Genomic DNA, 70872 nt, shown 5'->3' on the forward strand with positions numbered 1-70872 from the left:
ATTACTAAATGACAAAATAAAAAAAATGTAAAACTTTTTACCTTAAGTTGATCTTCAACCCCCAAGCTATTATCTAACAAACTCTATTTGAATTTAGAGACAAAATAATGATGTGGCTTTAAGACCCAAGGTCATAGAGAAAGTCTAATTTACACTTTCTCCATTACCCCCACTTAGCCATGTCATCTATCTCTATAACCTTGATCCTTGTGTTGGAGATGGAAATTTGGTACAAAAAGTCTTAAATCCTAGGTGTCATGCAATTTTAAGTCTTTTACCCCCGACATTAGAGATGTTCTAACGAATGATTAACTAACCATTACACAAATTTAATTAGAAAGGATACTTTTGGTATTAACATAAATATTTGGATAAGGTGTGTATTCACTTTACCAAAAGCGGTTTGCAGAACTTATTTAAAAAGCGATTTGTCGAACCATTTTGTCCCCAAAAAAAGAAGGCTATTATTGGGGCGTCACATTCCATTAGAGGAGCGTCACTTAATAAGACAAAAACGGGTCACCCATAAGTAATATCAAAAACCTCTTATCTCAAATAATTTTTTAATGACCAAACAACCCTTGTTTAGTTAATTTTAATTTAGTTTAATTATTATCTAATCTAGTTAGATTAAGAAGATGAATTTTGTTATATACTTGTGAATTCTGGGACAAAGTTTTTGTGGGAAGAAAAACTAGAAAAAAGAAAACTTTTGGAGATTTTTTTTCAAAACCTAGATTTTTTGATTCACTCAACCAAAATGGATGAAACAAGTTGCCAATTCGAGGTGGGTGAATCTTTGTATGACAGAGAGAACAAGTTTTACATTCCTCATGTTGGAGACCAAGAGATTGATGATTTGTTAGATGATAGAGAGGGTTTAACACAAAGTGATGATGAATCTCCACCAATTGAAGAAATAAATCAACAAAGTGAAGAACCAATGGTTGAAAATCAACAGGTACACTTCTAAACTATCTCCCATGGGTTTAATTTCGCTCAAAACTAGCTTAAGTACGATAAAAAGTTTGATATTTTTAGACTTTCATGGAAAATTACGGTTGGGTTGGGCTTCGTTCCAACCGTAATTCAGTTTAACGTCTGGGTTTGGAAGAGGGTTGTGCTTCGTTTCCAATCGTAAGTTTTGTTTACGCCTAGATTTAGAAGAATTCCAAACGTAACTGGTTTCCAACAGGACAAACCTTGAGAATTACGTCTAGGTTAGATTCATTCAAAACCCAGACGTAAATAGTTTTTGCATGGGTATTTATTACTTTTTTTACGTCTAAGTTAGGGTTTTGGATTTCCAAACGTAAGTTGAAACGTCTAGGTTGGATTTTCTTCGTTCCCAACCATAACTCAAAACGTCTAGGTTAGAAGTTGAATTTTTCAACCGTAACCTTTCCTATGCCTGAAACGTCTGGGTCTGTGTACCTTACAACTTGGACGTAATGTTGGTTTTCCTTGTCTTTTATGACTAATGTTGTGATATTTTGGTTCATAGATCGTGCTTCCACCTAGCTCAATGCCTTCTCAACCTAATGCAAACGAAATTCTAACTGAAGATTCATCCCATCACTACTTGAATGACTTGGTAAGTGTTTTTTTTCTTTTTTGAAACAAATGGAAAGATATGTTGCTCATTCACTATGTTTTTGTTTTTTTACTAACTTTGAGGTTTTGGAACATGTAGACATGGAAAGATAAAAAAGATGCAAAGAAATGGGCTATAGAACGTGACAAGTTAATTATGTGTGATCGCCACTTTCAAATGGTTTGCGAGTGTAGTGGAACTAGCAAAAGTCATGTGAAAAAGGGTACTGAATCTAAAAGAAAGACGAAGAGGAAGAATACTACTTTCACCAAGAATACTAATTGCCCGTTCAAGCTTCAATTCAAGCACAACAAGAAAAATGAAAATAATTTTTGGTATTTGGAGAAAGTTGCATGCGGTCGTCATAATCACCTAATACCGAAGACCTTGCTAAGCCATCCTTATGCGGCGCGACTTAACGATGAAGAAAAAATGATTGTAAGTTCCATGACCGAAAACCGTATGAAACCCATTGATATACTTAGTCATATAAAGCTCCTAAACCCATCGAATGTTTCTACTTTGGCAACCATATATAATGCTAAAACAAAATTGAAAGATGAGCAATCGGAAAATAGGAATCAAATGCAACAATTAAGGCATTTGGGAGAGAAGTATAATTACTCGGTTTTTCATAATGAAGATGATGATCGCCAAATAAAGAATCTCATATTGTCTCATCCCGAGTTTATACGGTTGGCGCGGTGCTCCAATCAAGTATTTTTAATGGATTGCACGTACAAGACCAACAAGTATGAGATGCCGGTATTGAACATTGTTGGACAAACTTCCACCAACTCTCCGTTTAGTGTCGCGTTTTGCTTCTTGGAAAATGAGCTTGAAGAGAGTTATGTGTGGGCACTAGAACAAGTGAAGTTATTCTACGTGGAAGGATATACTCCAAAAGTCATTGTCACCGACAAGGAACAAGCATTATTGAATGCAATAGCGAGGGTTTTCCCGGATGCTCATCACCTTCTTTGCACATTCCACCTATGGAATAGCATTGAAACTAAATGTAATACCATAATTCGTCCAACAAATAAAAGTGAAATGGCGAGAATAAAGACACTACTGGTAGATCAACAGGAACAAGCCAAAGAAAAATTCAAGAAGGATGACAAGTTGGCGGAACTAAGATGGGCTAGTTTCCAAGATGATTGGGATGCCATGGCACACTCTCTCACCGTGGAAGATTATGAAGAAAGATCCCGTATGTTATTGGATAGTTTGAGAAGTTATCCAAGTATGGTGAACTGTTTGGTGGACAATTGGTTGGATCCGCACAAAGAGAATTTTATATCCGCATTCACGAACCAATATAGACACTTCGACAACCAAGCTACAAGTACGGTGGAATCGTCTCACAACTGGTTGAAGAAGAAACTTCATAGTGGTGATCTTAAACTTTTTTCTTGTTTCATTACTAGCCCATATTACAATCCATTAAACCCATTAAACCACATAGATGCATGAAATTACAACCCATTAAAAGACTTATGTCTTGGTTTTAGAGAGCACGAACCTGGGCGTAATCAAAGGAAAGCACTAAAATTGGGTATTATAAGGATTATGCCTAGGTTAGATATACACGAAACCTGGACGTAAACCTGGGAATCGGTTTTCGTCAGATTTACAGTTGGAACCCAACCTGGACGTAAACCTGCAAAAATTACATCAGTCCCTTGTGATCAGTCTTACGTCCGGGTTTTCCCTAACCCAAACCCAGGCGTAATTCTTCCTGTGTACTAATTTTTTTTTTCATTTCACTTCAAAACTAGCAACACAAGTCCAATTTTTAGACTAATTCATACATTCTAGCTAATACTAAGCCAAATGCATTCACTCAAACATATATATACGTAAATAGAATTCATTCTAGCTAACACAAACCAAAGGACTTGTTCATGTCAACCAAAGGAAACTTGTTCATAACAACCAAAAGAAACTAAATAGTCTTCTACACCAAAGGATACTTGCTCATAACAACCAAAAGAAACTAAATAGTCTTCTACAATGTCTACACATTACGAGTACGACCACGACCTCTTTTGTTACCACCTCGAGTACGAGGACCGTCACGACCACCTCGAGTAAGAGGACCGTCACGACCACCTCGACCACGACCACGAGCATGCATTTCCAATTTTGTAGATTCAGAACTACTAGGTGATGGCTGACGTTGACTAGTACCCACATCTCTCGACGAATGCCTACTCCTCTTCTTTCCCCTCTCAGATGAATCATCCTTGTTTGGATCAAACATATCTCTGATTTGTTGTTTTAAAATATTTACTTGTGCACTTGGGAGGGCCTCATCTTTTTTGACGCACAATGAATTTCATGGCGAGGTGTAGGAGTATCTTTTGGTGTTAAGTTATTTCCCCTATTCATTTTAGGCTTTGCCCTATCACGATTCCTGCAAATTACAAAAAATTCCACTTATACAATCAGTATTGATGGATTAGTAACACAAGTCAATCTATAAAAAAAAATATGTTCAGGATGAATTACGTCTAGGTTCGACATATAGAAAACCTGGACGTTCCAAATTACGTCTAGGTTGGACATATACAAAACCTGGACGTTTCAGATTACGTCTAGGTTCGACATATAAAAAACCTGGACGTTCCACATTACATCTGGAAAATATGGTGCAAGACTTAGACGTAAACCCAAAGTTAAAATTTCTTCAAAACATCCAGGAAGAATTACGCCTAGGTTTCAAACAAAACGTAAAATTGAAATTACGTCTAGGTTGACGAAATGAAAATTCAGTAACTAAACCTAGACGAAAACTTGGAATTATGTTTGGAAATCAACTAAACCTAGACGTAATACGACATGCAATTCAAAGTTTACGGTTTGAATCCTCTAAACCTAGGCGTAAGTTCTTTAAACACTAGACTTACGCTTGGCGAACCTAGGCGTAACACCTTCAAAAACAAAACAGAAACCCTAATTTTGCTTCAATTTGATTCAATCTAACATGTTTTAAGCACAAAACGAGTAAGAATAGATCGGTTTGCCGATTAATACCTTACATACACCATGGGTTGTTGTTGAGGAGTTCGAAAATCCGAAAAATCAGTTGCTTCAATCGGTGGCTGTTGAGGATGAAGTTGTTGGTCAGGGGTTTGATTGATATTTTGATTACCATCACTGCAATCAGTTTGTTTCTTCCTCATCTTTCATACAGATTTCAAAGCTATGAGGTTCAATTTTCGGATCGCCGATTAATCGAAAACGATGAAATGAATTGATATGAAAATTTACTGTGAAGAATAAGAAGAGAAAGAGGAGAAGAAGAAGAGCAGGAGTCAAAAGTTTGAAAGTGTGAAGATTAGATTAGGTTTTTATTCTGTTTTTGTTTTAATTTTAATTGAAGGGTAATTTGGACAAATTGCTATTGAATCAAAAGTATCCCTTAACCAGATTCTTAGTCACCAGGTATCCAAGTGAAGCCCTTCTAAAGGAGTGTGATTCCCCAATAATAGCCTTCCAAAAAAAATCATGAGAAATTTGTTATTTAGTCCATAAAACCCGACCCGGGTTAATGTGTAGTCCAGCGAGATAAAACATTTGCTGGCTGGTCCAACAAAGTTTCAAAAAGCGTAAAATTATCAAGGTAACCCTAACAACACGCGTGTCACAAGCAGAGAAGAAAACACGCGTACAAAAAAATAGTTTTCACTTTTCTTCTTGTTTTCATCGATATTTTATTCTTCTTCTTCATCAGAGAAAATAAAATCAAAACCCTAGATTCAAAAAAAAAAAAGACAATCAATAATCAAACAAGTTACAGAAAATTCGAAAAATCGTGTGAATCTCAGATACTCTTGAAGAAACTAATGTTAACGAAGAAGATTTTATTGATGCTGATGATGATATGGGTTTACATATAATTAAGGTATGTATTAAGTTTTTCAATTTCAATTTTATATCAAAACTGGGGTTTTTTCAGTTTCAAGTTTTTCTTGAAGAAATTGATGTTAATCGAAAAATTAATGTTTTCAATCTCCTATTAACATCAATTCGTTGGTGCAATACATATCAATATATACTGTAATTAGCATAACAGATTTTGAAGCTATTTAACAGGTATTTGTTGTAATTTTTTTGATCTTCTTCAATTTTTATTTCTTAGGTTCGTATTTTTTTGAGAATTTTTGTTACAAAATTACTAATTTCATAGTTACTGCTATGAATTTGGGGTTTTTGTATGTGTAGTGGAATATTGGAAGTTTCACAATTTTTTTCAAGTTCTGGATATATAAAAGTTTTCAGACTTTTGCTAAACCCTTAGTTCATGCTTGAATACATTTAAATATGTAGTAAGGGAAAGAGTGATTAGTTGATGATATATATTGTATAAAATCCTAGCATTGTCTATGCTTGGATATGTCGATATGTACTTAGGGAAAAGTGATTCGTTGACGTAATACATGTCAATATGTATCCTTGAATACCAAAGAAAAATATGCAGTATGTGTTAATACTATACATAGCAATACGTATTGTATTGTTGAATACAAGTAGAATTCATCAGCACTACATATCAATATGTATTATATAATGATGGATATGTAGTGTTGTCGAACAGATACTTTTGAAGTACACATACATCAGTACATATCACCATGTACTTGTTAATGTATTCTTGTTACTTTGTTTTCAACCAACTCTCATTACCTTAAAATGTCAATATGTACTGTTTGGATATATATGGATAGTTAAATTAGTGTTTTGTGTATAATCTAATAGTACATGTTGGCATGTACAACCCTCTTTTATGCTTGGATATGCATTAGTACATATCAATATGTAGATTAATGTTGTTTGTATGATTTAACATTACATGTCGACGTGTATTATGTAGAACATATTGACATGTATTGTGTAAGAAACCTCTTTATGCTTGAATAGGTATCAATACCTATTGACATTTACTGTGTAAAAAACCTCTTTTATGCATGAATAAACATTAATACATATCGATATGTACTTAAGGAAAAGTGATTCTTTGATGTAATACATGTCAATATGTATCCTTGAATATCAAAAAAATAATATGCAGTATGTGTTAATACGATACATAGCAATATGTTTTGTATTGTTGAATATAAGTAGAATTCATCAGCGCTACATATCAATTTGTATTATTGAATACTTGGATTGCATATGCATCAGGTACATATCAATATGTATTGTCGAATACTGATGGATATTTGGTTGTACCGTGAATAACTGGATAGTTTTTGATTGTGTCAACTGCCAGTACGTATTTGCATGTAGTTTTTGATAGTGTCAACTGCCAGTACGTATTTGTATGTATTGCAAAAAATGAAGTACATATCACCATGTACTTGTTGATGTATTGTTGTTACTTTGTTTTCTTATGAATACCCTTGTTGATTATGCATGTGATATGAAAGAAAAATCCATATGTACTGGTAAAAATTGCAGTACATATTTGGTTGTACCATGAAAAACTGGATGGTTTTTGATAGTGTCACTTACAGTACGCATTTGCCTACTATATCTTCCGACTCCTAGAAGCACCTGTAGATGAGCCATATACTTTCAATACGATCATAAGTCCAACTATCCAATCAGAATCTTAAATACTTACCATTGTTATAAACACTACGAATGGGATAAAGCAATTATGAAATGAGAAGTTTGTAGTGTATTACATGAAGAAAATTTGCAAATGAATATAATCACCATCACAAGTATGAGACATATCTCAGTTGGATTGTCCTATGATGATGATCGTCATATACTACTATAATGAAGTCAGATAAGTGGAACATGATGCTCTTTTTATTTTTCGTTCTTTGTACTTGACTTTTATGCTTTGTTCTTAACGACATGCACATTAATTTGATGATTTTTTAAAAAATGTTTTCTTGTACTTTTTAAGTCTTTAGGATTAGCACCTGCGTCGTACAACATGATAGTTTTCATTTGGTTTCATGCATCAATTAAGTATACCACAATTACATCGATGTCTTTTGAAAAAGGTCGATTTTACTAATCTTTAAAATGGCAGGTAATGTATTCATGTTTGTCGTTTAGTCCAAGGTCCGTGAATGTGCACTTGTTTCTTATTTGTTGAGAGATATGTCGTAGATTTATAGGCTCATTAATCCTATTTTATCATTTTAATGGGTGTCTTAACATGTGGTCATAACAATGTTGTCATCTTGAAAGTTGGTAGTAAAAAGAGTTCAGGAAATTAGAGGAAGTAAGTGGGTTAAGAAATTGGTTAGATTTTCACTTAGTACATATCAATATCTACTAGGTTTTCACTCAATACATAACAATATCCACTAGTTAGGTTTTCAATTCTTGTTATCTTTAGTACATGTATATATGTACTTGGATATTCATTTTGAATTATTGGTATATTCATTTTGAATTAGTGGTAGAATGATTATTCTCAAAAATAATAAGGTTGGAGGTTATTGAACTGAAACCACTTGTTAAAGAGATTTAACTGATCGACCATGTTTTTTAGTAGCCTTCCTGAGTTTTCAACGTTGTAAACTTATTATGCTATATCATACGAGATTCACTCGCTTAAAGAAGTTTGCAAATTGTTGCTTATAATGTGGTAGAAATTTGGGTATAATGCAGTTTGTAATTGCAGAAAACAAAAGAGAACTAATAGAAGAAAAAGAAGCTAAAGGGTGGTGTTGTAGACTCTAAAAGATATATATCAATATGTATCAGGTTTTACCCGGTACATATCGATATGTACCGGTGTCAATGCTAAGCTTTGACTCTTTGTGTCCTGTAAATTGTGTTGTCTGATATGTTATAAGTATCCATTTTTGCTAAAATAATGCATGCTCTCTCAATAGAATGATGTGATACCATGTACATTCGTCCATGTGCTACCGTGAATATTTGACCATTAACCTTTCAAACTCTAAGGGTATTCTAGCATAAACCCTTGCACACTACTTGACAGTTTTGATTCCAGAACTAAATATAGTTTCATTTTACCCTTTAGTTTGGTCACACTTTGGAAACTCTCTTTGTTTCTATGCATCATGCTTGTCTTGAATTAGAGTTTTCATGTAGTTTATATGTATCTATAAGTAACACTAAACGGATTATGTTTTTACTAAACATGCAGTTGTTATCTACTAAGTTTTACTCAGTATATTTCAATATCTTCAGTACATGTGTATACGTGCTGCAATTTTCTGTTTTGATTTTAATTTTTTTTGGGGATTTTGTTTAAAAATTGATTACAAATATATGAATTTCTGCCTATTATATGGGTTATATCTTACAATAGCTATGAACCTCTATGAGAGTGACTATTAGAAAGACATCTATTTTTTAAAGTTACCTGGTTAATTTATTAGATATTGTTTTGTTTTTGCAGCCGAATTTTTTGAATATATCCAAGTAGGGGGTGGCAGGAATGTTGGTGGTAGTAAGAACAAGGAATCTGCGACCCGTGGTCATAACAGATGAAAGCATTGTGGATGTCGTTCCGTCGTTAGATGCCCGTAGAACTCATGTTATGTATCAGATAAATGCACAGTCTATTTATAAGAATGAAAGACTCGCAAAATCTGTGGACATAAATATCGACTGCAGAATTTGTTCTATCTAGTAGTCTCCAGACTGCATCAACATTCTCCCTCACTTCTTTGCAAGAGCGACTCATTTTGATAGTGCACTTTACAATATGGGGGAATTTATTACACTCTCATCATTCCTGCAGAAGTTGCACAATGACGTCCTTGGAAAATGGAGATCCATAGTTTTTAGTGTCAGTCTTTTAGTAGTTCTGATACTCGGTACATATTGATATGCACTAGGGTTTTACTCAATACATATCGATATGTACTGCCGAATTATGTAAAATATTAGAATTGCAAAGAAGAAGAAAACCAGAAACATCAACAGAAATAGTTGGATGGAGTTGATTTTCGCATATCAAAAGGGATGATATCTCTGTATCTTGCTTGTTCATTCATGAGAGAGTACAATATCTGTAAACAATCCCAATTAATAGCTAAATTATATAAGATTTTCATTGTGTTGATTTTCTAGCATTCTTGAGAGTTCTATTTACGTTTATATTTCTGTTTATTTCCCTGGTAGATAGTGATAAAGTGCATGTTATACAATAAAACAGACCTGATATTTCTTGACAAATACTTGACATCATAACTGCAAACTTCATTGTAGACATAATGGACAAAATAGTGCGTACATTTTATCCAAAAAGATATTGTCATCTTCCTGCAAACAAAACTAAGAACCCAATCAAAAAAATAAATAAATCTAAAAGTACTAAAATCTTAATGTTCTCAAAACTTTCTTTCAGTCCTCCTAGTAGCTAGAAAAAATAAACATAGTTCTTCAACAATAAGTCCAATCATCAGTTCTTCCAAACCTAAGTGCCCAAACTTTCAAACCTTTTGCGGAAATATCTGCTACAGTGACAAGTGAGTAGAGATCTTCCTTTTGCACTAAATCTTTTCCCAGATGTGTTTGTTCGACAGACATCTACTCTCACATCTTTCGTTCCCATGGCATTTTGCATAAACTTCCTAAATCTCCTTTGGTTCCATCTTCTTGCAGGTGTTGTAGTTCAAAAAGGTGGTCAGAGTCTAACATCATGATCATATATAAATAATAAAATTATAGTTCAACAAGCACAGAACTCTAATGCAACAATTTTTTTCCTGAGAAAAATAACAAAGCGTTTTATTTATTTATTTTTCTTTAGCAAGGTAATACATATGTAATCTGAGTATCCAGTAGTATATATCAATATGTACTGATGGATCTTTCTTCTTTGCTGGATTGGCACGAGTCACTGGCTTGTAAAGTTCTCGCATACTGATACGTGCCTATTAGCTGCGTAAGATAAAGTACCAACAATACAGATCATTATATATATTGATTCTTATGCAAGTAGATGTTTTTTTGCAAAATACATGTCAATAGATAGTGTTTCATAACAGTACATGTCAATGTGTACAGGTTTATATCTTTTCTTTAATTCAAGCATGATACGTACTTCCAATTTTTCCAATAAGAACACATCATAACGTGAGAACAATTACTCAAACATAGGATATGTGACTAATATTTACAAGATAATACAAATCTAAGTAAACCTAAAATATCAATATGTATTGATGTTTATTCATGCATAAAAGAGGTTTTACACAGTAAATGTCAAGGTATTGATACCTATTCAATCATAAAGAGGTTTCTTACACAATACATGTCAATATGTTCTACATAATACACGTCGACATGTAATGTTAAATCATACAAACAACATTAATCTACATATTGATATGTACTAATGCATATCCAAGCATAAAAGAGGGTTGTACATGCCAACATGTACTATTAGATTATACACAAAACACTAATTTAACTATCCATATATATCCAAACAGTACATATTGACATTTTAAGGTAATGGGTTGGTTGAAAACAAAGTAACAAGAATACATTAACAAGTACATGGTGATATGTACTGATGTATGTGTACTTCAAAAGTATTGTTCGACAACACTACATATCCATCATTATATAATACATATTGATATGTAGTGCTGATGAATTCTACTTGTATTCAACAATACAATACGTATTGCTATGTATAGTATTAACACATACTGCATATTTTTCTTTGGTATTCAAGGATACATATTGACATGTATTACGTCAACGAATCACTTTTCCCTAAGTACATATCGATATATCCAAGCATAGACAATGCTAGGATTTTATACAATATATATCATCAACTAATCACTCTTTCCCTTACTACATATTTATATGTATTCAAGCATGAACTAAAGGTTTAGAAAAAATGTGAAAACTCCTAAATTTATATATCCAAAACTTGAAAAAATTTGTGAAACTTCCAATATTCCACTACACAGACAAAAACCCCAAATTCATAGCGGTAACAATGAAATTAGTAATTTTGTAACAAAATTTTCAAAAAAATACGAACCCTAAGAAATAAAAATTGAAGAATATCAAAAATTACAACAAATACATGTTAAATAGCTTCAAAATCTGTTATGCTAATTACAATATAGGACAATCCAACTGAGATGTCCCGTACTTGTGATGGTGATCAATAATGTTACTTAGTAAATTGTATACTTTCCTGCAATATATGGAACCTTGACCTCATACCAACAAATAATGCATACCACCAACAAAAAGTTTCATTTTTTGTTTGGTAATTCTAGGAATACAATTTCCAATTCATCATGGTATGTATTAAGAAACTCTTCAAGGTGTCTTATAATGTCAAGGAAGATTAGGTCATAATGTTAATCTAATCATTTTCAGAAAATTTCAGAGGGGTATGTAGACTAAATCATGCTAAGCATCACTATAAATTCACATTTAGGATCAGTGTATACTATTAAGAGATGGGCCGAATATAAGCAAAGACCCGATCTTACAATTTTGTGGAAAAAAATAAAAAATTGTAAATTAAAACGATGATAACGTTGGATTGATTATGAATCTCCACTCTAATTTCAAATTAGCTCTATGAATTGAAAAAGAAATAAAATTTTTTGATTAACCCTAAAATAAAATTCCCAGAACAATTTATTTTGAAAGAAAAATATACCTAGAATCAAAATCAGAGAGATTAGAAGAAGTCTTAGCTTTCTTACTGATGTTGATGACGAGATTCCCTGATTTCACCGGTGATAAATTCTTCTGGTTTCATACTTAGTCTTCAAATTGTGAGAGAAAATGAAATAGGTTGGTTCGTAGCTTTTGCTAGTTGCAATTCTACGAAAGGGTAATTTCGCCTTTTAGAAAATACAGTTTATATCACTCGCACGTGAACATGACTAGAAGATAAATTTTTTAGTCCAAAAACATATTTTCGGACCAGCGAGTAAAACAATCCAGTGGGTGGACCACCCATTAAACGGGGTTCTGTATATGTATATAGGACCAATCAGTAATTCCTAGAAAAATCATTCTTAAAACGCGGCTGAAGCCGCTGAACTCTACTTAAGGCCCATTGTGACTACCCGCACAGAGCTTCAAAACCATTGTGTACTCGTCTCTAGATTTGCGTTCAATTCTAGGGCTTCGTTCGAACTTTGCGATCTTCAGGTAAGTTTATCGCTTTCTCTGCTTTAATAATCTTGTGGTTGGTTATCGGTTCAGCAGTTTTGTCTCTTGTTTGATTCTTTGTATGATTAGTTTTGTGTTGTTTATAATTTGAATGAATGTCACAATTTGATGCGGTGATTTTGAGCTATCCATTAGGGATTTTTGTTTATTTGATTCGGGATTTATCCTCTGTCTATTACTGGTTTCCAGAATTAGGATTCATTTTTGCGAATTAGAGATTTATCTGTTGTTATATACTTATATTCAAACCCTAGATCTGTTGCACAAAGTCTTAAACCTTACCTGAAGACTTGAATTAGGTTCTTAAGTTTTTAACATGAACTAAGAGGTCTACTTAAAACGTTTTGATTAGTTTCTAATGAAGTCATCAAAATTAGGTTTTCTAATGAAGCCTGGACTTTGCCTCATCTTTTGCAGTTTTGCCTTACTAGTTTAAGTTTATTGGTTCAGAGAAGGTCGACTACCTTGCAGTTGGTGTGGATTCTTTGAAAAGGATTTACCGTTTACCAATTGGAAACAGCTTAGAAAATAGCTTTTGTTTCTCTGTGACGGACACGGTTTTATTGTTTCTTGAAGTTTGGGTTCTGTGAATTCCGTGTTTAACTTAAGGCAATGAGTCTGAACTAGTATTGTAGAAATAATTGTCGTCTTTTCTTTTAATTGCAGCTTTCTTTATTTGTGGTGGTGAAAACTAGTTCCTTCAGAATTTGGATATCTAGGTAGTAAGGTTAGACAATGTCGAGTAAAAAGGATGAGAAAGCTCAGGTTGCAGCAGATAGAATCAAAGCTGCAACTTTAACTGCTGCTAAGGGTCTTAGTCGTGCTCAAGCTGAAAGGGCAGCTACAGCTGCAGCAAGAAATGTAAATGCATATGGACAGAAGGAAGAAGGACCGAGCAGATGGCAAGAACGGAAAGAAGCCAAGCGTCAAATGTACTTAATGAGTACTGAGAAGCAAGTAAGGTTGGGTGAAAGGAAAGACAAGACATCTATGCCTTCACTCGAGGCTTCATCTGCACAGTGTCAGAAGTGCTTCGAACCAGGGCACTGGACATATGAATGCAAGAATGAGCGAGTATACATCTCACGACCTTCTCGAACTCACCAACTCAAAAATCCTAAGTTGCAGATAAAGACACCAGTTTCATATGAGAAGGATTTCCCTGATCTTGTGAAAAAACCTATTAAGAAGAGCAAGAGGAAGCATCGTTCGCGTTCACATTCAAGGAGCGATGATAGCGAGGCTTCTGTTTTTGATTCCGATAGTAGTGCTTCATCAGTTACAGGGTCGGATGATTCTACTAGCTCGAGTGACAGTTCTTCATCTGATTCAGAAGAAGAGAGGAGGAGGAGAAGAAAGAATAGTCAAAAGAAGAGGAGGCATAGAAAGTACAGTTCAACATCAGAATCCTCAGATTCAGACTCAGCTTCGGATTCTGAGGATGAGACCAGCAGAAGGAAAGGGAAACGACACAGCAAAAGGCGCTAGATGGAAGATCGCCGTCGTATATGGACCCCCGGTAATGAATGTTCTTGGCTCCATGGTGCCCGCTCCTGCATAAATTTTAAGCTGCAACTTGCTGGGGTTAGATGTACTGTAGAATTGATATTACCCCATGGAGACCTGTAGAATAAGTTTGATGCAAACGTTGTGTTGCCTATCTTTTAATCCTGCCGATGAACTTGTTGTGATGCAACATTTTAGGGCCCAGTTTACTACTTTATTCTCTTATCTTTTAATCCTGCCGATGAACTTGTTGTGATGCAACATTTTAGGGCCCAGTTTACTACTTTATTCTCTTCCAGTTAAATTATTCTCTTGACCATTTTGAAAGGTGTTTCACTTGCGCGCTCTCTTGGTAATTTTCACATTTCAAGTTGGCTATCCTTAACCTAGGGGATTTCTCTTCCAGTCAGATTATTCTCTTGACCATTTTGAAAGGTGTTTCACTTGCGCTATCTCTTGGTAATTTTCACATTTCAAGTTGGCTATCCTTAACGTGCTATCTCTTGGTAATTTTCACATTTCAAGTTGGCTATCCTTAACGTAGGGGATTTCTTTGGGAATAGTTATGTTAAGTATTAGGGAATAGTTATGTTAAGTTTTCCTCAACCTTTGTTCTTTTAGTTGGTAATGCGGTCTTTGTTGCTTTAGTTGCTAACAATGAACCGATTCCGAAGAAAATTCACCTTTAGTTGGTAACGTGGTCTTTGTTGTTCAGTTTTCACCATGTACACCCCCTCTGTTGTGTTTGTTGAGGCATTAAAGTTATTATCCTAGATATACTTGTGATACCTCCTGGCTATAACCTCCTGCCGTATGATTGCAAGTATAGACCCTTGAAGCATCATGAACATCGATTCCTTTTAAATGATTTCCTCCAGCAAACAAGAACAAACTGATTTTGATCAGACTAAATTTTGCTAACCAAGATAATTGGGCAAGATATTGGGTGCCTGATTACTGATCATGAAAGCACCAAATACGGCAAAGGAGTAAACCGAAGGCGCTGATCGTTATAAAGGTCGCCTAGTAACCAAACCAACTTGCAAAACCACCGCTCCTTCATGATCAAGAAACCAGTGCAGAAAAGCACAATTAACATCCATCTAGCGAGAATGGACGGAACCAAAACTGAACACAACCACAGAAAATTACATTAACATCCATTCCTGGAGAATCCATGGAACCAAGACTAAAACAGAATCGTCTTTGAACAAGTACACCTATATCCATTTAAGAAAAGCAAGAAAACAAGGAATTTGCATCAAAAGAATGAAGGCATTTCCTCTCCTGACACTAGCTAATCTAGAAAATCCCAGTGAGCATATTGGCTGCTGCAGATATAGCTGCTCCAGTGATGGCACATTGCACAATCTGCTCATGAGAGGCGTCATCTGAGGTGAGAGCCAATGCCGCCCCTGTAATTGCCCCAGCGACAGCGCTGTTTTTCTGCACAAATCCATTTTAAAAAGTAAGCTTTCTATGTACCAGTAGAATCTCCAAAAAGAGATTGTCAGGTATGAATAAGTTCTCTTCCAAAGTAGTAAAAGAAGGAAACTTATCAGGCATAGACCAATACCCAGTCATGAGAGCCTCGAGCTTCCCTCAAGCCATAAGTGAGTCCTGAGTACATGCCAGCAGCCAGTCCTGCAACAGTAAGAACCCAATTATTAGTAGCTGGTATTCTTTCCCATCGTATACCGATCTAATCAATAACTTGACCAAATCAAAGCCATAACTCTCTAAGCTATGGCATTACAGCGCTTTCAAGTAGATAAACCCACTTGAAAAGCTCTGTCCTGCAATATCAGTAATCCCAACCAGCAAAATATCCCTTTGCTCAGGCTCATTCACCTGCTGGGATCGAAAATTAGTCACACTTCCAGCCGATAAGCCAAACTTGTTTCGTCAGTCAACAACATTCACACAAGATAAGGATATCCATTAAGGTGGGAATAAAGGTGTTTCAGCACCCCCTCAGAATGCAAGACATCACCACCATTTCACCTCTCTATTTCTCTGTAGTCTCTATTCTCTACTAGTTTGGTATGTGCAAAATAAAATGGAAGTCTAGCTATGCACATCTACCATGAGATATTACGAAATACAAAGGAACATAAACAAGAAAAATTGATGATGAAATAGGTTTGGAAAAGTACCCCATCGAAGAGATTCTTTCCCAGTGTTTTTTACCTACATAAAAAAATAAACGCCAAATCAGGTTTAAGAGTCACTAGACAAATAAACCTAAATCCCCTAGTAAACAATAACCAGAAACAAAAAAAGTCTTCCTCTATATCTCACCATTGCCTCAAGTGATTTCCTATTGGTTTCTCCTGCAAAGACATCAAAGGAAGATTCACATCATTTTTTAAAAAACTGGTCAGTGCCTTAAAAATATGAAAGATCTGACAGGATTGGATTATAGATTGTTTACCTCTAAGGTCAGGCAATCGCTGTTTCTTGGTGCCTGTTACATCTGAGACCACTCCACTACTTGAATCAAATCCAGCACCTTCAATTTGTCAACCAACCCATCAAAACCAAGAAACCAAAAAGAGTATAACATGTTCAAAACAAGACCAAAAAGAGGTTCATTTTGATAAAAAGATCATACTGTCAAGTGTGATGAAATACGCTTCTCTTGATACAGCTTGAGCTGCTCCAATCTGTGAACAGAAACAAAAACAACCAAAAATCAAAAACCACATGCATGCACGATAAAGAGAGACGGAGAGCATAATAAGGTGAGTGATGGTTGATTACCCCAGCAGCCTTGACAAAGCTTTCAGCAACACGGTTAAGGAGAGGGTGACCAAGATCAAACAAACCACCATGTTTGTTGTAACTTCTGATTTCATCAAACAATGATCTTGTTTCCAAATTATTACCTGCAGTACTACCCATCTTTTCTTTTCTAACTTCTGATTATCAAAGAAATATTATCACTAAAAAAATGTTGCAAACAAAACAGTAATGCAAGAGCAAGAGAAGAAGGGAGAAGAAGTATTTGTTTTGAGTTGAGTTTTTACAGGAGGGTCTTTGGGATATAATGAAACCGACAAGTGTAGTCACAGATTTGCATGTAGAACGATGTTCGTGGCGAATGAAGAGAGCTTTGGAGTTAGAACGTGTCACTCGCTTAGAGAGAAGATTGAGGTGCAAAATTAGAAAAGTACTGTACAAAACACTGTACGTAGTACAAAATATGATCTACAGTACATTTTCCTCCTTGGGCACTGGAACACAGCAGCAATCACCACGTAATATAACAAACAAAAATGTTCATGACGTGGTATATATGATCTGTCCTTCTACTTATTATTAAACTATTAGAGCATTTCCAACTGCCGCTGCTGACCATGGATATTTTGTACCAAGCTTTCAAACGAGAAGAAAATATACATATTATTTAACACCAGTAATTTGGCACCAGCTGTGCGCGTGTGTTCTTTCTCTTCATTTTTTGATGCACTAACTAACATTATAAAATGAGGAAACTAACGGTTTAGCTCAGGAACATGTTTAAAAATTCAAGTGTACCAAGAATATACCACTTTGAGCTTCGTCCAATTAGCTAAGCACCTTCCACTCACTAGTCTTTCTCTTTGCTCGTAACGACTCACGAGAGCATCACATGCCCTACTGAACAGTCTATGAGCTAGTCTTTCGCTTTTTGCTTTGTTTTTTTATTTCATGTTCTCGACTTTCTTTAGATTTCTACGTACAAAACTCGTTTTACTTTCAACTGAACAAATTAATTAACTAATCTTCCATCAACACGCTTCAAAGTGGTGATATCATCCAAACAAACAAAAAAAAAAACATATATATATGCCCCGTTTGATGTTTGTGCAGAGAAATATAAATTAGCAAACACAGCGGTAACCTCTCTAAATAACTCTTTCATCTGATCCTCCAACTTCAACTTACCAACTTCATTTAAGTGATTTGTAGCAACTCCTATAGTTAAAATCATCATGGGTGTCAATCAGAGAATGATCGTTAAAGATTCTGGAAGAGCAGGTTCCAAAGGCAGAAGCACAATCTCTGCTACTCGTAACGACGAGCAAAGTAATAGAAGTGTAAGAAGGTGGTCAGTTGTAGAGGATGATAGAAACACGGTTACCAGCAGCAGGAGTGATGATATAGATCAACTGGCTGAAAATTTCATTAATAAGTTTTATAAACAGCTCAAGTTCGAAAGGGAAGAGTCTTTCAAAAGACAGAGGGAAGTGTACCTTAGGTAAGCCGCATCTTGCAAGTTAAAATTTTGGATCGATACATTGATTAGATTAGATTACAGAATTCATATTATGGGTACTTGTGTTTTTGTTTTTTTTTACTTGATTCAAGGCTGCATGATCAAGTTGGTTTTTTTGTACACTTGGAAAAATAACCTATAAGGCTGATTTGGAACCGAAACCATATAAAACAAATTTAGATCGCTAGGAAAATCTGGGGATCACTGAGCAGTTTTTGGGCCTTCGTGATTTCTGAACTATGAAGTTAACTGCCTCATAAAATGACATGATTATCAGCGCGAGCACTTAATAGCCTAAGAAAACTCGTACCTCGTTATTAAAGAGATTCGACTTGGTCATTACCTCTGAGGGTTCCAAAAAAAGGAGACTCGGGTTAAAAGGAAGTGAACAAATAAGAAATACAAGGGCTGTCAAGGCACTCGAAAACTTGTAATTCAAGATCCACTGTACAGTTGACCAAATTCAAGTGTATGTAAAAACTAAAGCTCTTATACAAGGAACATTCCGGTTACATTAAATAATTTAACTTAAAAAGGGGTTCTGATTTCCCCATCTACAACCAAATCGCACCCCTAATATGTACCATCACTTTCCTCTGGCAACAAGACCAACTAACTATACCTAAAACCTACATCTCCATAAAATTTTGATACGCAACTAGGGTTTAAGGATGAGAGAAAGAAAAGGTTTCCTACACCTTTCTCTCATTGTCATATCAGATTAGAAGAGATCACAAAGAACAATATAAGCAATTGAGAGAAACTTACAATTTAAAAAGTTCATGGCTTACAATAGTTTTCACATAAGCAAAAAGATTGTTTCTCCTTCATTTTTTTTTAACTGTCTCTCTCCTTCGGCAGTGTCGAACAAACCGAATCCAGATGTTCGTACTGGAGCCACGGTCGCAGAGCCGTATAATTGCGACCTTTGATCTCCAGGTCACTAATGGGACAAGCTTTTATCCCTCTTTTGAGCCGAGGAATGTGCAGCTGCTGATGTCCATGGCTGGAGGTAGGAATCAAATAAGTTAACAATGATAACCTCAAAATCACCTTACCGAATATGGTTCAGAACCAGGGACATTGGATCCATTTACTGCCACATCTGATGAGCTACTAACGTTAGGTATCATCAATTGACAATTTTCTACACCCGGTTGCTTACTATCTGTTGTGTTGGATAAGCAATTTGGAGGGCTCTTCGGAACTGTAGACTCTTTTTCACTACAGATTCCTGCATCTGAGTTGCAGTTCTCTTCACAAGTTTGAGGTAGACCGCTCAAAGAGTTTATGGTTGCTTTACCATCACCAGGTGGTGAAGGGTCAAGACTACACGTTGAACAGGCAGTGCTGATCAAAGTTTCTTCCGTTCTTTGTTTCTTTGTCAGCTCATGCTCCTCATCAGAAGATGAACTACGTCTAGATTTTGGAGATGAGTTCTCAATTCTTTCATCTCCACTAGAAGATTCAGGTAAACTCCTAGGTGGTGGATTGTAGTCTTCATCATCCTCGTCATCCTCATAGTCAACCAAACCAGCAGACCCAGGTCTATAAAAAACAATCGAGACAGTAAAGTTAAAACAATTGATTTTACTCTCACCAGATAAAAAGAAAACATGACGAGGATCCAAGAGACCTCAACAAAATACAATACCTTAATGGTACGCAAGTTAAACTGTCCCCATTAGCTAAAACAGGTTTAAATTTTGGATCACTGTTACGCAAGGGCTGGGCAGACGCAGTATCTTCCTCGTCACTGTTCAAAGTAGCAACAAATTAAACCAATTCTAAGCCAAATCAAGTCTGATGATATTGCAACGACAAAGTACAAACCTGTCCTCATTGAAATATTCTTCCTCTTCTTTCTCAGGAGCACGCTCATCATTTCGTTTCCTAAGATCCTCTTGAGGAATATTATTACCTGTTGGCTGGGGTGGGGGAGCCATATACTAACAAATGAAACAATTATCACCGGTTAGGAAGACATAGCACGGCAATAAATCAAGAAAAGATTTACCTCTTTTACACGATGAATTAGTGAGTTAGATAGACATAAAAAAAAAAAAAGAGAGAGACGGGGAGAGAGATCCACCTGGTCATATTTTTTTTTTAGCTCCTCAAAGGTCTTTAAGCTTTCAAACTTTACCAATTCATTCCACGAAGACTCTACTAAATATAAAACTAATGATTTGTAATTTTCCTGCATAAAGAATTACAAATAAGCAAAACTAAAGTGTAGGCCAAGTGGGAAGTATTGTAAAAGCACTACAAAAAAAAACAATCACCTTGCGGATGAACTCAACAAGTTCTAGGACAGCAGAGTAAAGCAGATTATAACGACTACCATTACCAACAAAAGCCGTCACAACAGGCTTCAGAAGATTATTTTTAACAACATGTTGTAGCAGTTGATCATCCTGAAATCAGCAAACCTAATATCAAGACTCGGTTTAAAAGGTTTGGAAAATCTTAAAGCCTGTTGATAGATAACAAAAATCACTCACATTGCGGGATATCACAGTGCGCAAAAAACGAATAGCAGCCACCACTATGTACCTTTCCCTTCTGCGAGTTAAATATAAAACCTTCTCTACGATATTGTTGAGGAGAATTTTGCACCTGCAAGTAAGTGGATATCGTTAGAAACAAATGTTGTACGGTAAGCAGCAGGATCACAAAACAAACCCGAGCTTTATAAATAATCAAGTTGCAAGCACAGACTAGAGGATTACTTCATTCTGTAAGGATGATGAAGAACACAAAAGCAAAGCAATTCACATATGTTCGACAAAATTTCAGGCTTTGTGAAACCCGGAATTTCTTTTCCTTCGCAACAGCCATTTGACTTTACACTAGATCGAGGAGTGCCATTTGGAGGGCAAGATGATCTTATAACATCTATTAGCTGATCCAAGTGCTTCTCGTAGAAAATCTCGATAATTGCTGTGTCTCTCTGTCATAAAAGTATTTATTATCAAATGCAATCCAATTTATCACAAAAGGGAACATAAATTTAAAAAATGTATATATGCCCATAAAAAACATTACATATCACAAGGCAACTCGTATAAACTTTTTTTTGATCAGCTACTCACATAAACTTTAAAGCCAGTAAAGCCACTAAAGACAGTTATTCACGAGGAACTAAATGAAGCACACCTGTGATCCAGAAAATGTGTACGAATCCAATAGACTGCGAAGAATTTCAAGAAATTGGCAATGCATGTCCTCACCAAAATCTGTGGTCATACCTGTGACCTGTATAAAATCACAAAAATCAGATCATACATTTGGTAAATAGAGAATTATTTTTTAAGATCGTCAATCTACAAAGAAAGAGAAGGTTTCCCCTAGTGGACAGTTAAGTCACTATAAATTGGCAAGCAGTTTAAAAAAAAAAATCCATACCAGAAGTCCAAGTAAGGCGTTTCCTTCAGGTCGAGTAATGTACGTTCTCAGGAGGTTAGGATCTTGATTCAGGAAAAGAATAAGGATATCCGTCCTGCATTCCAGTAGAATGACCAGATTACTACGAGCAGTAACTTCGAAGTGCAGATTTACAAGCTCAAAAACATAAGGCAATTGGAATCACATAAAATTTAAAAGTACAAAAATACTAAGGTACGTACCCAGTCAATACAAGCTTATTATCTTGAGTACGTAATGCATCAGTAATGATGTCAAATATGCCTTCGTTCATCAGATCCCTACACAAAATGATAACAATATAGAGAATCATTCCCACCATTGCAATCAAGATCCATGCAATTCAAAAAAAAAAAAAAACTCTTCAAAAAAAAAACAAACAATAAAGCCCACTTGCAGAATAGAGCAAAAGAAGAAGTCTTTCAGATCAAGCATATAACTGACGTGATCCACTCATGAAATACCTAAATAGTCGCAATTGGTTAACCATCTGCAAACTCTTACTTAGAACACAAAATTCCCGCAAGAAAAAAACCTGCATCACAGAAATGGTACAGAGTCAATATTGAAAGGAATGGAATACTTAACATAAAAATATAATCAAATCAATTACATTGAATGGAAAACCCTGAATTAAGTACTATCTGTTGGCTTTTTATGGTTAACGCAACAAATCAAGATCAGTTTAAGCTAACCCTTTATCAGCTTAATCTAAGCCGGATTAGTAATAAGCTGGATTGAGGTCTGATTATGGTTTAATCCTGCCCTCTTGATTTAGCTTAAGGTTAATGCCAGTAAGGTAATACGGTGGCATATATGTATGGAAAGGCTAGAGAGACAAAAGAAGAAAAATCTGATTTTATTCATCTTTTAAGCATGACAAAATACAAGTAGCGGTCCAAGACATTAAACCTAGAAGAGATAAAATTATCTTTCATTTCCTTCCTCCAATCTATAGAGTGTCGTAGTTAATTGCTGTATCATGTATGGAGCTGCTTCTGATGGTGTTAAAGCTGTTAAATTGTGTTGATCTGTATGGTGCTGATTATATGTAGAATTATTTGTTTTCAACATGAGGTAGAGCTATTATCACGTGTAAGCATACGCGATGATGGTCAAGAAGCTGAAATTCTAACACTATGGATTCTCGATGACAAGTCCCTTCTATTGACATTTGACACAAATGTCAAAATTCCAAAAACCCGATGAAACAATATTACCATAAAACAAGCTTATGTGTGTCTTTTTGCTTCAGTTATACAGTAAGTAGGAGGGTGGACAAAAATATATCTTTCTAGTTTATCTTCAAATCATTTACTCAGAACTGTTAATACTACAAGGACGTGCCAGGAGATACAAAGGATATCTTACCAAATTCTTTTTCGTCTCTGTGGAAGTGGTGGGTGACCTCATCTTTGCAAACAATTCCTGAATAAAAGTGTCGTGGTCTTTTAGAAAAGAAATAACCTACATGAGAATCAGGCCATTACTTGTTAGGGTACCAGACAAGATTACATAAATTAGAAAACTTAATCTTGAAGAAACCAAGTTAAGAATCTCACTGTAGCATTATTTGTATGAACGATGGAATTTAGATTTGCAGTTGTACCCTCGTCCAAAATTCTGGGTAAAATAACATCCTACGGGTGTTGAAAGTAACATTAGAATGGTATCAATCATACATGAAAACTTGTTATGAACATCTTGTTAAGGGTTGAAACTAACCTTAATATAACCAACTCTGTATGTCTGATGAATCTTCGACAAGACTGTCGGATCCTTGATGGGAATCGCCTATAGAGAAAAATGAATATTGCTTACTAACACCTTTCAAAAACACAGCAAATAAGTATGTACTAGTTGTGATATATATTACCTCCTTGTAGACCACTTGCTCTTTAAGAAAAGCCCGGTGATGCTGAATGTGAGGAAGCTCAGGATCATCTGCAGAACCCCACAACAATAAAAACTATATCTTATGTTGAAAAATTGACCTAGTATCCATTCAACATCCTCTTATGCTATCAATAAGGTGTGGCCAACAGGTTTGCTATTTAACCAATCCCAAATAGTTACAATGTAAATATAATCTACGTTCAATGCAACCACAGTTCAAATGTGTAGAATACTCTGCATTTACATTGATTTCAGCACTGATAAGAAAAGAAGACAAATCTAACAGGAAGGGAAGTATTCCGAACACATCTCTAGAGCATAGAAACCCTCATATTACTAAAAGGCTTGACCATGCCATAATAACATGGAATTAAGAAAATAATACTCCACTATCTGGTAGAAACTAACATAAACTAGACCTAGAGAGACCAAAACAGCAAACAATGTGGTCAGACTTGTAACAGTTCATGAACTTACATTCCAAGCATCCAATGATATCCATGATGAACTCATCTCCAAATATCTTGTCAAAAATGTGAGGACTGTTAAGTAGAACTGCAAATAATCATACACACAAAGCCATTTAGCACAGATAAAAGATTGACACTCATGAAATACATAATTAAATAAATATATAAATTCTCAAAAACTTACTGATCCCCTTTACGAGTTTGAATATCATGTGAAGACCATCTAAATTCTCCAAGTCTTCACATATTTTAAAGAGGTCAATCAGCTTCGGAAAAAAGCTTTGCTGTGTAAAAGAAGAAATGTACAAGTATATCAGTAACAACTCTAGTAGTCTACAACGTAGACAAGAACGTGAGTTCAAAAAGAGCAGACAAAAGCAGTAAGGAATACCCTGAGCGATCATTAACAGATATTTTAACATTGAATATTCTTCCTAACATGGTGAAGCAATCACCTTCAGCTCAGATATGGCATCTCTATTAAATTGCTTACATCTGTTCATATTTCTTATATTTAGACCCAAACAGTGATTGTTGAGGCACTTATTATAGATCTTCATGGAAACAAATAATCGAACTTTTCGGAAGCAGTGGCTTTCCTTGCCTTCGAGTGTACAGATTACTAGCCTCACTTTTTGCACAGAAATAGACATAGACTTACTTTAAAGATCAAAACCGCGATCACCATCATCAAGAATTATTACTAAGCTATTAGACATAGACTGGAGTACTTCACCAAATGATACAAGCAAGTTATAATTTTTACATAAAAAAAGGTTGATAAAAAGCATACATCGTGCAGTAGAAGTTCAGTAACCCGCATCTGATCAGTGATACTATTGTCCAGCACAGTCTACAAAAATTTTTTAACTCTGTTAAGCAAATAATCATGTATCCAAAAAGACTAAGTATGAAAATAAAACGAGGAAATTTTAAACAATACAGCTACGCTGCTTACTGGATGACATGGTATAAGCACATTAGCAGGTTATTCAAACTACAATGTAAACAACTAAGAAACTTTTTGGATCCAACATACAGATCAAGTCATGAAGGCAAACCATAAGCTTGAGCCAGGAAAGACATGAAACAAAAAGATCCAATAGGATATCTACAGGGACAGGTTACACAAGTGACGCAACTTCTAATATGCCAAAAAAATCAATTAGAATGAAAAAAAAAGGGTTCAGATACGAATGCTCTGTGAAGACCCTACGGCACATATAGTTGTACACCTTTACTTAATTAAGTTTTATATCCCTTTAAGCAGAAAGGAAGCGATACAATAATACAGAAAGGAACCTAAACAATTCCCAATAGCAGGTTTCCCAAACAAAAAGCTAACCTATACAGTATTAGGTACAGAAAACTTATCAGAGTGAACATTCTTGAATTTCCATACTAACAGATAAAAAAAAAATGAGATACATTTGACACAAGCTACATCAGAAACAGTCGCATTTTAGTTAACTTGCAAGTTTTAATGATCATTCGATGATTACATATCAAATCATAAGTTTAACGAACAGGCACCCTAAGCTAAATAACACTCCACTCAGATTATCTAGCAAATGAGAAAAACAAAACACAAGGAAAAATTTCGGGATGACATACCTTTAGTATCAAGGGAAGAGTTGAGAGCTCGACAGCTGGAAAATCCCTTAACTCACTGTTAGTACTATGAAATGTATCATCTGGAAAAAACAATTAAAAAGATAATAATATCAAACATGAAGTTCAATCCCAAGAAAACTTAGTCAACCAGAATAGATAAGAATAGTTTAATAGAGAAAATCAATTATGTAAAATATTGAACAAACACTATTAGGAGTTAAACACCATAACTATCATCTCTATAAAAGTCCATTCATGTGGTTTTGTTACAAATGAAATACATTATATGACTTGCTTCTCTAGCAAAAAGAGATTAATCCGCCATGGAGGCAGGACTACATCAAGAAACATTACCATTTGAATGCAATCCGCCAGATGTGTCCAGATTATCTGTCGCTGGTCGAGGACCGATGTCAAGATCTACAGTAACAGGATAATGAGAGATATAAACAAAATCAGAAAGGTGATTGTTGCCATTACTCTAAATTGCTAAAATATGAATACTTACCACCAATAGAACCATACTGCATGTTTCTTCGCACATTACAGATTTGCTCCCTAAATGAAGGAGGTACATGAAGAAAGTTAGTATGAAACACAATAAACTCACCTTAGACAAAAAAAGAAAAGAAGAACCTACAACAAAAGGCTTATCTCACCATATATAAGAGCACCCTGTTGGCTCTTGAAAGCTGAGGGCTAATTCTGTATTATATTCTGGATCACGCCAGGAGATGATAGTATCTGAGGAAACCAAAACTTATATCATTAATTGGCCAGGGTCCGCAGTAGTAACAAGAGCAAAAAAGATCCAGCTCAAGAAGATTACCTTCTTGTCTCCGATAGATTTCATCTGCTCTGATAGGATGCGCAAGTAAAGGTTCATTATCTTCTTCATCCGAAACAAAAATTCCAAGATCTTCTGATCTCTGTGTCAACGAGCTTAAATTCAGATTAGCATATCAATTATATTCCTAACAATCAAATATAAGTTGAAGTTAAAGCGTTTAACCGACCTCCAGATAATCAACACTAACATGCCCTGTTCCGCGGTCATCCCATTTGCCATCCTCATTTAAATGATAAACCTTCACACGCTGAAAATTTGGTAAAGCTTGTGTTAGGTGAATAAATTTTATCAGCACTTATAAAATAAAATCAAAACGACAGCACGGACATGCTCTAAAAGTGAAACTTGTGTCCCTAACGGTACATAGCACAAGCACCTCAGCTCGAGTAACAAGCACTAGCCTACAGACACAGATAAAAAATATATAAATAAGTAAAGCAGAGAAAGCTATCAAGAGATAATACTCCAAAAACATAAGATTTACATATCTGTTTACTTGTAGTGCTGGCTACACACAATTAGAAGCAAGAAGAAAGGGGAAGGTGTGATTATGAGATTTTTCGTTAAAAGGTACAACAAGTGAAATTGTTTCCAACTACATCTATGTATCTGTTAAACTATGTACCAATTTCATCCATCTAGATCAATTCCCAAAGCAAAAGGTCAGTGACGTAATGTATCAAAAAAAGCGTAAATACAATTAGCAAGCAGCAACACCATAACAGCGGAAATAATAGTTCCCATGGAAATCGGTACATAAATCTACAATAACACTAACTATTCAACGCATCTTTCAAAATTTTACTGTTATAACAAAACCATATAATACCAAGGAGGTCATAGCTAGACCCAAGCAAGACAAAAGCACTGTGACAACTGCCACAGTTAATGGAGCTTCTCATGTTCAGCAGTTTACAACTGACTCAAGTACAACAAATAATAAAACAGTACATTATAGTGTTGCTCTATAGAAACTACCAACTACTGAGCACACAAATCTAAGCACCTCAAACTTACATGGTCAGTACATAAACTCATGAGGTCAACTAATTCTCACTGAACTTACCACCATAATTGAACACCAATAACCAATAATTGCTGCCCTAATAATACAAAGTAAACACCTTTCCAACAATACAATACATAAAAAGTTGATCTATACTCAAAACCAATCCGTAAGTTCAAACTTGGTAAAAATAAACAATTAGTTTTCAGTAATTCCAACTACTGAGCTCGATTCAATTCTAGGGCATCGACAAGAAAATTCAAAGCAAATAAATAGAATTTGGGATTTCTTTATTTGCACTAACCTGCATAGAGCTCTCAGAAGAAGAAGACGATGAAGAAGAAGAATCAGTTTTTCCTGGTGTTCCCATCGCCAATTATTGGGGGAAAATCAAAAATTGAGAGGTGGAGAAGTACTGTAAAAGAGAATAATTTAGTTGCGTTTGGGGTTGGAAATAGTAAACAAAGGGATGAAATTTGGGGGAATTTGGATGTATTGGGGATGATGAATTGAAAACCCTAAACCGCCATTAACGAACGATACGATAGTTGATGAGAGAGAAATTCCCACACTTATTTCATTCTTCGTCTTCTGTTGTTGTCCTTCCGAGTTTTGCCCCCTCTCAGTCTCTCTCTCTCCTTCTACAAATTCGGGGAATTATACAATGATTCCCGTAATACCCAAAATAACCCTTGGATTTATGTGTTATTTCTAAATAAATGTGTATGAGCATGACTGTGACTTTGACTAAATGGATGTTAAATGGATTTTTTGTAAAAATAATCATTATAGCATGTTGGCAACGAGGAGGAGGATTGCGTCACAAAAAGATCTTGAAATCATTATGAAATTTGGTTCCTAACCAAAGTACTGACTTTTCAACATAAATGATAGGACTGATTCTCGTAGGCTAACTCTTTAAGGTTCTTCGTATTTAACTTTCAAGTTGAATGACATGTCAAACTGAATGGAAGCGAAGTTTGTTGTGCCAAATTACTTGCCCTATTTTGCGCCAAATAGTTTGGCTCAAAGATTGGAGCCGATAGATTAGACGGATATGTTAATTTGATGGCTCAGAAGCACTAAGTAAAATTTCTCTACTCCAAATGGTTGAGAGCAAAGAACTTTAATTCAACTTCCCGTTCAAGCATTTGTTTGATCTTAACATAAATATACATATTAGACCATGATTTTCACCTTAAATTTTGGATCTTGGATCTTGAATGATCGTAAGGGTTAGTCTTAGGAAATAAAATTTACAGCCAAAAGGAATATTGGAGAACTTATACTCGTACTTGATGTTTATTTTAATCTTCGGGCTCCTAATAGTTTTCAACCTCGCATGTGTAGTTTTAAGTGTTATGTATGGGGAGTATACGATGGCTTTTGTAAGTTCTTATTATGGATTTATTGATGCTTCTTTGTAGCTGAAATAAAAAGAAATTTGACAGATTTTCGTGTCGTAATTTATACCATAGTTAATAGTATGCTATCAAAGATTAAGAATGTGAAATATTAACTTGTTTCATAACATAAAATTTCAACATGTAAATATCATATACTTCATTTTCTTTTTATTTTCTGTTTTTCACTTTGTTATATAAGAAAACCTTAAGTCGACTTATTACAAGCTCCAGCTCCCCCGAGATTTCATGAGGAGCATGAACAGAGGGGAGCTCACCGGAGTTCTTGACAAACTATTAAGTAAAGAACTTGGGATTTTTTCCCTTCCACGGCTGAGAATCACCAGAAATAATAAAAATTCAAACGAAGTTAATTGCTACATAATTTTCGGTTACGAGGATCAATCTAAATTTACCCAGTTTCAGCTACATCTTTCACGATTCCACCTTGAATGTTCTTATGGCATCTTCACGTGAATCTTTCATACAATGTCTATAACCTTCTCAAAATGTCATTATCGTCAAACTCAAAATCAATTTTTGTATTTCATTTAACTTTGCAACTCATTTGAGAGTTTCATGAGGCACATCCTCTGCCAATCCTTTTGGATTTGTCGCCCTTCCTGATAAATATTTTGTTCTTGAACAAGTACATGCAAAATTAGTTGCTAGTGTTTTGTTGCTTGTTTTAGCTCTATGGGTTCTTAAAAAGTTCATACACTAATTGTTGCAACCACGAAAATAAGGTAGAAGGTCTTTATCCCATATATCAACCTACAAGTTATAAACTTTCCTACTATCATATAAAGATCAAAAAGAAAAGAAGAAGAAAAATGTTATTGTTAACGCTGCTCTACGCTATAACAGCTTGTAAGGAAATTGAAAATCTTATTAGCAATTTGAGCAACACATAAGCAGTATGTTAAAGGTCACATCACATATGCCTTTTAGAATAACCAGCACATAAAAGCATATGACTCGAAAAAGCTTATGTTTTTTCTTAATTAAACTTGATAACCTGACCATATGTTCAACCAGTCATGGAAATTTTTGTTGGTCTCGAAGACACTACTTGGAGATAAACTAAAATTTTCTCATACCTTGTTAGAAAATACACATTCCATGAACCGGTGATACAGAGTTTCTTGTCTATTCATGCAGGTGTTGTAGTTCAGCTAAATATAGTGTGAAATACTGACAGTTTTAACATTAGTAACAAGAAATACATTAGCACATTTCCAAATGAAAAGTTAAATACTAGGAGTGATGATGTCTAAGTTCCGGATTTTTCTGCACCCAATTATGAATTGAGGATTTATGTTTTCTTCCTCCTCAAGAAGAGAGACTCCACAGAGGGAATTACCATGCTTATTTTTTCTCATAAGTTAGGAAAATCTTGATGGAATCACTAGATTTTTCCTCAAACCACTTTTTCTACAACTCCAACTCTCAGAAGTTGTAAACAACTGATGAACAAAAACAATATCCATCATACAAACTGGTGCTTTGAAATGAGAAAAGTTGGCCTTAGGTATCCAGGGGTCTTCCCATATATTACAGTTTCGAATATTTCTTAAGTTGTGGTTTCAAAAAAAAAAAGAATTTACTACCTAAAATTATTTTTCGCAACCAAGAATCTCCTTCTTTTAGGTTATTGTTGAACTTTGGTATGTCGTCATTTTATATATATTTAGCTCTCATCAAAGAGGTTCATAAAGATTTTCTTTATTTAAAAGTTTCCGGGCAATTTTAGTTACCATCAGATTGTTAAAAACCTTCATACTCATGAAGCCTAGCCTCTTCCCTGAGTGTTTACAATTGGATTTAAAGTCACATGGTATCACAAAAATACCTCTAGGACTTTCAATATGTTTACAACAGAAGAATTTCTTTGAATTATCTATTTAGATCTCACACGTTATTTCGGGAAATTTAAAGCAATTAACTTGCAAAATACTAACATAAGAATGAACAAAGTCAATAAGAAGAATGATACTGTTAGGCACATCAAATGTGGTTAATCTCAGCCAATATAGCCGAGATTTTGCTGGAAATTTTGGTTTTGGAAATCAAAACGAAATTTGGTTGGAAATCTCAGTTGACTCGACCAGATTATGGCCGAAAATCCCAATTGAAGTTTATTTTTCTTGTGTTTTCAGTTTGAAATTTGTATGGATCTTGGGTTTTCAACTATTTTGGATGAAGACTTATTTTTTAGAAAACAAATTTGGTTGTATTTCATTTTATACATACACGACTTAACATGTGCAATATGTGAAAAGTGTTTAATATACATACTATAGATATAAAATTCGAAAACAAAGTTTGGGCAGTTACTCTGAAATTTCACCGAGAATGTCTCCCAGATAAAATTATCTCAATGTTGGTCCGACCAATACGGACAGATTGCAGGAATTAACTACATTGGATATCCCATAATAAATCTCGAAAAGGAATCCAATGGCTTTTAGCGACACTTATAGCATTGGAGTTGCAAAGGTTAAAGTGGGTCACTTACTCTCTCTCTCGGTCAGGATTTTCCCCCGATAAGTCCAACATTTTCATAAGGAGTTTATTAGCATTCTGACCAACAAGTCTTGCTTTGAGCTTGTCAACAATGGGACTAACGCATTTGATCTTACCTTTGTTAGTGATATGTGGAGAACCAGTCTACTTCATTTCAGTCCCAAAAATTTCTTGGGTGGTTTTGTCTTTTGAATTCTTGGTCTATGTGTTTGCAACATAAGCCAGTTGACTTTAGGAACGCTCATTTGAAGTCACGGTAAGTCCTAAAAAATAAATAAAGAGAATTCAGTATTTTACGCCTGAGCTTGGTAATAGTTTTTTTTCCCGAAAGCACTTTCAAAACATACTTATAATCGTATTTTTGGGGTATTATGTGTTTCCTCCCCTTTAAAGATCGTTAATTTGCATTACCTCCCATAGAAAAATTTAATTTGCGATACCTCGCCTCGTTACTTTTTTCATGCAATTCCAGTTAGCTGACTCAGCAATGGTGCACTCATCTTCTTCGTTAGTAATTGCAATATATAAACACATGGGCATTTTAGGTTGTTCGTCGAAAAATATTTTTGTCCTTGTCGCGCGTGCACTGTTGCTTAGTCAGCTAACATGAATTAGATGGTGACATAAAAAAATGGATGGAAAAAGTAACCGCTGGAGGTATCGCTAATTAAATTTTATTAGGGGAGGTAATGCAAATTAGTGAGCTTTAGAAGGGAGGAAACACAAACTATCCCCATATTTTTCCATCTTAATATTTGGTAAAGATTTTGCAAACTGGTTTTTGCAAATTACTTCCAAAGTTCTCGGACTTTTAAAAGCTGGAAAAGAGGAACTTTTACGAACTGCAAAAGCAACAACTATGCTCCCATCTTATATTCCTTTTCAAAATATACCCTTAAATATATGTATCATTTAAATTAAATAGTAATCACAAACGGGTTTTGTTATCTTGTGCACACATGCACAAGATAAAAGCCAATCATTGACCTTGAAAATGATAAAAAAAAACAATAAAAAAAGAGAGATAGTGTTTTTTGCATTGGAAAAGGTAAAGTCTGCACTTGTATAGAATTATCAATGGCCAGGATAACGATTGGGAGCCGAGCAACAATCTGAGCTCCCACCCCCCTCCGAATCGCAACACCTAATCCATATATCATTTTTTTCGTTAAAATGTTAGTATTATTTTATTATCATAAAGACTAAAGATATTAAGGGTAAATCATAAAACTATCTTGAGAATCATTATCATCATTAAACTATTACTATCATTAAGAGACTAAAGAATTGCTTAGCCACCCATGATGCTACTGTTAGAGTTGATAATATCCTGTAATATCATAAAATAAGGATTGTCATTTAGAAGGGAGTTGGAGCTTAGCTTGTTGTTAAGCTTTCAACTAATTTTAGTAGAAAAATGCTTTTACATCACAATCACAGCAATACCAAACTAAGCCTGGGCATAAAAAAACCATCTCCTTCGGTATTTTCCCCATGTTAATCCGATTCTATATTAAGAATATGAGCTTTCTTGAACAACATCGCATCCCTTCTCATAAATATTAAAAGTTAAACACAAATATCAACCAAAAAAAATCCCCAAATTCTTATACATTTCAGGCGCTCGCAAAAATTAAGATATAAGAAATAAATCACAAGATATGAGATGCTAAAAACCATTGAAATCCTATAAACTGCCATCTGCGTCACACAGAAACTTCAGATGTATGCTCGTGTCCCGTGTCCATGCGTATGGACACAAATACTGACACTGACACTCCTTGGACACAATTCGAGTACTAAGCAATTAAAAAGTTTATTACTTTGTTCACATAAAACTCTTTTGTGGGTGTAAATAGAAGGTTGAAGTTAGAAAAACAAAAACCCAAGGTAGCTGCCACATATGTGATCCCAATTAAAGCTCAAGCTAGCAAGCCACCACCCGCCACAAAATTAATATCTCATAAAAATCAGATCTAAACTTTTGTCCACGAGCGTACTAACCTATGAATAGACAATTAACATTGATTAAGATTGTGTCGTCATTTGTATTTATGTACATCTTATCAAATTATTAATATTTTTATACATACTGTCGTGTCCTCGTGAATTTTTAGAATTACCGTATTGGACACACGAATACGTGTACGTATCACACCCATGACAGTTTCCGTATAACGCAGGCTGCCATAAATATTATTGCTCCACAATCCAGATAATGTACTATTTGTATAAAAGCTAGATTTAGAAAAAGAAAAAGGAAAACCAGTGTGAAGAACATGGCTTTTCAAATCTAAGAGATAAAAGGACGCAGGTGACAAGAATGAAATCAAGGTTGGTTCTAATAAATAGTACTCATATTTCCGTGGATTGGATGATGTCCTTGTGTGTTTTTTTTTCCTTGTCATTTCTATAAATTCTTGTTTGGTCGGTCGCACATTCATGCTGTGTCGAAATCAGGGCAGTCATAATGTGGTCCCAAATCTTTACACCCCTTTTCACTATTCACACAAGGGGTCCAAAAATTCAACAGCTTTTCTTACATTCCATTTGCACCAACTGTAAATTAGTATGATGTGATTAAGCTTGAAAGTTCACGTAAATCAAACAAGAAAAGTTTTGCACTATCAAAGTTCCCTAACCAGTAACCATAGTATACTAGATATAGTTGCGAGTGTTACGACCATTTCTACTCCTTTCATGTTAAATTTTTTTTTTTTGCTTTCTCTCTAACAAAAACAATTACCATTAGGCATGCACGAGATTTATAAGGACGTATCGGACTGTTTGTTTTGCCGGAATCCAGCTCGACTTGTGCTCCATTCTCTCGTTGTCAATGTTTTGCCTGGCGGAAAAAGAAAAAAGGAGATTTTATTAGGTTGAAAAAACAAATGAAATTATTATAATTTAATTAAACAAGAAACCAACAAAAAGGAAATAAGAGTAAAATAACAACACATCAATAGTAAAATGACATTAAATTAAGATGAAAAGATCACCATCGATGAAACGAAATGCCTCTACCAACTTTTCTTCGTTTAGTGGTTTGGTAATATGAAAATCCATTACAGGTTCATCCTCACTTGAGTCATTGGATGTTAATGCTATGATGGGGGTTTCAATATCGTAAACGCGCTCTTCCATTCGTATTAGTTTTGCAGCTTCATAACCATTCATATTTGGCATCTACATCCAGAAAAACAAGGAAAAAACTTGTCTTAGTTAGCGATAACTCATGTCATACAGGAACTAGTTGAACGTGCTTCAAACTATATATAAAAAAAACAGATCGAGACCGAGTTTACCTGACAGTCCATGAAAATGCAATCATAAGGAGGAGATTTAGAAGTTCCTTGGACCCCGTGATGGTCATAATCATGTAAAGACTTGCGTACTTGTTTCACAGCTTCCTCTCCACTTCCACAACACTCAACCATGGCACCAAGACGAGTAAGATTATAGAACGAAATTTTACGGGGGAGTGTTTCGTCATCAACAAGCAAGATTTTCTTTCCACTCAGTGGTTTATCGCTTTGGTAATTAGTACTTGTACTACTACCTTCACAAAGTACTTGTTGGAGCCTTGGGGAACTTGCATTTGATCTAATATCATTTCCTTTTCCATGTGCGTTGATCATTTCAACTTGATCCAGGGATTTGGTTGAAGTTTCTTCACCAAAACTTCCAAATTCTGGTAGTAGCCTTAGAATCTCATATAGACAGGATCCATGAAGCGGTTTATGTACACTGTGATCACAAAAGTCAGGCAACATACTCTTCCTAAATGAAGAGGTCAATCCCACAACTTTGCACTGAGAATCACGCATTTCCTTGCTAAACTCAGAAACTATTGAACATACCTCTGACAAAGATTCTATGCCATCATCAATGACAATCAAAATAAATGGCGATGAATTTCCCGTACTAGTTTTCATGATAAGAGGGGATACATTATGTGTTCCTCCCATATTAGAATTGTGAGATGCCGACTTACTCAAACGTCCAAAACTTAACTCAGACTTCCCAGAAGAGCTGAAGTGGCTAAGATAATTAAAATTTCTCTTAAGCTTCTTCAAAGTAAATGGAAGTTGCTCAAAATGATTCAATGCTGAAACTTTGATCTTTAGGTTCTGCACGAAGTTCTGAATGATTTTTGTTCTTTCGTAACCATGAATCAAGAGTACAACATGCGAGCATTCTTTCATGGGGCTCAGATTTCTAGCATCTATTCCTGATGGTTGATGCAACTCGTGCCTGATGGGACTACAATGTATTGTGTCGGTAGGAGAACCAAAGTTTTCACCTTTAGAAAGAAATATATTGAAACGAAAGCAAGTACCTCTTTCCCCAAGTTCCTTATTGACAATGTTGATCTCGCCGCCCATCAGACGAACCTGGTTCACAAGTCAATTGGTTTTTGAGTAAAGAGAGCAATTTTTTTATATATTTTCTTTTGTGAAACTGATCAAACACAAGTAAAAAAAAAAATACAGTTAATTAAGAAAAAAGGATGATCTTTGATTAAAGTACATACCAGAGACTGAACGATTCCAAGTCCTAAGCCAGTGCCTCCTTGGTCAAGAGCCGTCTCTTTAACTTGAACAAAATTTTCAAAAACAGACATTTGCTTTTCTTTTGGGATACCCTTTCCTGTGTCGTCCACCTCAAATACTACTTCCAAAACTTCATTTTGTTGAACCGTATGAAGTGCATTGATGTAAGCTTCTTCTTTATTCTCGTAAAATAGGCTGGATATACAATTCCATATTCCGATCTCCCTTGGAATGTGTATTGCAGTTGTTGAGCTTTGTTTCTTTACCCAAACACGAAGAATGACATGACCTTCTATCGTAAACTTCACTGCATTACTAAGCAGGTTATTTAATATCTGTTTTAGTTTTCCACGATCACCTTTAACAAGACAAGATTTCATTATTGAGCCATCACAAGGATCTAACACTACATCTATTCCCTTTTCCACACCTTGTGGATATACAAAATTCACGGCTTCCTCGATAACTAGTCCTAGATCAAAAACTTCCTCACGAAGTTGCATCTTCCCAACTTCAATCTTAGTTGAATCAAGCACAGAGTTCACCAAATCTGAAAAGAAAACGAACATCAAACCCCAAACAATTACTCACAGTGAATTTCTCAAAACAGAAATTGTTAATATTTGTGTTCACATATATATAATAAAAAAAAAATACTAGAGAGCTCACCAAGAAGGTCTAATGAAGAAGCTTTCATCTGTGACAAATTATTTTTCAAGCTAGATCGAGGGGATATATCGGCAAGACATAAATCTACAAGACCGATAATTGTTGCAATGGAACCACGAATGTCATGGCTAGCACTTGCAAAAGCCATGGTCTTGTTCATACTCCTCCTTTCAGCTTGTTGTGTTGCTTCCATTTGCTTTATAAGTGTTGCACAGAGAATCATTTCTCTCTTAGCGCCTCTGCACATTAAGACTACAAAGAATAACGGCGACAAAAACATAGATACGACGGTGAACACCATTAACCAAAATGAAACCGGATTATTCTGAGAAACTGGTCTTAGTAATCCATTGTGTGGAAAAGCCAATACGGATACCTACAAAACAAAAAAGATGCAAACAGAAGTCATATCAACAGATTTCATCAAAGTTTACTTGCACTAATTTAAAAAAAAAATTAACTAGGAAACTTACAGATTGAATGCCGGCTATCTCAAGGGGTGCACAAAAAAACATATACCGTTCCTTGTAAATCGTTATATCATTAGCTCTCATTAAGTTATCAGCAGCTTGACATGAAATATTAACAATTTTACTTGTTAAATCGACGTCATTCTTAAATTCAAAAGAAACGGTACCATTATTGATTTGCATACTTCCATTAAGATTCCCATAATGTGCGAGTATAAGCCCATCATATGTAGCTAGGAACAGGGTTCCTTCTAGAGTGTTTACACTTCTGATGGCATCTGCAAAATCATTCACTGGTAAGCCAAGAGAAACTACTCCTCCGTTAGTAGCAGCCGCTGAGAAAAACAACGGTTCTAAATTTTTGCCCCATCTGGTACCTACAAATGTATAAGAAGTATTACTATTGTTCACTGCCTCTTGAAACCAACTTGAGTTCACAAAGAATTCTTTCCCACTCAAGCTTATGGCGTCCCCATTTGGAACACCAGTGTTACTGTCTACGGGGTGAGTATACCAGTTATACGAAGTCGGAATATTGGGAGCTATCATTGTTTCAACAAATGAAGTATTCGAATACAATGCAAAAGTTTCATTTTCTTCGGTGTAATAGGAGAAGAATTGACCATCTGGTTGCATGTAAGAAATCTGTGATAAAGGAAGAACAGAGAACACAAGAAACAATTTTGGAGCAACCTACAATGCAAACATCAAATCCTTATCAGACTTAATATTGTTGACATATATATATATTTAAAATGCAACAATTGTACTTACCATTGCGCTGATATCAGAGAAAGATGTCGCCGTATCAAGGGATAAAAGATTAGCTAAACTCATCGTTGATGAATTGATAGGAATTAGAGATCCGGATATTGTTTGAACCTCCGCTAAAATTTGATTTTGCAAATAGTTACCAACATAGTCATTAAGTTCAGCTCTTTCGGACATAGTTCTATACAAAAACATTACCGCTGCAATTGGAATCAGTAACACCAAAAACCCCTGCATGATATAACCAGTATTTGTTAGTTCTTCATTATTTCTCATGCATATTTTGTGCTAAAAGATTTTCAACCGAAATTGAAACTATGTTACAACAAGATAAACACTACAACTTTAAAAATTAACTAAAAAGTTTTAAACAGTAAACCAAAAACTAAAAAAACACTAATAAAATATCCGTATGTATTGTGGCAAAAGTCTTACAACTAATGATGAACTCAGCTTCATCGTTGCCATTAACAGTCTCTAATGGAGTTGCGATGCATAAAATGGTTCGACTATTCAGAGTATAATTATAAATATGAGAATATTTAGAGTGATTATATTAAGGTAATCTTCTTACTTAAACAAATAAGTAAACAATCTTATAAGTATATTCGATTATCTTGTGCATCCTAGTATATTTTAGGACATCGTTACCAAAATTATTTGTAAATTGAAAAATACTTCATAATTATACAAAATATTAAAGGTAAGAAAATATTTCATAGAACACTTGCCAGTTTTTATATTGGCAAGCGAGGGAATCGAGTTAGAACACTTGCCAGTTTTTACTATCAACTTTGGCCTTTCAGCCTCGATGGACTTACAGAATTCTGATACAGTAATAATGAGATTGTAAATGTAGGATCTTAATTTGGTCATGAATTTCTGGAGAAAGTCTAGGACTGGAGTTTGTATTTTGATCTTTGACAAACTATGCACGATTTCAAATCCAAATCAGCCTTATGAATAATATATTTACGAACTTTTCTAAAGAAAAAACAAAATAGTACGAGGAATTAAACAACTTGATCAGACAGCCTTGATTCAAGTAAAAAGAACAAGTACCACAATATAATCTCTGTAATCAATTAGATGCGGCTTAGCAATCGATCAAAAATAACTAAAAAGTAGATGCGGCTTAACTAATGTATACTTCCCGCTGTCTTTTGAATGACTCCTCCCTTTCAAACTTGAGCTGTTCATAAAACTTATTAATGAAATTTTCAGCCAGTTGATCTATATTATCACTCCTGCTGCTGCTAACCGTATTTCTGTCATCCTCCACAACTGACCACCTTCTTAGACTTCTATTACTTCGCTCGTCGTTACGAGTAGTAGTGGTTTTGCTTTTGCCTTTGGAGCCTGCTCTTCCAGAATCTTTAACGATCAATCGCTGATTGATATCCATGTTTTTAATGAGAGGAGTCGCTACAAATCACTTAAATGAAGTTGGTCAGATGAAAGAGTTATTTAGAGAGATTATTGTTGTGTTTGCTAATTTGTATTTCTCTGCACAACATCAATCAGGTATATATATATTGTTCCTTCCTTTTGATGATATCATCATTACTTTGAAGCGCGTTGATGGAAGATTAGTTAATTGATTAGTGCAGTTGAAAGTAAAACGAGTTTTGTATGCAGAAATCTAAAGAAAGTGGAAAACTTGAAATAAAGAAACAAAGCAAAAAGTGAAGTGTTGATTAGAGACATAATTGGTTCGATGGGCCATAGATATTTCCGCCCCGAAATTACCATGAGCTATGAGGCACGAGAAAGACCAGTGAGTGGATGCTTAACTAATTCTACAATTAATTAAAAATGGATTATACATGTGATGCTCGTGAGTCGTTATGAGCACGAGAAAAACCAGTGAGTGGATGCTTAGCTCCATCTTGGGGACGTTTTAAATCATTTATTTGTTTTTGAATTAAAAAGTTTACCCGTCCTAGAGGTCGGATTTAGAAAAATGAAATTGAACCCGATTAAATCAGTTTCTGTATGAGTAGGGAAATCTTGAAATAACAGGACAACAGCAACTAGAGAGCTCAAACTTCAAGAAAAAAATCACCTGCAAAAATGTGCTTGAACAGTTTTCACCAAAAGGTAGAGACCTGGACCGCTGCAGTTAGTCATAAGGACCATATTGCTACTGTGTGAACAAAACGAGAGAAAGCAAGAAGAAGAAAGAGCTGAGTAGGCATAAAAGAAAATCTCAAAGGAATCGAAAAACACTACGAGAAAATGATTGGTCGAAACCTATGAGAAGTTAAAAGTTTGTACTGACATCATGGCTTGGCCACAAGTCATTATACCACAACTAATACTAATGTTTACTAGTTGCAGGAGACTGTCAGTTATTAGGTTGTGATCACATTACAGCCAGCAAGATATGCAAAAAACTTTAAGATGCCATATTAACTTCAGTTCAAACGTTTATGACTGTTTTGTTCCCAATAAATCTACAGCATGTGCCGTGTGATGACCTAAAACATAATATAGAATGTGGCGAGACAAACTAAAGAGGCAACTAGTGGATGTATGATGTAGATTCTATATGTATGTTTAAATATGGCGAGACAAACTTTCTAGCATATCCTACGTTGATAAACACGACGGTGGTGAGTCTACAAACTTGTGCAGTTTTATAGCTCAACAAAATCAATGTGAAAGAATTCCTTGACGCATCAAACCTAAGAAATCTGAAAGACAAAGATGAACATTTATACTGAGCTCATTGTGGAGCGCCTACACACCAAACCATACAGCATCCATATCATAGAAGTTGGGTTCCTCAATAGACACATAAATGAACAAAATCTGGATAGGAAGCTCATCTTTGGAGCTTTTCTAGCCAATTTCTCCACATTGAAAATTTATTTTCTAGCAAATCCACAATGAACTGATCACTTGAGGGCATCACAAAAATTAACTATAATACATGTATTGAATTTCTTTCTAGTTATCAAGAAATGTATTTTCGTACTTAAAATTTGAGTAGCCATGAATCTTATCACGGGTCAACAAGAAACAGAGGAATTACAAACTAAAATAAACTAAATTGAAGTGATAGAAGCAATACCTTTATTTAATGCAGATCAAGTTCTTTTGTTGATACATGTTCATCCATTCACGCAGTTAGTAGAATTTACCCATCTGTTCCAAGAAAAAAAAAATTGAAGCTCATTACACTGAATTTTTATGTGCAACGGAAGTCTGATGAAATTATGATCCTAACTTCTAGCAGGAGTGCAGGACTTAGAGTGATCAAGCTAGATTGACCACATTGACAGTTTGAGCAAAATATATATCATAAATGGGATACCTGGAAATATGACGAGGGTAGAGCCTCCACCTGAACCTTGTCAGTTGAGAGTTCCGAATTTTCATGTGTGTAAACAAACCTACAATAGTTTATATGAATATCCACAAAATGCAATATGAAGTCACACAAAGATAATTTAGATAACACAATTCACGCCAAAATTTAGAACATCAACATGCATTGATTATGGAAATCAAACAACAAAGTTAGAAACAGAAACCTTCGACTGATAACATAAAACAGACTACGGAATTCTATCATTCTTTCAAGTCCTGAACAGGGAATGAAAGAAGTTACAAATTCATAACAGAACACATCACTTGCATTCAATTTAAAATGAACAAAACGAGCTACTTCCGATTAATAATCTAGCAACATAATGGTTACTTCTCATAGCATACTATCAGTTCTTGCAGGCAATCGTCTGAAAAAGTTGAGAGGTACTGAAGGAAGCCTGTGACGGAACCTAGGATGCCTTAATACATAAAATCCAGCAATGAGGGCCACAACTCGAAAGGGTGTAACATAAAGTACAACAGCAGCAATCAAACAGAAGGTCACGAACAGAGCTGTAGCTCTTGGATCACGCCAGCTCAAGAGAGACTGCAATCTTTCTCCCTGGGTTGCCAAATCACCAACCACAGTTTGAATCCTCCCTGCAACACTTCTCAATCGATCATATCTCATTCTCACAATATCATTAGGTCGAGAGGTGGGAAAAGTATCAAACTCTTCGTCTAGTTCATCTGGATGTACATTATCAGCATGGGAGAGTCGAGTATCCATGTGAGGTGGATTTCTTGGTCTCCAGCGGAAGTACCAAACACCAATTAAGAACAAATAGAGAAAAACGGTGGGCAAAATCAATTCCGGATACAGAACAAGTATTATGAAGAGTATGTGGATCAGAACTGTAGTAAGAGGGTTTTTCCAAACACAGATTTGATCAAACCATCTGGCAACCGCGATTAATCCGCTCAGAACTCCCATAATTCTGAAAAAATTAGCTCTGCTCCTTCTCATACTCCACATATGTGAATCTACATCCAACATATACTCCACAACCTCTTTCCTTAGTGGTGGTTCGGCACGGCTTAGCCTCATCGAGACTATCTGATGAGCTTGGTGCCTTAAGTTATCGAGCTGAGTAACAGATAACGGATGAATGTAGTGCATTTTGGGTAACAATGGCTGAGAGTAAATATGCATCATATTAAGCAAAGATGAACATGTAAACCTTACAGCCAACTGAATCTCACCCATTTTCTTGACTCCAGATGGATGAAGAACCAGAAGAGGATATGAGTGTGTGTAAACCCGGTCAGTTTCAAGTGTAGAGAGCCGAATTCTCACCTTCCCGATCCTCGAATCCTTAGCACCACCTTTATCTCCTCCTCCATGTAAATGACAGTTATCAAAAACCCCAATTGTAATAACAGTACAAGGATCGTAAACCTCCCATGTGTATTGCTCATTCCATTTTGGAGTAGAGCTATCGATAATAGTTCTCGTTCTGACCCACTTCTGCCCATATTTGGCCACACAATAAGCGTCTGTGGTGCCTCGGCCGTCTTTTATCTTCATCGGAAGCAACCCATTAGCAGTTAAAATTCCCACCTCCAGAACCCCAATGTTTTGCTTCCACAGCTGCTTCGCTGTAGGTCTGAGATCACTACTATAATGAGTGGACTCGTCAAGTACATGGTACCCACCATCGAGACAGATCCTCAAATGAATCCTACTCGCAAACCTACCATCTTTCTTCTTCTCTCCATCAACAATAATATGTTTCTCGAGATTAAACCACCTTGTATGCACAGATTTATAGTCCAGCCTCCTCTCAACAGCCTGTAAAGGGATCGCACATCTACCCAGGATCTCATCCTTGTTTGGCCCCACTCTGTCTTCCACACTCAAGATCAGATGCTCCTCGAACGGTTCCGAAGCTACAAACATCAAATCCTCATTCCATAACGGATTAGTATTCCTGCTCGGAGACACTCTTGTTCTCAAAGCCTGATTCCCGAGAATAGCTTTAACATAAATTTCTGGAAACTTAGCCTTGTCAACATGTTGCAAGTCCTGCGCTTCGATCACATTTACCCTCAGATACCATAACTTAGGAGACAGATACACCTTGGACCGGAAATTCGCAAGTCCATCACCACTAACAGATGCAGCATCAGAATGCCACGCTTCAGGAAACGCTTCATCAGCTTGAGTACCCATCCAAACAGCCAACATAAGCTCTCCTTTAGCTTTATCTCCCTTTCGATCTTCCAACCTATACCATTGTGGTGCCAAAGGACTATCTGGTGGAACTCTCTTTGGAACTTCATTAAGATCAAACCAAACCCTCCCCATAAAATCATCTTTCACAAAATCCTTATCTTTGACTAAAATCTCAACAACAGAAGCTTGAATCCTTTCTTTTGAAAATGCAAACACTTGGTTCCATTCAGGGTTAGACTTGTTTTCGAAATGCCTAGTTGTACCTTTGTAGTTACCAAGTTTGACTTCTACATAAGGATCACAACTTCCTGTAACATCTTTAGCTGGTAAATCTTTCGCTTTTACAACTCTAACATATAGATATTGCATTTGCTCAACCAGGTCATAGCTACTAGTATGTTTGTCACCAGTAAGACCTCCACCACCAAGATGTGGTGATGTCTCTTTTAATGAGAAATCCTCCGGTGGGTGGTGCTGTGGACGCTGCATTTTGGATATGGACTGAAGTCTCCAGGAATGAAATGAAATGAAGGAAATGGATGGTTTTTTGCTTCAGTTTTCAAAATGTTATATGAAAACCTAAATGCTTGGAGTATAGAATCTGAACCCTTGGTTAAGTTTACCTAGAGATGTGGTGGTGGTGGTTGACTAAAGAATTTGAAACAAGAAAAACATTCAAACTGGTTGACAGCAAAGATTCTTAAATGAGAAAGAATTGGAACAGACAAACTTGGAATATGAACCGTTTGATTAAGTTTTCCTAGAGACACACATTAAAACCCTCGTCTCCAGATCCTAATAAGCCTGAAGAAGAAAAAAAACCATGATTCAGATTTATGGAGATTCACTGACTAAGCAACAAAAAGAAGAGTGTAAAAACAAAACTAACCTCGTAGATTTCTAGAGACAAACTTCACAGATCTGAACAACAACAAGAACAACAAAGAACAAAATTATTTAGTACTTGTTCCTCTCATTGTAGATGATGATGATAAACATATGAACAACAATGTTGAAGAAAATACGTACCTTGAAAAGAAAAAATGTCGATAATAATGAATCAGAGAAGAACTCAAAAACAAAAAAGTGAAAAAAGAAGAGAGTGAGCTTTGGAGTTGATTCAAACTCTTCTTCTCCCTCTGTAAAAAGTGTTTTTGGCTCTCTATCTCTCTCACACACTCACTCACTCACTCACTCTGCTGAACCCTGAAGATCTGAATCTAAAGAAAAGCAGAAAGAAAGAAAGAAAAGAGAATGCTTCTTCTGTTTCTTTCTCTTTCTCTGTCTCCTCCAACTTTTTTTTTTTCTTGAAAGTGGGACTGAACTGGACTAGACCATGGAGGAGAAGACAGTAATGAGTAAGTATAAAAAAAATAATGACAAGTCAGAGAACCCTATGTATGTAGTCGGACTAGTTAGTATATACCCCCACAAAGACTCTGGTCGGATACTTGGCACGTGCGGTATGACCGTTCCTCCTCTTGTTGCTTTCATTGGGATTCTCGTTTTTATTTGTTTTTCAACATTTTGTTTTAAACCACATTTAATGAAGAAAATCTTATTTGTCTGGTTTATTTGTCGGGTGGGGGCAGCAAACATTGCAGCTAACACGTAATATTCTCGTAATCTCCTCCTCTCCCACTCCCCACCTTGGCCCGCATTCCTCCAGCTAGATCAAGAGAGTTAGATTTAGACCCGTTATTATACGGCTAATAGGGGGTACCCACTACCCATTATCCACTTCTCATAACATATTTAACTTGGGATATGTGCATCAAAATCCTGGTTCTACTGCATCTACATCCTGAGACATGGAGATACATAAAATAAAATTGGTAAAGATGAGTACCGGATGATGTTAAACAAACACGAGGATGCATCTACATCCTGACGCTAAACTATAATCATACAGCGACAATTCCACTTCCGTAGGAGGAAACAAACACGAGAGAATGGGAGAGCAAACGTAAAACGCATTTGCTGATCAAATAAGCAAAAGGCCAAACTTCAAAGATAAAGAGATGATTTATGACGGATCCAATAACGGAAAATGGGTCATTTGTCCAAAAAAATTTAAATCATGGTTCAAATTAGAGCTGGCAAACAAGCTGAAACCCGCGGATTAACACGTACCCGGCCCGTGAAAATCCGAGCCCGACTTGGCTTGGTCCTAAACAAGTCGGGCGCGGGTTGGAGAAATAGCGGCTTGTGAGAAAACGGGTTAACCCTTCCCGACTCGTTAACCCGTACAAAAATTATATATATAAAGATTTATAATCCTAACCCTAGTTCTTCTTTTTTCTTCACTCTCTGTCTCTCGGTTGCGGTAGCAGCAACCTTTCTTCTTCTTTTCTTCTTCTTCTTTTTCTTTTCTTCACCACACCATCAACTTTCGTCCGATCAAAAAGTTACATATTTGCTTTTGTTGATAAGAAGATTGAACAAAGAAAACATTGGTTGATTAATCAAGCACCAGCTGATTAAGGTTTTGTTCATGCACAACACCCTTTTAATTTTTGCTTTTGTTTCAGATTAATACTCTGATTATTTCAAATGAATTTCTTTACCTTGGGTTTGATAATTTTGCTCATAAACTCTCTTTAAAAATTTCCTTTAGGTTGACGATTTTATACGAAATTAAATTTTGTTTGAAATCATACAACTTTGGTATTTAACTCTTGCTCACTGAACTATATATGTATGGGTTTGAATGGTAGGAATGAGATTTTTCAAAGATTAAACCCTTTTTGCAGTGATTGTTGTCACATTTCCCTTGCAAAATTAAACTTTGTATCGTGTTCCTGAACTTGCCCATGACTTGTTTGCGAAAATGATTCATTGAACCGTCATTTTGAATTCCAGTATTATCTAAAGAATGAAGGATTGGAATTGTTTCATAGATTTTCTAACATTACTTTTCCACTGAGTTTTCAACTAAAATGTGTATGAACTTCTTTTTCTTGTTTAAACTATGGGGTTTATTCATTGTAGGCCATTTGATTTCTTTTCAAAAAAATCCATGTTGATCAACAAGCTATCTAACATTGTGTTGTCATTCATGCACTACTTGCTGTAAGCTTTATAATTTTCTTAATCAAGCACCAGCTGCTGCTGAGATGTGTTCTTGTAAAGTTATCTACTAATTCTAAAAGGGGTTAGTGACTGATTCTTTTATGTTTCCCGACTAACTAATTTTTTTTATTTTGTATATAGGTTGGCAGTTGGCTCAACTGAGGGCAGAGTTGGTGTCCATCATTTGGATTTGGATGGTTTGGATGATTCTCAGCAAGAGAAAAACTTCACCTTCAAATGTATAGAATTCTTGCTGCGATTGAAGCAACGATGGGTTGAGCTGAAAATGGACTGATTAGATGTATGTTAGGTGTTATAGGGAAGGATTTGGAAGGATTTGTGTTTGCTTATTGTAATACTTGTGTTTGATCTTTGTAATTTGTCCTAAATTAACTTAATTAAAATTTGATTTGATTTTTAATCTCACAAGCCGGGTAACCCGTAAACTCGCAAGCTTTACCCGTTACGGACACGGGTTGATGAAATGACTACCCGTGAAGAATATCAACCCGCGGGTTTTGGCACGTATTAACCCGAACCCGTGTAACCCGTAACAAGCCAGCCCCGGCCCGCCCGTTTGCCAGCTCTAGTTCAAATGGACGAGTAAAAATTAGTATGGGTGAAATGGACTAAAAAAAATAAGAAGGATGAAACTGGATTCATCGCGGCTTAAATTTAAAAAATAACAAGGATGAAACTGGATTCATCCTGATATAAATTAAAAATAAAAAAAAAATATTTGAAAATGGATAGGATGAAACTTGTTACATCCTGACTATTTTTATATTTTTGTCCATTTGAACAGTATCTTTTTAATTTTTATCCATTTAAACAGTACCAAAATGTACATATCTTTTTCACCCAGGAATTGTTGATTTTGGTCTTTTTAACCAATTTTATGATCAAATAAGCAGTCAATCCCTTGTTGGCGGATCTGCTTGTCCCCTATAAAGAAAACGACTAGCCGAAAACCGTTGATGACCGGTCCCACCGAACAGCCGCTCGCTGGAACCAAGCCGGGGCCCGCTGTTCCGAATCGGACATCATCGGTAAGACGGGATGTAATTGGTAGGGGCGTCATCGGGGAAGTGGATTATACTTAATAATTGCAATTGGTCTTAAAACGAGACGGATTATACTTAATGAGCGGAGAAACGATACGGGTTGCCGAACTAATCCTCGGCATCAAGACGGGTTGGGCGAAGAGTGTTCTCCTTGGTTCCAACAAGGACGCTGAGGCGGTCAGGCCTCGCCGACGGGTTATGATGGCCGCAGCACTCCCGGTCGTTCTAGGTGGCATGCTCACCACTAGGGCGGATTAAAACCCCGCCCGAACATACCTTGAACCCAAGCGAACAAAAAGTTTTCTTATCCTATGGTATCCAGTTGTATGTATTTGTTTTTCACAAACTCGGTTAAAAAGACCAAAATCAACAATTCCTGGGTGAAATGGACAGTTAGATTTTGATACTGTTTAAATGGACAAAAATGTAAAAATAGACAGGATGTAACCAGTTTCATCGTACCCATTTTCAAATATTTTTTCTTATTTTTAATTTACACAGGATGTATCCAGTTTCATCCTTGATATTTTTTAAATTTAAGATAGGATGAAACCAGTTTCATCCTTACTATTTTTTCTTTTGACCGTCCATTTGAACCGTTATTTAAAACTATTGGACAAATGCCCCATTTTCCGGTTGTGTTTCTCTCCTTATTTTAAGGAAAGAAAAACCTTTTCTGCTGGGTCCTACCGATCTCTTTTTCCTCGCAGGCTTTTAGCTTTGATTGTGTGTAACGTGGGGACCACTTACACGTGTCAAACAATAATTGGGAGCTTTTCGTTAGTGTTCTCGAGCGCATGTCATCCTCCTTCTTATCGAAGTAAGCTTCTCTCCGTAAACTACTCCTAACCTTTTCAGGGGGCCCATGTTGTCATATCCAACATATTCTTGACACACTTTAATGTGGGAGTGGGACCCTCATGTATGTCTCAAGGAGGTCCTACTTTAGGAATTCGGCAAGAGTCAGCTCAGCCATTGAGCTCCATGATTCCACTACTGTTTGGGGATCACATGCACACTATTTGCCCATACCAAAAAGCGTTGCAAGTTGAAACAACACCATTACAGTGGTATCGATTGTCATCCGAAAGAAGATACTGTACATGTATGTACATATAGTAAATTGATATAAAACAACAGAATTCTTAGGCTATTGATTGAAAGAGCCTTTACAAACCCAAAATTGGCGAACTTAAAACCAATAACACTACAAAATTATCCATCTATATGTAATTCTGGATTAGTTGTCAAGTGAAGGAGAAATCATCATGAAGCTAGTGTTCCTGCAAAAGCAACCTCCGTGCGGTTTGTTGAAGTTCACACAGCAAAGACATATTCTTGACCTCAGAATCTCCAGGGCAACTGAAGTTGGCTAGAAATTGGCCCAGTTCTTTGATTAGGGTTGCAAAATTTTCATCCTTGTTGCAACTTGATAACTCCCCTGTTGGCTTAAGTTTTTTCTTCCCGTATACTTTCTCAAACTCGTTAGACATTGCTGCAGCTTTCTGCAGCACAGAGTCAGGAGTACCTGAAAGAAGAATAATAAATCATTTTCAGATTAGCATTCAAACAAAAAATAAATAGCAGATGTGTCTGTACAGTATTCACCCAAAACATAGAGATTCTCTGATAAGGGCCATGTTGGAAAAACTGTTGTCTTAATGGTTTTTGATCCTCCCAAGGGTAAAGAACAAGAAGCTACTACATACCTGCTAGCCGTGCAACATTGACACCATAACTCTTGGGACATGCACCAGGTGTCAGTTTGTACAAAAATGTAACTTCTTCAACACCTCCGCTTTCCTTCCCAACTCGACATCCCATATGGCACAAAGACACCTGTAGACAAAATATTTAAGCAAAGAATGCCAATAAACCAGCTACACAAACTGGAACAATAACGATAGAGCACTGTTATTTCATAAAGTTTTAAACAGGTCACAGGTGATTGTAGGTCTTATGGCTGAGGTGATCACACCATTTTAAGAAACAAACAAGATTCATCAATAAAGAAACCGAAAAGTGTACCTGGGGATCTCTCTCGTAGTCTACTGCCAAACGGTGATAGTGAGTAGAAAACAAGCCTCGGCAATGTACTTTGTGAACAAAATGATCTAGAACTGATTCTCTGTTAAAGAAACCAAAGAAAGCAAGAAGATGAAAAGGCTGAGTTCCTCAAAGGAAAATTTTAAGAAAGTGACAAACTATAATTTAACAAAAGCTAAAGATATCCAAGATTGTATGTACTCACGCAATGGCTTGCCCATCTGAAGTCGATGTACCCCGTCCGAGTTCATCCAACGCAACCAATGACTTACTGGTTGCAGAAGACTGCATCATCAATTAGACATTACCATGCGGAACTCAAACATTTAAGATTAACTTTAGTTTACACGTTATTGTTGTTTTAATCTATGTTTTCCCCATAGGTCTACAAGGCAAACTGGGCGTACATTCAATTTATAAATGTGGATAAGACGAGCGCAAAATTTTGAGTATGTCCTACATTGAGGTGGTGAATCTGCCGACTTGTGCAACTTTTGTAAATTAACCAAATCAATGTACAACTGCCATTATCCAATCATTTGTACTACAGCCCAAATTGAAAGCTTACCAGCATTGATGCAGTCTCTGAAAGTTCAGTTAAGAATGTACTCTGGCCTGACATAATATGGTCTTTTGCACCCATCCGAACAAAGATACGATCAACTGGGGATATTTCAAAGTACTCTGCAGGGACGTCTGCTCCTAGCTGAGAAGAAGAAACGAGGGCCAGTTGAAACAAGGAGACTATAGGCAGACATAACTTAAAAGAAAAGGAGAAAAAAAAAAAACCTGAGCCAAAATCACGGCAATGCAAACTTGACGAATAAGAGTTGACTTCCCGCCCATGTTGGGACCAGTGAGTAAGATAAAGCTGGGACATCCAGGACCACCAAGGTTTACATCATTGGGAACAAATGCACCTTTGCCTAGTGAGTCACTTGTCAGGACAGGATGTCCTAAACTTTTGGCGCACAACCGTGGCACTTCACTAGAGGATGGTGAATCTATGATAGTTGGACGACACGTGGGTCCTTCGTAGTAGTCGCTAACAATGGCCAAGCTGATCAGAACATCCAATTCTGCAAGTATAACCAAACCTCAATTTCACAAAATGAGATAATACAGATTGCTGCAGAACAAATTGAACACTTGGAAACCCTTGATACAATTTAGTATGGGTAGGCTTTTGTACTAACACCTTAAGGTTACCATGAAAAACTAGCACACTTCAAACTCACTGCCATGTCTAATGAAGATAAATGATCCACGTACCAGCAATTGCGGAGACCAATTGCCTCCACCTAATGTGATGCTCACAAAAACATCCGATCAACCTCTGCAAAATGCTTTTCAGTTTAGATTCCTTCTCAGATTCAGCTTGAGAAAGCTCCCCTAATAGCTTCTTAATATCAGGATGCCAATACCTCCTAACCCCCTGCCATTTAACTAATAGAGTGAGTGCAATTCAACTGTACAGAACAACACGAAAAATAATTTTAACATAGTAATATAAAAGTATCCATTACCCAAAGACAGGAGCCCAAATGTTTAGTCAGGTAACAAAATAGAAGCATTGCTTTGACCTTTTATCTAGAATCCTAGATAGGTTGTTTACCATTTGAGGAGTAATTGCCTTTCTTGAATGCCACATTCTATTTATGAGGATGATGTTCTATTTACTACCTCCATCCCCTATATAGAGGCGGAACTCCAATTCCAAGATGGCTTTTTCTAATTATATGCCCTTATTTATTGTACATAGATAATTGCATTAAGAATGAGCCAATGGTTAAAACAGAAAAGTAGATGGATATTAGGAAATCAAGATAATTTCTTAATCTAAGAGATTTTCCAAATCCCGCCTGTATATAAGGGACGGAGGGAGTGAATATTTAACCTAATGCACTTCAATAAAATTTGAACATCTTCGCGGCGTTATCACCACTTCAGTATATAAAATAATCATTACACCATTTGAGTACCTTTTTTGAAGACCGTAATTCATAGTTCTGAGGAACTCGCCCTTGCAAACTCTCAGGTATTTCTAGAAGGTATGTGTCTTTCCCAACACTAACGTACTTGATCTATGTAAAAGTAAGTTGAAAGATGTCAGTTTTCATCTAAAGCCAAGTAACCAGAAATAACTGTACTAAGAACTAAGCAAAAGAACTATAACTTCAGGCGAATTCTTACAGATGCATCCCGAATAACTTTTTGTTGCTCCTTTAGATGTCTTTCCAGTTTAGATTCGATTTCCTTAACGACTTCACATGTAGAGTCATATTCTGAATCAGCTCCAACATGAGGTATGATACGTCCCGACTGATCAGCTTCTATCCAGTCAAAGGCTTCCTTGAAATGCTTTAGAACTTGACTCAGGTCAGGAAGATCTTTACCTGTAAACGTAAACTGGGTATTAGATGTGAAATTCTCAACATATATATTGAGGATAGGAAACTCAATATACCAGGTGTCAATAATCGCTTGAGCAGACTAGAATCCACATCATCTAACTTTGCACTAAGAGAAGAGCATGCACGAGTCATTAGTTCACAACCGCGTAAAGCAGAGATGAACTCTTTAAGCTGTCTCTTTGCTTCGTCCTCGTAAAGAACCACTTTATTCGCATTCCTTCCATTAGCTTCACTGTATTCCATTAAAATCATTAAAGACTAGTCAATTTTAAAGCCAGCAAGACTTATAAAGTGATAAGCTAAGCTTAAAAAAAATGCAAATTGTTTTTGAACATCTTACCTCCTAGAAAAGAGGCGTCCCAACAATCGCTCCATATCTGGAAGCTTGGACAACTCTTTCCGAAATTCAAGCACATGAGGTGAAGCATCTCCCTGGAAACAAACTAATCGTCGTTATTACAAACAAGTAACCTCAAAACCAATCAGGAATTTCCATCCATTGTGAAGATTAAAAACTAATCACATTTTTTACACCATAGGGATAAACAGTTCAAGAAGTTTAGATTTGGTCTCTTTCAACGAAAAGTAAACAGAATCTGGAGTCTTCCTAAAATAAACTATACATGAGCACAGGGGTGTATCTGGCTGGAAGAGCTCACTAGAAGAAATAACAAAATTTAGGCAGGCGTAACTTACTCTACAACCAGCTACAGCATCCTGACGTTCCCTGATGGACTCTGCCAAATACAGTGGTCTCACAAGCCAATTTTTCAACATCCGTTTCCCAAATGATGTGACACATTGATTCAGTTGACCATACAGTGTCCTATTAACCAATAAAATCATTTTAAAATCAATATAAAGAACTCATTTTACAAATTTAACAAGTATGTAAAGATTACCCGGTAGAACTTCCATCTGTGGTGTTCTCAAGTAACATAAATTTAACAACCAGTATGTAAAGATTACCCGGTAGAACTTCCATCTCTGGTGTTCTCAAATAACTCCAGGTTCTCAATTGCAGCTGCATCAAGAATCATATAAGGTTTTTGAGGGATATCGCGAAATTGGGAGCACGGTAATAATTCAAACTTAGCACATTTAAGCAGTGATTGATCCAGAAAAGCCTTTCGCAAATAGGAAAGGCAACCACCAAATGCAGAAACTGCATAACTTCCACGCTCCCCATCGTTCACTAGCCCAGAGAGAACACTGGGTAAATCATTTGAACCACCATCTTCAATATTAGTATCGGAATCTTCTATATGTTTCTTCGATGTTACAGGTTGATCCTTGTGACGTCTGTATATACTTCTGACTTCAGCAACTGTTTTTTCAGCACTCCAGAACTCCAAGAGTGGAACTAACTCATTGACCAAAGGACTTCTCGTATGTGTCAACAAAACTTTCTCACTTTCGGAACTGAGACGTTTAGCTGGCTTTATGATTTCTACAGGCCTTAACTCAGACAATAGGGAACCCAGTGAATTACGTTCTGAATCATCAGCGAACTTGAGAAACAGAAATAAAACAAAACAAAAAGGATATTTAGTCCAGAGGCGCAACTATCATTAACTTGATGATGCCTGTGTAAGTATTGGTCAGAGAGGAAGACATTCTGGCGTACCTGCCCAAGCATAAACCTGCTCGTAGAAACGTCAACAGTACAAACACCAATAACTAAGAGATCCTTTTGGTTCTCATATGCAATGAAACCTTCTGTAACTGAAATCATGTATGAAGCATCAGGCTTTATTGTCAACATTTCTCCCTCTGTCAATGTACCCTTAGTAACGACTGCACATATTTCGCGTTTTACTACCTTTAAAGACATGAGAAATGTGTCAGACAGTTATATATTCAGCAATAAAATTTCCATCAGATAGTATAAGAGCTAAGAAGGTTCACAAGAGAGTGGTTAAAATGATTAAGAATGAGTATTGAGCTAGTGAGTCATTGAGGAGTGCTTATGCATCAAACACTACAGCATCCATTATCTCAGAATTTGAATTCTGTAAAAGATAAAGAAATACAACAAATTCCAAAATCTAACCTTATCTTTGGAACCCTTCTTGCGACGTAATTCAAGCTGATCAGGTGTTTCTGTCTGCTCTACAACCAGCACCCGATAGCCCTGCTCGAGCATGATAACGATTAGAACTTGAGGTATCTGAAGCATTATGATACTTAGATGAAATGGTGAAATTATGCCCAACCTTTCTAGCCAATTTTTCCGCATTCATTGAGAAATTCTTCTCTGGAAATCCACAATGAGGTTGTTCTCCCTAATCATGGAAGTGCATCCTAAAATGTTAGCTCCGAGAATAGTTGACAAAAATAAAGGGTAATCTGCAGAACCACCGACTATATACGTGTATTGAATTTAATTCTTTCATTCTTATAGGTATCATGTTAAATTGTTAAAGCCGAGTAACTATGAATTCTTATCATGGGTTGATTGAAAACAAATAGGAATTATGAAATTAAAAGAAACAACAAAACAAATTGTTAAAATTGCTGCACACCTTCATGTATTGCAAATCAAGTTCTTTTGTTCCTACATGTGCATCCATTTCATACAGTTCGTAGAATTTACCCATCTGCTCCAACAAATGATGAAGTTTAGTAAATTGAATTTTAAGTGCAAAGAAAGTTTGATGATGCTACTAAGCTTTTGGTGTGTGAACTTAAAGCCATACCTTGAAAAACAAGACCTTGTCCATATGCTTGGCCTTGAACTCCCACCATTGCCTCTATAGTTTCAGAAAAACAAAATGAACAATTAACAAAAAATTACAAAGCATACAAAGCACATCTGCTAGATCCTTGACAAGACCCTTCAAAAAACAATTACCTGGCCACCTGTCAAATTGTTAACAAAATCAGGAGGCAAGTAAAGAGTGTTTGGATCATAATCAACATCTCCAGGGCGTCTCCTTTTAGCATCCCTACGATCTCTGAGTAATAAACAATGCACATGGCTACATGAGAAACTGGTTCTTATGCCCAGACATGTACAGCATTAAAAAAATTAAGACCGTAATCATTACTCCCAAATCATAAAGTTTGCAACACCTGTGCCAGCTCACTACAAATGAATGCATGCATAATTAGAGTGCCCAGGAATAGGACTGATGGTGAATGAAGGATAACTATAGAAAGTACTTACTTCCCAAGGAAGCAAAACTTTTCCACTTCACGGTTGCCAAATCGCTCAGCAATATCACCTGTTAAAACATTTTCCGTGTTTGGAGTAAAATGCTCTCCTGCAGTAAGCATTCTCAAACTTTAGAAAGAAAAGAAAGATTCTAATCTCTGTTAAGTAAAATATTCAATTAAACACGCACTGCTTCTAAAATGGTATATCACTTTTAATGAACCCGGCACCTATAGTGGGCAGTAATCTTCACAACAATCTTAGAACTTCTTGAAGGACCAATAATTATCAAACAGATAGTAAGCATGCACCTAGAGCCGACTGAAATTATTCCCAAATCTATTACAAGTGCTGCGTTACATATGGGAAATCAACTAAAGCTAAATCAAACTACCCTATTTGATCAAAACATTCCACTAACTTTAAGTTTCAGAGGTATGAAATACCCCAGAAATTACTTACTCTCCAGATTAACTGCTAGCCCAAATAATCCACTAGCATTCCCATTCTGAGATATCTTTGATACAGCTTTACCAATATTCCCCTCAGTTTTGCACTTCTTGTCAGAACCTAATTTCTCCATTTCCAACTTCTTTCGCTTTCTAGGCTCTGAATTACACCCTCTCTTAGATTTACTTTCTACTTCCTCATTTACCTCTTCCTCCTCCACCAAATCCATCTCTTCCATTTCATCATCAATTATCTCTTTCTCAACATTCTTTCCCCAATCCTCGTCTTCTGAATCATCCCCTCCACTTCCCCCTTCCTCCTCCTCGTCATCCTCCACCACCACCATCTTCAAACCCCGTCGTGACCTCCCAGAACTACTTTTCACCTCCTCTTTTTCAACAACATCCAAAACAACATTTTCAGAAGCCAAATTCCTTTTCAAGCGACGAAATGTAGTCTTTTTTTCTTCTTCTACCCATTCAATCTTCTCTTTCTCTAAATTTAATTCCTCTTCTTCAGAATCATCATACTGAATCAAATGTTTACCACTCAAACTATCAAATGATTTAACAAACCCATCATACCATTGCTTATCTATAGGCCAGTAAACCCTAATTCTTTTCCGTATGACACTTTCTCCATACAATCTCTTACCAGATTCAGGTGTTTTAATGCTGCTTAGATTTGAAGCAGGTGTTGATGGAGATGGATGATCATCAGAACCAATTACTAAAAGGGGTTTCTTTGAATCATTGGATTTAGGTTTCGGGGGAATAGATTTAGGGTTTGGCGGAGTAGATTTAGGGTTTTGTTTAACAGAAGGAGCGGAAGAAGGGGAAACTGAAGTAGTTGACTTACCGGGAGTGAAGAAGGCAGTGATTTGACTTTGTTTGTTTACTAATGGAGATCTACCATTGCTGAGACGACGTGAAGGAGCCATATCTCTAATGGTTACCGAGTGACTTGCAGTGGCAAAGAAACGGAAACCCTAGAATATATGGGCAAGTAAATGGCGGGAACCACCTAGAATTATTAGCGCCATAATATTTAACGTTTTAGCGCCAAAAGAAAAGGAAAAAAACGTTACAGGCCACCACCGAGCCCTCCCAGAATTTGGCTTAAACTCCGAAAAATTAGGACGACCTGTCAAGGAGTGTATCGGGTTCCCGAATTTGGAACAACAACAAACAAAAAAACATATAAAAATGTAATGTTGATGAGGTAGAAATAAAATATCCCCGAATTCAACAAAAGAAAGGTGAACTTTTATTCATTAGAAATAAGTTACCCGTTATATAGGTTTAAGCTTCCATGTGTATATATAGGTTATGAGGTAAACCCGAATTACATCTATATGGACAGCACATACATGGGCTCAATATCCTACGACACGTCCCCTTGTGCGGTCCAATATTAATACTTCGTATGTAATGCTTTACTTGTAGTCCATCAGATGTAGTTCTTCAAATATAGCTCTCTTCTTGATGACCACCGTATCTAAGTCCATTGTCTCAAACACATGGGGACAAAACATGAACTAAGGAAAAAGAATACAATATTGTTTGTGGGTAAAAACTGTTTCTGCTGGTTTTGGTAAATTTGGGTGTGTGGATGAGAAACGAGCCTAAACCTTAGACAAATGCACTGCACGGGAGTACTTTAGATTCGAGAGATCAATCTGTACAATCCTGACCTAAACCCAGAAATGGTTGTTCCAGCCTTGCTTCGCTCACAAAATGAAGGAGAAGGGTTGGTCTTAGGTAGGGAAGCGAAGAAGGTGCTGAGACCATAATGGTTAATTCTGAAGGTGTGGCTATTTTATGATTTGTATCAGAATTTGGAACTGGCTTGCGGAATATAAGCTATTAGTTCTTTGATGTTTTTTGGATATTGTGTTGTTGTTAACCAAAACTCTTGTTTTTTGGTTGAAATAGGTAGAACCTATTTATACAAATCATATTGAACGCACCTTGATCTCGTAGAAAGTGGGAATGATTGAGTGATGGAGAAGTGGGGTAATGTGTAAATGCCAAAGACCACGTTCCCACTATGAAGGCGACGGGTTAGTTTACACCCACTACTTCTTGCCGCCACTAACTGCCCTGCTTTCTGACACTTTCTTGTAACGGGCGTGTTGCACGCCGCACGCTGTAAACCGCCAGACCAATACCCTGATGAGCATCCCCCAGTTTGTGACATGTTTGATGTCTCGAGTGTTTTCGTGGAAAACGTGTAGCAGTTTGCTATGTGTGGAAAGTCAAAGTCAAAAGACTTGCCGCAGGAAGATAGCACGTTATGTTATTTAGGCTTGCCTTAACTGGTCGCCTAAGACTTGCCACAGGCCTGTCAATTCGGTGGAGAATTTGGATGGCTGAGATTGTAACTCATGAGAAAGGGTGGCCATTGATTATGGCCACATTCTGTTGGCGCCTGATGGTAGCACATTGGCGTCATTGGCACATGCCAATGGCGTAGTGGCATGTAGCGGCATGCCAGTGGCATAGTGGCATAGCCGTGCCTGTGGCATGGTGGCATAGCCGCACCTGTGACATGGTGGCATGGCATGTGGCATTGCGGCATGCCCAAAGCTAGGATTTGGACAGGTGGCCAAAATTAGGATTTGGTGGCGTGACCAAGGCTAGGAATTGGCGTTGTGGCCAAAATTAGGGTTTCGGCTAATGCTACTGAAGCAAAAGTCGTGTTTCGATCATAAAACACTAATTTGAGTTCATTATGGCGTTGGCCACGAACAGAAAATGGGTTAGCACATAGTTGTGCCATTTGTGGCACATTGACATGTTACTGCAGCGGAGTGGCATGTTGGCATGCCGATTAACATGGTGGTGCGGCATGGCACGTTTGGCATGCCAGTTAGAATGGTGGTGTGGAAGGGCGCGTTTGGAAAAACCCTAATTTTTGCAAAGTAGTCAAGGTAATATCTGAATCTTGTGGATTATCATAAAATTGATTGAATTTTATGTGTTGACACAGAGTTATTTAAGTTTATTGCCAGAGAGCAGTATATATGCTTTCCGATGGAGTAGTTTTACGCAAGGACCTTAACCTTGATACTTGGAAATTCGTGTTACTCTGCTGCGAGTGAACACAAATTGTCATGTCATATCAATATTAAGGGTTCAGCCGGGAAACACAGCATAGGAAAAATACTCGGCAGGCTCCGGCATTAGTAAGTAATGCAGCTAGGAGCTTATACACTCATTAGGCTCTATATTAGTAAAGAATTCATCTAGGAGCTTGAGTTTCAATATAATATGAAGAGAGACATAGGCACTCATCAGATTTTGATATATTCTCCAAATTCCCTGCGGAATATAGACATATCAATGTCTACTACATCTGATGTCGGGTCAGGTAGATAAACTTTTACAGTTTTCGCCATATACTAAAAACCACCATCAACATTAAGTCCCCTGCTTAGCACGTAACAGTGGCATTGTTGCGGGGTAAGCATGAGATGGTGACAGTCAAGTATAACAAATCGAAGGGCAGGACATGAAGAGGTTACCAGGAAAAAATCCGTCTGACCTTTGGCAAGAGGCATGAACAGTCCGTGATCTTTGTGTCAACGCGCCTCTGGCTTGGCCACGGAGTACATATAGAGTGTTGGCGCTTCCGTACCTCTGGCTTTTCTACGACACTGGCGCTTGGAGTACTTCTCGCTTGGCCACAGGGTGTTGATGCTATGGAGCGTTGGCGTACTTCTAGTTTGTCCACAGGATGTTGGTGTTGTGGAGCGTTATAATTCTGAGTGGATGGTGATCTTGGCACGCTGCTAGTTAGGTCGTGGAGCGGCGATTTTCGTGCGCTGCTTGTTCGGATATGGAGCGGTGATCTTGGCGCGCTGCTTGTTCGACTATGGAGCATGAGTATGGTGCGCCTAGTCATCTATTCCCGTTCATGGAGCAAGAAGGAATCCTTCTTCTGTTCAAACTCTAGAAACTCCGTTCGTATGAAAAGGGGTATCGACCCTCTTCTGTTTTTGTTGCTCGTCCGGCTCCGTGCTTCCGTCTGCAGCGTCTTGCTCCTCTTCGTCATTTTTCAGCGGTGGTAGAGCGATCATTAACGGTAACAAAGAAATCTCCAATAGTTACAATCAGCAGCAAGGCGATCCAGGAGAATTCAAGGTAGGTGCTCTCTCCTATTTTGCGCATGTAGCCACCCAACAATACCCTCGATGTTCTCCAGAATGTGTAATAAGGTTCTGACTCCAGAAGAATGAGTATCCAACCTCTCCAATGGATTTCAAAATTTACCAAACTTCATTGCAATCTTGGGACGAATGGATGAAATATATGCTCGACAATGTTCATGTCAGGGATAATCTTGGAGATTGTGGTTGCATTGTTGGTCCATCCTTGACTTTAGGTTATTTGGTGCCTGGACTTTCTGATTGCGATGATGATCTGTTGTGGATGCTTGTATGGTCGAAATCTTCCGGAGTCATTGGGTGAAATAGATGAGTTGAGAGGCGTTCCGTTGTCGATGTGCTGCTATCAAGTCTTCAAGGACTTCGTTCCAAGCGACATCCTTTGAACCATCTTCTGAATCTTGGACTATTGTATGTAATCGAACGCGATGAGAAGTCCCCAGTTATACTTCTGTTAGATCCGATGGCGTGGCCGGATATGTGAATGTATCTCTGTGGCGTGCTTTTGGAGTCTTTGATGCACGTGTACGACTTCATGTTGAGAAATTCCTACGGCTCGTAAAACTTCGACAGTGATGATGTTGAAATCAGAAATAACCTGGCTAAGGGAAGTGAAGGCATACCATGCTGGTAGTCCCCATGTGTAATTATCCTGAGCCTATTTTCTCGCGGAAGATGTGTTTCTACTGCATTCACTGGTAAGGTGGTGACTGCGTTTAAACTTCTAAACCTGAAGGAGGCTTCAGTCCCCAAGTGTGGCCTACTTTAATTGCATCGCCTTGAATCCGCGCCTATGGGATTTGATACAAGCTTATTGTACTCTCCTGGATGTGATGATGGGATGCTTGGAACATCACATGGACGAAACATTCTGGATAACGAAAAGGTAGAAGTGAGAGAGTTATGTCGTTAATCGTGGCTCCCTCTGTCTTTTCAAGAAAAATGTTCCATCCGCGTATCTGGAGTTATCTCATGAATGCTTGATTGTCGTCAGGGATGGACCGTGATGAGCAGTCCCCAGTCGCACCTCTCTTCGGTCACTGAAGTTGTTTTTTCTAAGTAGGCTTGGGATCCGTTGTAGGTCTCGTAAAGTATTGTAGGCGTCTTCTAGACGGAGAGGTGATGATATCCTTACGTTACACCTTTGAAGAGTATATGATCTTTTCGTGGCTATGACTTTTGGGTTGAGCGTGTCTCCTGAGCTTTGACAGTGAAGGGATTCCGTGTAGAGCCTCAGTCCCCAAATTTGGTTTACATGTTTCTATCTTGTATGGTCGGTGAGTTTACCATGATAAAGATATCATCTTGCATCCGTACTGGTGACTCCATTACTTCTTCCATGTGAAACTAAAATATGGAGAAGTATGGATTACCTTTGTAGTGGTTGTTGATATGATAAAGCTCTGAATGGTATCAACAAACGAACATCAACAGTTCTTGGCAGCAGAAGATACTACATTGTCGTGGGAACCAAAATAAGTTGGATGGAATTGCATGGGAATCCATGGATGCAAAGGGATTGGCTGGATGCGTAGGCGAGTAAACTATCCACGACCACGAGCTTTGGCGAGATGGATCAAAAAGTGGTCGCAACTACGAACTTTAGCTGGTTGTGATCACGATCCTTGACAATGAGGAGTGTGGCGGCTACGACACGATCCTTGGCGGGGAGGAGTGTGGTGACTACGACACGATCCTTGGCAGGGAGGAGTGGCGGCTTCTGGAGAGAACGTTGAAGCGGAGCGGCTCCTGGAGCGAAACGTTCAAGCGGCCCCTGGATCGAATCGTTGAAGCGGAGCGGCTTCTGGAGCGAAACGTTGAAGAGGCTCCTTCTGAGTTGTGTCCATGTCCGTCTGAGTTTTGGAAAGAACTTCATGTCTCTCCATTAAATCGATAATGGTAATGGGAAGGTTGGTTTCCTCTGGCTTCTCCAGTCTCTCGCCATGAAGAAGAAGTGGTGGCAGCCCTGGCGATGAGTGGAGGCGTCATGCTCGAAGAAATATTAAGAGTGGCGGTGGCTCTGGCTCTGGTAATAAGTGGCGTCACGCCAGAGGGGATGCTTCTGGTGCTGCTGGTGTTGGTGGTAGAGGAGGTAACGCCATGGGACGTGTTGACTGCGCTTGCAGATGGTACATTGGTGTTGGCCATTCCTTTTTTGCTCTCGCCCGATACGGCCACATACTCTATTCTCTTAGGGGTCTCTCCACAAAACTGAATTTTCAGGTTGCAAATCAGAGTTTATTGTGTGACGCAATCCTGGCCGCGAGAAGTCCCCAGTCATCCTTTATTGTCTTTGTAACATCTCTATGTCGATCCGCGGCAAGGCGGATAACCTCCAGACCCCAGGCGTAATTCCCCTGAATCAATCTTTTCCTGGACAATGCGCTTCAGAGCGTTGCATTCGTTGGTAGGATGATGAATAAACCTGTGTTAGTGGCAATATCTTAAATCTAGCATCTCCTGATCAATTGGTGGACGCCCTACCGGGGGTAGTTGGACTACTCCCTCTCGTACCCAAATTTCCAGTAACTCTATAACTCTTCTGATAGGCAACGAGAAGCATAGATATTTTGAGTTTGGCTTCTCCCGCATCAGTAGTTATTGTGGCGGAAATTCTTGCAAGCTTTGGCATGAAGCTCTCTTTGAGGGCGGAACTGACGCTTGAGCGATCATTGATTCATGAGCGGGCCATTTACTTCTACCATATTGTTGAAAGGTAATTTCTCTTGAGGGGCCTGCGTCAGCGACGGCGACACGTGGTGGCTGAGCTGGATATTGTTCATTGGCGCAGTGTTTGTTTCCATAAGCGTCTTGGTAGATTTCCCCCTCTTCAGGTGCTTCTCTTTTCAGCAAAGCAGTCGTGGTTGCGAGCTGTTGGACAACTCTTTGAACTTCTGCGAGGGTTTGGAGATAAATGTTTTCTAGCAAGGCTTCATAGGCAGGCTCTTTACCTTTTGTCTTGCAGATGTTGTGGCGCACCTGGCAAGTCTCCTCCCACTGTCTTGTGAAATTGTCTTGGCTCTCTGTGTTGGCAGAATCCAATTGGTCGCTCTTCTGCTGCTCCTTTATGATGTGGCTACGTGCTCCGTCAGCATCCTCATTGGTAGAGGCGCAAGCTTTAGCCAAATATTTAACATACTTCGTATTACTCTTGAAATTGGCGGGATCCTCCGGATTAAGCCTTTGCTGATTATTTCCACGATCAGCTTATTATACTCTTCAGGATACGAAGCGTCTCGTTTTGCCGCCTAATAATATCGACTTGGCTGGCAGCCATATCCTCTAGCATTTTTGTCATGTCTTCCATGGTAGTTGGCTTCCAGCTATTGATTGCTTCTGCAACGTTCGAATGACCCGAATACATCTAGAAAGAATCTTTGACTGAAATGGGTTTCAATTAACGATTGGGATGGAAATGAAATTGAGAATTGAATTTGCAACCGAGAGATTTAATCTCCCACTGTGGTCGCCAATTGTTTGTGGGTAAAAACTTTTTCTGCTCGTTTTGGTAAATATGGGTGTATGGATGAGAAACGAGCCTAAACCTTAAACAAATGCACTGCACGGGAATACTTTAGATTCGAGAGATCAATCTGTACAATCCTGGACTAAACCGAGAAATGGTCGTTCCAGTCTTGCTTCGGTCACAAAGTGAAGGAGAAGGGTTGGTCTTAGGTAGGGAAGCGAAGAAGGTGTTGAGACCAGAATGGTTAATTCTGATGGTGTGGCTATTTTATGACTTGTATCATAATTTGGAACTGACTTGCGGAATGTAAGCTATCAGTTTTTTGGTGTTTTCTGGATATTGTGTTGTTGTTAACCAAAACTCCTGTTTTCTGGTTGAAATAGGTAGAACCTATTTATATAAGTCATATTGAACGCACCTTGGTCTCGTAGAAAGTGGGAATGATTGAGTGATGGAGAAGTGGGGTAATGTGTAAATTCCAGAGACCACGTTCCCACTATGAAGGAGATGGGTTAGTTTACACCCACTACTTATTGCTGCCACTAACTGCCCTGCTTTCTGACACTTTCTTGTAATGAGCGTGTTGCACGCCGCACCCTGTAAACCTCCAGACCAATACCCTGATGAGCATCCCCCAGTTTGTGACATGTTTGATGTCTCGAGTGTTTTCATGGAAAACGTGTAGCAGTTTGCTATGTGTGGCAAGTCAAAGTCAGAAGACTTGCCGCAGGAAGATAGCATGTGATGTTATTTAGGATTTCCTTAGCTGGTCGCCTAAGACTTGCCACAGGCCTGTCAATTCGGTGGTGAATTTGGACGGCTGAGATTGTAACTCATGAGAAGGGGTAGTCATTGACTATGGCCACATTTTTTTGGCGTCTGATGGTAGCACAGTGGCGTCATTGGAACATGCCAATGGCGTAGTGGCATGTAGCGACATGCCAGTGGCATAGCCGCGCCTGTGGCATGGTGGCATGGCTTGTGGCATTGCGGCATGCCCAAAGCTAAGATTTGGCCCTGTGGCCAAAATTAGGGTTTGGCGGCGTGGCCAAGGCTACGAATTGGCGTCGTGGCCAAAGTTAGGGTTTTGGCTAATGCTACTGAAGCAAAAGTCGTGTTTCGATCATAAAACCCTAATTGGAGTCCATTATGGCATTGGCCACGAACAAAAAATGGGTTAGCACGTAGTTGTGCCATTTGTGGCACGTTGGCATGTTACTGCAACGGAGTGGCATGTTGGCATGCCGATTAACATGGTGGTGTGGCATGGCACGTTTGGCATGTCAGTTAGAACGGTGGCGTGGCAGGGTGCGTTTGGCCTGCCAATTAACATGGAGGTGTGGCAGGGTGCGTTTGGCCTGCACGTTTGGCATGTTCGGCATGCCAATTAGCATGTTGACGTGGCTTTTGGAAAGCCAATTTGGCATTGTGACCTTCTGACGCAACTTTGTCTCTTTTAATACTGTGGTAGGTTTAGAGTGACCTGATTGGCCGATTAAAAAGAAGGATCGGCCAAGCATGGGCGTGGCCACACTTCTAGTATGTGTGTGGCGGATTTAAAGCGACCTGATTGGTCAATGGGAAATAGGGCCGGCAAGTATGGGCCCAGCCACAACTCATGTGCGTGTGGCGGGTTTAAGGCGACCTGATTGATCGACGGGAAATAAGGGTCGGTCGAGCAGCATGGGGTGTGGCCACTTGCAAGTGGCGCCGGCTGGCCTATGGCATGGCCACACCTCCCTTTGTTGTTGCTCCTATTTCGCGGCTCCTTTTATTCCTTGTTTTCTGATTGTGGGTAGGATTTTGCACCTACTAATCCATGGCGGATTAATTGCCTAGTTTGCCTAGGCTTAATTTCGACAGGCAAGGTCTATTATACTGCGCAAGGCGCAAAACCCTAATTTTTGCAAATTAGTCAGGGTAATATCTGAATCTTGTGGATTATCATAAAATTGATTGAATTCTCTGTGTTGACACAGAGTTCTTTAAGTTTATTTCCAGAGAGCAGTATGCTTTCTGATTGAGTACTTTTATGCAAGGACCTTAACCTTAGTACTTGGAAATTCGTGCTAATCGGCTGCGAGTGAACACAAATTGTCATGCCATATCAATTTAAGGGGTCAGCCGGGGAACATAGCATAGGAAAAATACTCGGAAGGCTCCGACATTAGTGAGTAATGCATCTAGGAGCTTATACATTCATTAGGATCTATACTAGTGAACAATTCATCTATGAGCTTGAGTTTCAATATAATATGAAGAGAGACATAGGCACTCATCAGATTTTGATATATTCTCCAAATTCCATGCGGAATATATACATATCAATGTCTACTACATCTGATTTCGGGTCAGGTAGATAGACTTTTACAGTTTTCTCCCTATACTATAAATCACCATCAACAAATATTAAGAAAACTTATAACAGATGTTGCCTCGTTAATACCTTGACAAGGGAAAAATCGGTGGGATAAAACCTTTAGGAAGGGAAAAGAGTGCAACGTGATAAGTCCGAAAATATGCCTTTGTTGAATACCCATACATAATATTTTATCCATGTTTATAGAAGATTGATGAACACCTAATATTGATACGCAATTAGTTGACTTGTGCTGAAAACTGTTGTGATACAATCTTTGCTTTGTTGTGCTGATTCTGGCAGTGGTTTCAGTTGACAAACTATCGAGTTTTATTTCTTTGATTCTGATATTGTTCAGCAACTATACCAATGCAATCTGCAGGTCTTCATTGTTTATCATGTAGTTGGTGTAGTTATGGTTCCCTCGCTAAAAACCTTGCCGAGTAACAAAAACCCTGTGGATCGAAGGGAAAAAAAGTACATCACAACTTCATATTTCAGAGTTAAATATGCCAACATCATATCATTGGATCATCCCCCTGATGTCGAGATCTCCCCCTGATTCCATTCAGAAGAGTTTACAGACAGTTCTTTTAGTCATATACTTTCCAAAAGTGAATATAGAAAATGACTTAGTAAATAAGTCAGTCATGTCTCCCCCTGATTACTTTCATGGGAGAAGAGATTATATTCTTTTATAATCAACAACTTTTGGATTGCACTTTCATTAGCAGTCCTCTTTATATCTTTATATGGATAAAACAAACTCATGTCAATGGTTCCTTTTAAGCATATGATGGTTACACTCATTATACCATTTCAAAGACGTTGCATTGGCGCTGAGCTATATCTAGCTAACAAGTTCACCGAGAATGAAATATTTGGTTGAGTACATTATGCTAAGTACATAAATGCGTCTATTACACTTAGATAGGGGAATTCATCTCCCAACACATCTTTGTCATCTTCTTTTATACGAAATTGTCATTTACTTATATTTATGCCTCAACTAATCGTGGGAGTGCTAGCAGGATGCATATCCTTGTTAAATTTCTTGACAACTTTGTACATATGCAGACTGGTGGAGTAATATGCCACAAGCTCGACGTCCGACCGAGCTTTCCCAGATTTTCACCTCAAATTTGAATTTCAAGTAGCTTGTATAATCTCTTATTGCGTTAATAGTATGTATATAATATGTCCATACCATTGACATATAAGCTACAGTTCCAATTTAGGAACTTTTCTTGTGAGTACGCAGGGCACAATACCTTACATGTTTATCCCTTCCCAATCAAGTAGTCACTTAACGGGTATACCAAATCCGCCTAATTGTTTCAATTCATAAGTGAACGTTCCAATCTAATTGAAAAAGTACTCTATGGTCTAGAGTCATATGATTTGGGCGACAAAATGCTATTAAACAATTTTGTAAATATGTTTATCTCTTAATCCTTATAGAGATATGTAATATTTACACATAAATGTTGCATTTCATTACAACAGAATAAACAATTCTAGGCTTTGTGAGAAACCTCGCGCCACAATGCGAGTCTTTATACTTTATGACTTCCTTTTTCTCACCGCGCTTTGCGATAAATAATCATGTATGTCCACAGGATTTACACTTGGTAGGTTAGCACTACCACACCAAATACCTATATATTTGTCAAAGAATCAAGTTCTACCCGGATTGTGTGGGCAAAATATGCTCTGGTTGATATTAATCAACAAAGAGCATGGTTCGATCTCATTGTTCTCTATTTATTTGAGTAATTCCATATGAATATATAATCATCAGTATACGTGCATAATTTTTCCATTGATTTGTGTGTGTTCTCGTAATCCTTTAGGATTTTATTGTTCTCTAGAATCATTAAACTTTGGAGGTCATCCAGTTTGATTTATGGACATAATCAGAGACAAATCAATGAGATGATTTTGTTGATGATATGAATTAGGTGGTGCCTTACTCACCTACTTCCTTTCTAGGTGAGTGTTAATCGAACTTGGTGATCTCTCCATCTTCCTTTATGAATCCACGGCCTCAACTACACTTCCACCAAGTGTAGTTGCAACACCTTAATCTATGGTGTACCCCTTACTGAGGATTTATAACCTCGCATGCAGATTTACAGGTGATATGTGTGATCTCTTTTCACTTTAACGATATCAGTGCATAATCTGAAAATCGATTATTCTTTTCACTTCACATTTACGTTGGTGGAGTACAAAAATCATTGTGAGACAGAATAGGAACACATCATGACAATTCCTGTCGTTCCCTTTTGAAATTATTTTTCTTGTCTTCCCCCTAGCGACGGGAAGACTGTCTCATCAAAGTGACGATCAATGATTATAGCAGATAAGAGATTGCCTGCTAAAGGTTTCAAAATGCGGATAATTATTGGGAACTCGTACTCAACATAACTATTTAATCGTTTTGATTACCAACTATAGTATGATGTGGAGTCGTAATGGCACATATATATCACAACTAAAATTGCGTAAGAATATAAATGTCGGGCTTATATCCAGTTACCAACTGGTACGCAAAAATGGTCGACTAATTATGGGTTCTAAAACGAATAAGTGAAGATACGTACAATATTGTATATCCCACAAGCAGTTAAATACGCATAACCTATTTCTTAGACACCATCTATTACCCTTTGATGGTAGCCTTTGCGAGACCATGTGGCGTAGAATGCTCTTCACAGATCCTATTGAACATGCAATAATCATCAAGTTCTTTTGATATAAACTCTATAGCATTAACAAAGGTGGTGAGACCCTACATATATAATTGTTTGAAAAAATGCATAATTTCTTATGAATAATAATTAATTAAGCACTTCGAATCATCCACCAGAGCCATAAATCACTTGAATGGTCCGCATTCTGCATGGATATATCCACAAATGTCACCTTATTTCTTTTGAAATAATGGGTTGTTTACCATTTGCAACTTAGCATGGTCTCATTCCTGTTTACTAAAGAAAGACTTTGTAAAATGAGTGACATGCTTTATTACTTTAAAAGTATGATAGAAGCGGAGGTGTTTCTAGTACTTTAGAAAGCGTTGATTTTGAGATGACTGTCACTTTGTATTCTTTTCAATCTTTGTGATTCTCATTTTCTTGTTTACTCAAATAAAAGAATACCCTTGTCAGTTCTTTAAAAATCTAGCATAATGGAGTAATCAAAGTGTTTTTATGGTTATGTCAAAGCATGTCACTCACGGATTGACTACAATGTAAACTACATGGTGACTAGCATGATGACTCTCCAAATGTTGCACCTGCGTCTTCTTGTCTGACGCCTAAGAAGACTTGAAGCAGGAAGAAGAAAAACAAAACTTTTGTATTTCGATTTACCCGAAGCACTTCTGGTTCTGTTACTAGAGGAACTAGGAGTAAAAAGGCTCTTTAATGTGTTTTTCTTCATTCAAAAAAGATCTAAAAACTAAATGAATGGAGAAGTGTTGAATGTAAAATGGCTAGTAAAGTCTTAAATGTTCTAGAATGGTTATGTGAAAATATCTAGGTAATCTGGTATGGTAATCTAATGAGAATAATAGTATGTTTTAATCTTGTTTTGTGATCTTACATGAATCGAAATCTTGGGATTGAATATAACAGGTGATCTGCTTCATTAGGTCTTTTTCAGTTTCGTTGTATGAAAGATTTCACATACAATTTCATGAAATTAAGTTTAAAGCGTGGCTTCTCTTAAATGTAGCCTTTATTAACTATAACCATATAAAGTAAGTCATAAATCAAACCAAACGGATACTTATAATTATTTAACATAACCCATAAAATTCTAAATAATTTTAATGGGGAAAATTATGTGTAGCCCAATCCTATTCTTTTCTATATTAGAGACCCATCAATAAGTTTACATATATTAGAAACCCATAACTAATTATAAATTTAGTTGATTACACTAATAGCCTTCTATCAAATAAGGAAATTAATTATTTTTAAGAAAATTTCTAAAACAGTTGAGATAAGGCGTTGAAAAGTTTACTCCTAAAATTGCTCTTTTCCTAAAATTACTATTTGCGGGTAAAATTTTGATGTTTTCTAGATTTTTTCTTTTACTAAAATTACTCTTTATTGTGTATCTCTCCTAGTAACTTTAGGTAAGTCAAAATTTTAAACAGAACTAAATATTGAAAAAGATTTTTTTATTTTTCTCTTTCCATACCAAGGCAGTTCGTGATGAGTCAAGTTTTCACATACCTATCTTTATTTGACTTGTATTGTTTTAATGGCTTGTATAAACAAAGGATTCAGCACCCTCCACATGTCCCATCTATTACGTGGGCGAAAAAAATATAGGAAAGCCTCAACTAAGATTTGGGGAAAGTCTAGCTTTCACACATTACTCTTGAGGAAATTCGAAGTTTTCACATTTAACGACGTGTGAAAATTGCATAATCAACTTTCAGGAAATTCGAAGTTTTCACATTTCATAATGGATGAAAGTCACAATTATCAACTTCCATATTCAGATGTTATGAGGTTTGTGCAAAATCAGTTTTTCACACGTTACAATTGAGGAAAATCTAAATTTTCACATTTCACGGCGGGTGAAAATCGCAACTCTCGAGGGTATGAAAATTCGCAGCGAAAACTTATCTTTTTGTGATAATTGCAATTATCGTCGAATCACCGTCAAGAAAAAACCCATGTATACCTTGTTGTTGAGAATACTATTGGCACGAGACTGTGAAGATCAAACCAATAAGTAAGTGTATAATTACATGAATGACTTGCCATTATTCATGGACTTAATAATGAAGATCCAGATAAAATAATGATATGCAAATCTGAACAAAATCATGGGGACGTTAAAAACAGATTTGCTAATAACTCATTAAAAATACTAAAAACAAAAAGGTTGCATTCAACTTCTACAGTTGAGATTAACAAG

At 37.0% G+C, this 70872-nt stretch overlaps 7 protein-coding genes across 8 annotated transcripts; 2 read left to right on the forward strand and 5 right to left on the reverse strand.

Annotated features, from left to right (window-relative positions):
* Positions 1-943: 943 nt before the first annotated feature.
* On the forward strand, positions 944-3070 carry LOC113333235 (protein FAR1-RELATED SEQUENCE 5-like). The gene is made up of 3 exons (XM_026579745.1): positions 944-961; positions 1505-1594; positions 1694-3070. The coding sequence occupies exons 1-3, from the start codon at positions 944-946 to the stop codon at positions 3068-3070; spliced, it is 1485 nt and encodes a 494-aa protein (XP_026435530.1).
* A 9551-nt stretch (positions 3071-12621) lies between these two features.
* On the forward strand, positions 12622-14588 carry LOC113333301 (zinc finger CCHC domain-containing protein 10-like). Its single transcript, XM_026579811.1, has 2 exons — positions 12622-12742; positions 13430-14588. The coding sequence occupies exon 2, from the start codon at positions 13499-13501 to the stop codon at positions 14249-14251; it is 753 nt and encodes a 250-aa protein (XP_026435596.1). The 5' UTR covers positions 12622-12742; positions 13430-13498; the 3' UTR covers positions 14252-14588.
* An 810-nt stretch (positions 14589-15398) lies between these two features.
* LOC113332622 (outer envelope pore protein 16-2, chloroplastic-like) lies at positions 15399-17489 on the reverse strand. The gene is made up of 7 exons (XM_026579147.1): positions 17033-17489; positions 16884-16935; positions 16704-16781; positions 16571-16602; positions 16426-16459; positions 15846-15913; positions 15399-15715 (listed from the first exon to the last, which is right to left on the reverse strand). The coding sequence occupies exons 1-7, from the start codon at positions 17171-17173 to the stop codon at positions 15572-15574; spliced, it is 549 nt and encodes a 182-aa protein (XP_026434932.1). The 5' UTR covers positions 17174-17489; the 3' UTR covers positions 15399-15571.
* A 1450-nt stretch (positions 17490-18939) lies between these two features.
* LOC113333008 (serine/threonine-protein phosphatase 4 regulatory subunit 3-like) lies at positions 18940-28445 on the reverse strand. Its single transcript, XM_026579494.1, has 25 exons — positions 28097-28445; positions 26953-27033; positions 26766-26865; positions 26596-26680; positions 26445-26494; positions 26291-26356; positions 25937-26016; positions 25116-25175; positions 24507-24606; positions 24330-24407; positions 23833-23900; positions 23682-23750; positions 23519-23596; positions 23328-23423; positions 22421-22491; positions 22160-22237; positions 21939-22032; positions 21690-21788; positions 21263-21483; positions 21035-21149; positions 20816-20947; positions 20623-20730; positions 20364-20479; positions 20185-20286; positions 18940-20078 (listed from the first exon to the last, which is right to left on the reverse strand). Exons 1-25 carry the CDS (start codon positions 28160-28162, stop codon positions 19580-19582), a joined length of 2712 nt encoding a protein of 903 aa, XP_026435279.1. The 5' UTR covers positions 28163-28445; the 3' UTR covers positions 18940-19579.
* Positions 28446-34319: 5874 nt separating this feature from the next.
* LOC113333348 (histidine kinase CKI1-like) lies at positions 34320-38504 on the reverse strand. 2 transcript variants are annotated; one of them, XM_026579859.1, is made up of 7 exons: positions 38188-38504; positions 37417-38106; positions 36944-37319; positions 36256-36824; positions 35027-36115; positions 34746-34907; positions 34320-34566 (listed from the first exon to the last, which is right to left on the reverse strand). In XM_026579859.1, the coding sequence occupies exons 1-7, from the start codon at positions 38458-38460 to the stop codon at positions 34555-34557; spliced, it is 3171 nt and encodes a 1056-aa protein (XP_026435644.1). In that variant the 5' UTR covers positions 38461-38504; the 3' UTR covers positions 34320-34554. The 2 variants fall into 2 exon arrangements, with proteins under 2 accessions (XP_026435644.1, XP_026435643.1); XM_026579858.1 differs by having other exon boundaries at positions 34415-34566; positions 34721-34907.
* A 3160-nt stretch (positions 38505-41664) lies between these two features.
* On the reverse strand, positions 41665-45092 carry LOC113333016 (FT-interacting protein 1-like). The gene is made up of 3 exons (XM_026579499.1): positions 44765-45092; positions 44625-44656; positions 41665-44539 (listed from the first exon to the last, which is right to left on the reverse strand). Exon 3 carries the CDS (start codon positions 44222-44224, stop codon positions 41894-41896), a length of 2331 nt encoding a protein of 776 aa, XP_026435284.1. The 5' UTR covers positions 44225-44539; positions 44625-44656; positions 44765-45092; the 3' UTR covers positions 41665-41893.
* A 3885-nt stretch (positions 45093-48977) lies between these two features.
* LOC113333262 (DNA mismatch repair protein MSH6-like) lies at positions 48978-56921 on the reverse strand. Its single transcript, XM_026579780.1, has 21 exons — positions 55951-56921; positions 55501-55597; positions 55186-55288; positions 55031-55084; positions 54857-54931; positions 54548-54616; positions 54385-54465; positions 53959-54153; positions 53301-53842; positions 53028-53157; positions 52672-52763; positions 52385-52563; positions 52111-52313; positions 51900-52001; positions 51190-51352; positions 50707-50996; positions 50486-50623; positions 50123-50202; positions 49900-49999; positions 49581-49710; positions 48978-49399 (listed from the first exon to the last, which is right to left on the reverse strand). Exons 1-21 carry the CDS (start codon positions 56876-56878, stop codon positions 49146-49148), a joined length of 4005 nt encoding a protein of 1334 aa, XP_026435565.1. The 5' UTR covers positions 56879-56921; the 3' UTR covers positions 48978-49145.
* Between the last annotated feature and the right edge of the window lie 13951 nt (positions 56922-70872).

Source organism: Papaver somniferum, unplaced genomic scaffold, assembly GCF_003573695.1.
Source record: "Papaver somniferum cultivar HN1 unplaced genomic scaffold, ASM357369v1 unplaced-scaffold_132, whole genome shotgun sequence".
NCBI classification, from domain to species: domain Eukaryota; kingdom Viridiplantae; phylum Streptophyta; class Magnoliopsida; order Ranunculales; family Papaveraceae; genus Papaver; species Papaver somniferum.

Coding starts and splice junctions, on each gene's coding strand:
- LOC113333301 (XM_026579811.1), top strand. CDS start 13,499: ATGTCGAGTAAAAAGGATGAGAAAGCTCAGGTTGCAGCAGATAGAATC.
- LOC113333262 (XM_026579780.1), bottom strand. CDS start 56,878: ATGGCTCCTTCACGTCGTCTCAGCAATGGTAGATCTCCATTAGTAAAC. Junction 54,466..54,547: donor CGGAAAAATTGGCTAGAAAG/GTTGGGCATAAT, acceptor ATGCTCGAGCAG/GGCTATCGGGTGCTGGTTGT. Junction 50,203..50,485: donor CAGAGACTGCATCAATGCTG/GTAAGCTTTCAA, acceptor TTGATGATGCAG/TCTTCTGCAACCAGTAAGTC.
- LOC113333016 (XM_026579499.1), bottom strand. CDS start 44,224: ATGCAGCGTCCACAGCACCACCCACCGGAGGATTTCTCATTAAAAGAG.
- LOC113333348 (XM_026579858.1), bottom strand. CDS start 38,460: ATGAGAAATAATGAAGAACTAACAAATACTGGTTATATCATGCAGGGG. Junction 36,825..36,943: donor TTCTTCATTAGACCTTCTTG/GTGAGCTCTCTA, acceptor TTTTCTTTTCAG/ATTTGGTGAACTCTGTGCTT. Junction 34,908..35,026: donor GCATTTTCATGGACTGTCAG/GTAAACTCGGTC, acceptor TTCTGGATGTAG/ATGCCAAATATGAATGGTTA.
- LOC113332622 (XM_026579147.1), bottom strand. CDS start 17,173: ATGGGTAGTACTGCAGGTAATAATTTGGAAACAAGATCATTGTTTGAT. Junction 16,603..16,703: donor GCGATTGCCTGACCTTAGAG/GTAAACAATCTA, acceptor ATGTCTTTGCAG/GAGAAACCAATAGGAAATCA. Junction 15,914..16,425: donor GAAAGAATCTCTTCGATGGG/GTACTTTTCCAA, acceptor TTACTGTTGCAG/GACTGGCTGCTGGCATGTAC.
- LOC113333235 (XM_026579745.1), top strand. Junction 1,595..1,693: donor ATCACTACTTGAATGACTTG/GTAAGTGTTTTT, acceptor TGGAACATGTAG/ACATGGAAAGATAAAAAAGA.
- LOC113333008 (XM_026579494.1), bottom strand. CDS start 28,162: ATGGGAACACCAGGAAAAACTGATTCTTCTTCTTCATCGTCTTCTTCT. Junction 26,357..26,444: donor GCAGTATGGTTCTATTGGTG/GTAAGTATTCAT, acceptor CTGTTACTGTAG/ATCTTGACATCGGTCCTCGA. Junction 26,017..26,290: donor TGGCGGATTGCATTCAAATG/GTAATGTTTCTT, acceptor TGTTTTTTCCAG/ATGATACATTTCATAGTACT.